The 72,089-nt window shown below is 39.4% G+C and overlaps 1 non-coding gene and 1 pseudogene across 1 annotated transcript; both read right to left on the bottom strand.

Annotated features, from left to right (window-relative positions):
• Nucleotides 1-32,932: 32,932 nt before the first annotated feature.
• On the bottom strand, nucleotides 32,933-55,440 carry LOC148566940 (uncharacterized; annotated as a pseudogene).
• LOC148566941 (small nucleolar RNA R71) lies at nucleotides 42,656-42,761 on the bottom strand. The gene has a single exon (XR_015882291.1). It is a non-coding gene; the product is annotated as a small nucleolar RNA R71 (small nucleolar RNA).
• Nucleotides 55,441-72,089: the final 16,649 nt, after the last annotated feature.

The following is a 72,089-nucleotide window of genomic DNA, read 5'->3' as shown; positions in this document are numbered from 1 at the left end:
AACCTTGTAGGGTCGCTTCCAATTTGTAGTAAGCTTTCCTCCGCCCGACTTCTAAAATCCGATGTCATTTTGGATCAATAAGAAGTCGTTGGCAGTGAAGCTTCTCTTAATGACTTTCTGGTTGTACCTTAGGGTCATCCTTTGTTTCAATGCTTCCTCTTTTATCCATGCTTTTTCTCGAACTTCTGGGAAGAGGTTGAGTTCTTCTTTTTGTGGTCGGACATTGATCACTTCATCATAGAATCTAACTCTTAGAGATTCCTCAGCGATCTCTACAGGAATCATGACCTCCATATCATAGGTAAGTCGGAAAGGTGATTCCCTCGTTGTTGAGTGGAGGGTTGTCCGATATGCCTATAAGACCTGAGGAAGCTCATCTGTCCATGCTCCCTTTGCATCTTGTAGTCGGCGTTTTAACTAGGCCAATATTACTTTGTTTGCAGCTTCAGCTTGTCCATTGGCCTAAGGGTATTCCACTGACATGAATTGGTGTTTTATCTTGAGGCTGGCCACCAGGTTCCTAAAGGTCGAGTTAGTAAATTGAGTTCTATTGTCCGTCATGATGGAGTGCGAAACTCCAAATCAGGTGATAATATTCTTATAGAGAAATTTATGACTTCTTTTGGTTGTGATGGCCGCCAAAGGTTCCGCCTCGATCCACTTAGTAAAATAATCAATGCCCATTATGAGATACTTTACTTGTCCAGGAGCTTGTGAAAATGGACCGAGAAGGTCAAAAACCCATTTTACGAACGGCCAATGTGAGGTGACACTAATAAGCTCCTCTGTTGGTGCTACATGAAAGTTAGCGTGCTTTTTACAAGGTGGACACTTTTTAACATAGGAGGCCACTTCCTTTTGCAAGGTTGGCCAAAAGAAACCGGCTCGGATTACTTTCTTGGCTAGTGATCGTGCTTCTAAGTGATTTTCACACATGCCATTATGAACTTCTTCTAAGACATCTTTAGTGTGAGAGGTCGGGATACACTTCAATAGAGGTGTAGACACCCCTCTTTTGTAGAGAATATTGTGGACCAGAGTAAACTTTTGCGCTTTCTTTATGAGCCTTTTTGCTTCCTTTTCATTTTCAGGAATGTCATCGAATTTAAGTTATTCAACTATGGAAGTCATCCATCCTAGGCTTTGGTTGGATATGGTCATTGTGTCTGACTTGTCATCTTCCTTCAATACTTATGGTGCGTGGAGAGTTTTCTGGATCAAGCTTCTATTGTTGCCCCTTGGCTTGGTGTTGGCTAATTTAGGGAGGGCATCGGCTCGGACATGACTCTCGAGCTATATGTTGGACCTCTCTTTCCGAGAACTGAGCCAATTGTGCTCCTGATTCTTCCAGGTACTTCTTTATATTGGGATATTTAGCTTGATAAGTCCCATTGACTTGGGAGGTTATCACTTGAGAGTCACTTAACATTATCAACCTTTTTGCCCCGACTATTTTAGCAAGCTTTAAGCCAGCAAGCAAGGCTTCATATTTTGCTTGATTGTTAGAATCAAGAAACTTGAACTTTAATGATAGTTCAATCTGAGTTCCTTCTTTGTTTTCCAAAATAACTCTTGCTCCACTTCTAGCTTTATTAGATGATCAGTGTACTCGGCCACAAAGTTGGCCAAGTACTAAGATTTGATGGCTGTCTGAGTTTCATACCTTAAGTCAAATTCAGATAGTTCTCTAGCCCGTTGTATCATTGAAGAGCGGAAGATTGATGGTTTAGAAGTTATAGTGAACTCTCGTTGTAAGTATAGTTACTAAACCAAGCAATCAACCTTTCTTACAAACGTTTTGGTTGTCACAAGTAACAAACCCCTAAATAAATTGATAACCGAAGTATTTAAACCTCGGGTCGTCTTCTCAAGGAACTTCAGGGAAGTATGTTCTTATTATTGGTTATGGAAATTGTAAATTGGGGTTGAGAAAGAGGAATAAATATGACAAATAAATTAAATGGCAATTAAAATAAATAAATAACTGTAAAGCAAACTTTTGGCAAGGTATGAGAAATTGGAAGTCATAGCCTAGTTATCCTTATCAATAACAATGAAAATTGAATCTTAATTCCACTTAGTTAACCCTTGTTAGAGCAAGGGAAAGTCAAGTGACTAATTAGTTAGATCTTCAAATCCTAGTTTATTCCAAAGAAAAGATTGGGATTATTGAAGTTCAATTCAATTAGCAAAGATAACAATTATCAATCATGTTGAATTTGATAACTCCTGAGTTACTGATTTCTTAACCAAGACCAAAAGGGAAAAAAGTAAATTTACCGGAATAAAAATGTCTTCAGATTGGAAGCAATAGTAACATAAGTAAAAGAAAGCAATAATAAACTGAAATACCTCAAATAACATTAATTCAAAGAGTAATCTGTAACATAGAAGAATCCATAAACTAAATTGAGAAAGTAAATAAATAAAAAAAAGAATATTGAACCTGATAAAAAGATAATCCTGAAAACGAATAAAATCCTAAATCTAAATCCTAATCATAAAGAGAGAGGAGAGAACCTCTCTTAAAACTAAATCTAAATCATGGAAAGTGACTAATTGGAGAGTCTCTTGAATGGGTGCATTTCCCCACTTTATAACTTCTGATCTCTGTCTTCTGGACTTGGATTTGGGCCAAAAAGGGCTTCAGAAATCGCTGGGAGCATTTTTTGTAATTTCTGGTGCGTGGCCTCTGTCACGCGTCCGCGTGGGTCACGCGGTCGCGTCATCTGGAGTTTTCCTTGTCACGCGGTCGCGTCAGTCATGCGTCCACGTCATATGCATTTCGCTCAAGGCGCACGATAGCGTCAGTCACGCGTTCGCGTCGCGCTCTCTTCACACTAGCATGTGGTCAGTCGTCCATGCGATGGCGTCGCTGCCAGTTTCTTCACAAACTCCATTTTATGCTTTTCCTTCCATTTTTGTATGTTTCCTTTCCATCCTTTAAGTCATTCCTGCCCTAGGAGATCTGAAACTACTTAACACACAAATCACGGCATCGAATGATAATAAAAGGTAATTAAAATAATTATTCTTAAAGCATAGGAAACATGTTTTTCACATACATCACATAATAAGGAAGGGAAAGTAAAACCATGCAGTTTATATGAATAAGTAGGTGAAGGGTTAAATAAATCACTCAAATTAAGGACAGAATATATCATAAAATATGGGTTTATCAACCTCCCCACACTTAAACAATAGCATGTCCTCATGCTAAATCCAAGATAAAGAGTAAGGTAAGGTTAAAGTGGTGGAATCTCATGCAATGGAATCTATTCTACATGCAACTACCTAAATGAATCATGCAATTCTAATTTGTTATTCACTTGTATATAAAGCTTACATATAGTTAAATTAATTCGCATTCTTCAAGGAATCATATATGCATAGCCAAACCTTAGATAATAATAAAGCACTTTTACAATTGAGATGGGAAAGAAAAATATTTTACAAACTTGCAAGACAATTAATAATTCAAGCAGAGATATATGTTAATGAGCAATTGAACCCTTACTGGATTTTGTGTTTACTCTCTAGTCACTTAGTGTTTTTTGGGTTAATCACTCTATTCTTCTTTTTATCCTTTCTTTCTACAACTTTGTTCTTCATCTAACCAATCAACAATTATAGAATATAGACATACCAAAAATCATGAGGTCTTTAATTAAGGTTGTAATAGGGCCAAGGTAAAGGCAAGGGTATATGTATAAGGCTAAGTGAGCTAATTAAGTGAATCCTTGATTAGTCTAAGATCTCACCTAACATACATACTTTGTAAAGCAAAGCTTCTTTACCTATTTTCCCACATTTTTCCCACTTTTTATGTTACAAGCTCATGCCTTATTTTTTTATCCCATGTGCATTGTTTTTATTTTGCATTTTGGGGAATTCTTTTGTATCCCCTTTATTCAAATACTGAACTTTTTTTTTTGCACATGGTAATTTAATTACTTTAATTTCACATGAGCATGTTTTCCAAAAATTCTTATTTTGAAACATCTTATTTCTTTTCAACTTCCTACCCTTGTTTCTATCATCCATGTTCCCAATAGGTTTCCCCACACTTAAACAATTACACAATTTCTATCTTAAGCTAACCAAGGATTCAACTTGGGATTTTTATTTTGTTTTTCTGCTTAAAGCTAGTAATGTGGTTATAAAACAAGAGGGGGTTTAAAGGCTCAAGGGGGTTAACAAGGGTGATGTAAAAGGTAGGCTAATTTTGGGATAAGTGAGCTAGAATCAAACAATGGCCTCAATCACTTTCTTGGCATGTATCTATATTCTATAATCGGACATATAGATTAAAACAAAGTAAAGAACACCAGAATAAATAAGAAGGGCGAAACACACAGGAATAAAATATTATGGTTTGGATGTAACCATACAATGAAGCTCAAAACTCACAGGCTGTGTGTTCTCTAACTCAAACATCATATATCATTCATATATGTCATGCAAGTAAAAAAATTAAGAGTTCCCATTATTCTCAATGTAAGTCTTAAGGTGGCTTTTAAAGTTTTAGTGTTTCTCCTTGATGAAATGTTGTTAACTAACTAACATGTAATGCTATATATACAAGTTGTGTGGATTGTTTATATTAAGGTCTTCTAGTTTACTTCCTTTTTATTCTCAATCTAAGCTAAACTATCATATGCTAAAAAGGGTAAACTATACTAATTTATTCACGTTATTCTATAACTAATAAGTTAGAATTGCAAACTAAACTAAATAACTAAAATATGAACTAAAGTGCAAGATGCAGAAATATAGTAAAAATACATGAAAAGAGTAATGTATAAGTACTGAGAAAATAAAAATAAAAATAAAGAGAAAAATACAGAAAAGTAGCAAAATAAAGTAAAAGAGTCTGTAGTGGTTCACCAAAAAATACGCCAGAGATGGCAACCTCCTCACACTTAAAATGAAGCATCATCCCTGATGCTCACTCAAGCAAGGTGTGAAGGGGTGTCATCACTGGAAGGGTGGGTAGCTGGAGTCTCTGTGGTGGTGGTCTGAGGATCTGCCTGCTGCAGAGGAGGTGCTGACTGGATAGGGACCTCTGGGTCTGCAGCCTGAATCTGATGCGGGACATCCTGCTGGGGTGTAGCCTGCTCCGTGCCTACCTGCTCGACCTCTCTCTGTGGATGGGTCGCTGTCTCGTGATCATCCGCTTCCTCCTCAGATGCCTCGGATGGTGTGTCAGGCTCGGAGGGGATGTCGCCAGATCGTATCATCAGCTTCAGGTGCTCATAGCGTCGCTTGTTGTGACACTCCATCTGGTCAAGCCGTCGAAACAGGCGGTGCACTAGGTGATAGATGGACTCTGAGGCAGGTGGAGGTGCAGTGGTAGTAGCAGGGGTAGCTGGGGCAGCAGTAGAGGAAGAGGGGCCGGCAGATGGTGTGGCTGTCTCAGCAGTAGTAGTGAGGAATGGAGGTCTATAGCCCAAAGCCAGAAAGTTCCTGCTGTGAGGGATAATCTTCTTGCATTCTGCAGCAGGTGGCTTCTCATCAGCATCCTCCCAAGGCACGTCAACTCGACGGCTTAGCTGTGTAATCAGATAAGGAAAGGGGAGAGTGCCTCGGACGTGGACCCTGGCCATATAGTACCGGATAGAGCGTGGTAGGTACAGGTCCTTACCCTCCATCACACACCATAGGAGGGTGATCATAGCGGCAGGGATCTCTGTCTCATGGGTACCCGGCATGACAAAATTGCTCAGGATCTGGTGCCATAGCCGAGCCTCATCATTTAAGTAAATCCGCTTGATTCCCTTTGGCATGGTGGTGTTCTGACCCATGATCCATGGAACGGTCGGGTCAAGGGCTATCCTGGCCTTGACTGTATCCCAATCAAATTTCATGAAGCGCATATCCTCCTCAGCTCTTTGATAACCATCCAGCTGATCGGATTTAGGCAGAAGCTTCAGAACATCCTCTATGGCCTCTTTAGTGACCAGAATCTGCTTCCCCTAAGGTTCACTGCATCTAGGGAAGTTTTGAAGTAATTGTAGTAGAATTCCCGTACCCAAGATACATTGACCTCAGTCAGGTTTTTCTCCAGGAAGAACCAGCCTCTTTGTTTGATCTGATCAGAGGTGTATTGCTGGAGTTCTTCTGGGATCTTCAGAGTCCTCTCTAGGTATAGGTTCCTGGAGGTTGCAAACACCAGATACTTCAGCTCACAGTATCGGTTTGCAAATCTAAGGGGATCAGTGGCAGGGAGTAGCTGGTCAGCCTTCTCCTGCAGGGTAAAGTGTTTCTCCCACCAGGAGTCATCGTGCATGATATCCAGGATGGACATAGAGGATTCTCCTCTTTTATGTTTGCCAGTAGTTTCTTTTGCTTTTCCTTTTCTTTGGCTGGCAGACATCCTGAAAAATAGAAAACCAGGATATAATAAAAATAGGAAAACAAATGGGCAAATAATCAAAAGAAACACAAAGTGGCAAAGGAGCAATAGAAGAGGAGATGAAGTTAAGTAAATTTACATTGAAGGATTGTATAAGAGGTAGAATACTGAGAAGGAAAATGTCACAATCCAAAATGTACTTCAGTTTAAGTTAATTAGAAAAAGTATCATCATGCCTTGGTTAGAATGTTAAAAGAAAGTGAAAAACCAGAAGAAATATTTTGAAAGGTTAGGTTTGGTTAGAATTGAAAAAGTGTTTAGGAAGTTAAAATTAATGAGTTAGTAAAAAGTGGGTAAAGTAAGTGGCATAATGATCATATTCCAAGTAACAAGCATTCACAATTAGAAGCTATAGGTAACTCATTTCCAAACAAGGAAATTAGATTGATGAAGATTTAGATAGATATAGAAATAGCAAAAATTGGAATCTAAACATCAAAAATGCAAATTATGAACCAGGAAATCAAAAAGAATAAGAAAGCTTGCCCAGGCATTCATGAATTGGTTTGGTAAAAGCAGAGGAAAGCAGAGTTCAAAATGCCAAAACCAAAACATGAATGAAAAACAAAATAGTTTACAGAAATTTGGGCAGCATTCTGGCTAAAATTGGATTGTCCCAAAAAATAAACAGTAGTCATAAGAGTTCATATGAGTTAAAAATAAAGCTGCAATTACATATAAGGAGTATGAACATGGAAAAGCAGTGTAAAGAGCAGCATGAAACAAGAAATTACAGCATATGAACAATATTAACAGTAACAGCAGAATTGCGAAAAGTAGAAAACAAGAAACACGAACAGCGCAATTAATCAGGCCAAAATCCACTAACCACATCCTAGGCTACCTAACAACCTAAAATCCACTACAACATGCATATCTAACTAGCCTAATGATGAACAAAATCAGAAAAATATGGAATTAACTATGAATGATAGAAGGGTGGTGTTCTGCGGAACCTGGAAGGCGTATGAAAGAAAGTGGGGCAGAGAGGTGACTGGGGGATGGTGGTGGTGGCGTCTGGCGCAGCGGAGGTGGGTGGCGCGTCGGCGGCGGGTACTGTTCGAAGGCAGGGGCTTCGGGAAGGGTAATGGGGGTAGGGGGAGAAAGGGAAGGAAGGGAAGGGGGTGGCGTGGCGGATGGGGGGGGGCGGCAGTGGCGGTGGAGGGAGGAAGAAGAAGAAAGAAGAAGAAAGAGGGGGAGAATGAAGGAGGGGGTGGTGGTTCGATGAGGTCTGGGGGTGGTTGGCGGTACGGCGGCAGCGTAGGGTGGCTGGTGGTGGTTGGGTGGTTGGAGAAGAAGTGAGGAAGGAGAAGGGTTTGGGGGGGGAGCGCGAATGGTAGGGTTCGCGTGACTGGGGGGGTTATGGAATTTGAATCCACGTGATCGCGTCGGACACGCGATCGCATGGAATGTATCAGGGATTGAATGACGCGATCGCCTGGGGCATGCGATCGCGTCGCTGGAAATTGTGCTAAATGCACGATTCCAGCGTCGTTTCAGCGCAACTCTCTGTCTCCTCTTGGGATGTTGTGTAATCCATGCGACGCGATCGCGTCGCTCACGCTGTCGCGTGGGATTGATGTTGTGCAAGTGACGCAATCGCGTCAGGGACGCGATCGCGTGGGCGTTTTGTGCAATACGCACAATGGCCGCACGATTCCAGCCTAACTTTCTGGACGTTGGATGTTTACGCCGATCTCCAGATCACGCGGCCGCGTGAATGATGTGGACTCGTGGGGAGTGTTTTCACAACTTGACGCGATCGCATGAATGATGCGGTCGCGTCACGCACCTTTTTTTTTTAATGCAGGTATACAATTATGCAGTATGCAATGCGAATGAAGAAGATTCAGGTTCAATTGAAAAGGAAATAAAAATTAATAACACAAAATAAAACTGAAAAAGAAACGACCATACCATGGTGGGTTGTCTCCCACCTAGCACTTTTAGTTAAAGTCCTTAAGTTGGACATTGGATGAGCTTCCTGCTATGGCGGTTTATGCTTAAACTCGTCCATAAATCTCCACCAATGCTTGGAATGCCAATAGTCTCCGGGGTCCCAAACTAGGCATGCAAAGCTTCTGAGCAGCTTCAAATAGATTCTCAGGCTCCCGGGGTGACGAATGTCAGAATAGATTCCAAGATCCTAAACTTGGCTTTTAAATCCGCCTTCGTCTTGATCTATATTTTTTCATCTGGGCGGTTTAGAAATTAAATTCTCACCAAGATAACCAAACGTTTTCCGAGATCCATTTGATAGATCATGATGCCAATCCGCACACTTCGAGTTGAAGCGTGGAACCTTATTGAACTTTGTGCACCAGCTTTGAGCACGAGCCATTTTCCTCTTACTCTTAAAGCCGTAGAGAGCTCTAAGCTGGCCATCTGTTTCAAGCAAACCATATTCAAGTGAAAAAATAAAGCTAAGGGTTAAGGATTGTACCCACTTGAAGCTTGTATTGGGTGGTAGTGGCCTCGGTATAGGTGTTTCCAGTGGTTCTGTAAGTTCTACTCCCTTGTGCTCTTCTGTGAATGTCTCCACTTCTTTGCAACCTTCTTCAAATGCATCCATGTCCTGATCAAAACCTTCTATGTCTTCCTCATCACTTAAGTCATAAACGGGTGGTTGAGAGAAATCTATCTCCGCTTCATCTTCGTATTCATCTGGGGAAGAGTCTTCGATCTCAGGGAATTCACTTGCGGATGCAAGTCCATCACTAGGAGAACTTGATTTGTGACTATCATCATCAAGGAAACTTGCTTCTGGGATTATTCTGTCTAGTTCTTCATAAAAGATTTGCTTTGGGGGTTGTGCATTATCCTCCTTAGCATCAATTGTAACATCCTTGACAGAATTCTCCACAACTCTAGATTCCCATGGGAGTTCAGCGTCTCCTAAGTCTTCAACCAACTCTTCTTCTTGTATAATGACAGCTTCCTCTACTTGTTCTAGTACGAAGTCAGGCTCTGTCATGTCCACTGGAGTCTCTAGTACCTCCGTCATGCTACGCTCTTCATTAGATTGTCCACATGGTGTTGTGGGGGGTTCTTGAATGTTCGAACGTCTAGAAAATAATTGACTTATTGCTTGCTCCAGTTGATGAATGGTTGTTTGAAGTTGATCCGCTGTTTCCTTGAGGCGAACCTCTGATTCTCGGGGTGATAGATTTGGACGTGGTACATGGGGAAGTGGTGGTGTTTGGGAGTAATTGGATTGGAATTGGGGTAAATGAGGATTATATGGTGGCAAATGGTGAAGAGATGCTTGTGAGTGTGGCGGTTCAAAGTCATGTTGAGAGGATGGTCTATAGGCACGGGGTGGGTCTTGTCGATAGTTACAAGGTTGTCCACCATATCTTTCAGCTGGGTATGCATTGTAGAATGGTCTTTTTCCATGATATCTTGGAGGGGGTTGTTGCCTAAAGGGTTAATTAGATCCTCTTGGCTCCATCCATCCTTGATTGGTATGACCTTGATGCATATTCCTGCTGTGGCTTCTATTTCCTTCAGCAAAGTTAGAACCAAACTCAAAGCGAGGGGGGTGAGAATTCATAGTAGCTAATGCAAATAAAAGGAAAAAAAATAAAAATAAACAAATAAACAAGTAAAAGAAAAATATTTACAATAACCAATAATAAGGCACACGTTTGCAGTTCCCCGGCAACGACGCCATTTTGAAGAGCGGAAGATTGATGGTTTAGAAGTTATAGTGAACTCTCGTTGTAAGTATAGTTACTAAACCAAGCAATCAACCTTTCTTACAAACGTTTTGGTTGTCACAAGTAACAAACCCCAAAATAAATTGATAACCGAAGTATTTAAACCTCGGGTCGTCTTCTCAAGGAACTGCAGGGAAGTATGTTCTTATTATTGGTTATGAAAATTGTAAATTGGGGTTGAGAAAGAGGAATAAATATGACAAATAAATTAAATAGCAATTAAAATAAATAAATAACTGTAAAGCAAACTTTTGGCAAGGTATGAGAAATTGGAAGTCCTAGCCTAGTTATCCTTATCAATAACAATGAAAATTGAATCTTAATTCCACTTAGTTAACCCTTGCTAGAGCAAGGGAAAGTCAAGTGACTAATTAGTTAGATCTTCAAATCCTAGTTAATTCCTAAGAAACGATTGGGATTATTGAAGTTCAATTCAATTAGCAAAGATAACAATTATCAATCATGTTGAATTTGATAACTCCTGAGTTACTGATTTCTTAACCAAGACCAAAAGGGAAAAAAGTAAATTTACCGGAATAAAAATGTCTTCAGATTGGAAGCAACGGTAACATAAGTAAAAGAAAGCAATAATAAACTGAAATACCTCAAATAACATTAATTCAAAGAGTAATCTGTAACATAGAAGAATCCATAAACTAAATTGATAAAGTAAATAAATAAAAAAAAGAATATTGAACCTGATAAAAAGATAATCCTGAAAACGAATAAAATCCTAAATCTAAATTCTAATTCTAAAGAGAGAGAGAGGAGAGAACCTCTCTTAGAACTAAATCTAAATCATGGATAGTGACTAATTGGAGAGTCTCTTGAATGGGTGCATTCCCCCACTTCATAACCTCTGATCTCTGCCTTCTAGACTTGAATTTGGGCCAAAAAGGGCTTCAGAAATCGCTGAGAGCGTTTTCTGTAATTTCTGGTGCATGGCCTCTGTCACGCGTCCGCGTGGGTCACACGGTCGCGTCATCTGGAGTTTTCCTTGTCACGCGGTCGCATCAGTCATGCGTCCGCGTCATATGCATTTCGCTCAAGGCGCGCGATAGCATCAATCACGCGTTCGCGTCGCACTCTCTTCGCACTGGCATGTGGTCGCGTCGTCCATGCGATCACGTCGCTGCCGGTTTCTTCACAAACTCCGTTTTACGCTTTTCCTTCCATTTTTGTATGTTTCCTTTCCATCCTTTAAGTCATTCCTGCCCTAGGAGATCTGAAACTACTCAACACACAAATCACGGCATCAAATGATAATAAAAGGTAATTAAAATAATTATTCTTAAAGCATAGGAAACATGTTTTTCACATACATCACATAATAAGGAAGGGAAAGTAAAACCATGCAGTTTATATGAATAAGTGGGTGAAGGGTTGAATAAATCACTCAAATTAAGTACAGAATATATCATAAAATATGGGTTTATCAAGCATCCGTCCTACAATGTCCATCTTCTATAGAATATGCTTCATGGGTTGATTAGTTTGGACCTTTATAGTGTGAGCTTGGAAGTAAGGTTGGAGCCTTCTAGAAGTGATGATAAGGGCGTATGCAAACTTTTCTATCTTTTGATAGTTTAGTTCTGCACCTTGTAGTGCTTTGCTTACAAAATAGATATGTTGTTGTCTGTGTTCATCTTCTCGGACCAAGGCTGAGGCTATAGCCCGACTTGCCACTGCTAGTTAGAGAATGAGCTCTGCCCCTGGGACAGGTCCAATAAGGATTGGAGGTTGGTTTAAGAATGTTTTAAAGTTTTAGAAGGCTTGTTCACATTTCTGAGTCCATTCAAATTGGTTCCCTTTTTTGAGTATTCAGAACAATGGTAAAGACTTTAGAGCTAATCCTGCTAGGAACCTGGACAATGCTGTTAGTCTCCTATTTAGTTGTTGTACTTTCTTGAGGCCAGTTGGGCTTTTCATCTCTAATATTGCTATGCATTTATCCGGATTGGCCTCAATGCCTCTTTGGGTGAGCATGAAGCCTAAGAACTTTTCGGCCTCCACAACAAAGGTTCATTTTAAAGGATTCAACCTCATCCTATGCTTCCTTATCGTGGAGAACATCTCAAATAGGCCAGTCAAAAGAGCAAGGTCGTCCTTGGTCTTGACGAGCATATCGTCCACATATACCTCCATTAGTTTTCCAAGGTGAGTTGAGAACACCTTATTCATAAGCAGTTGATATGTGGCGCCAGTATTCTTTAATCTAAAATGCATTACTACATAATAATTGTTAGCCTCTGGAGTAATAAAAGAAGTCTTTTCCTGGTCCAACTGGTACATCAAGATTTGGTTGTATCTCGAGTATGCGTCCATAAAGGACAGATAGCTATACCCCAAAGCTGAGTCAAGCAGGGCGTCAATACTGGGGAGAGCATATGAATCCTTGGGGAAAGCTTTGTTGAGGTCGATGTAATCAACACACATCCTCCATTTCTTGTTTTACTTCTTTATAAGGACCACATTAGCTAGCCATGAGGGATACTTTACCTCTCTTATAAACTTAACTTCTAATAATGCTTGGACCTGCTCTTCCACGACCTGTGTTCTTTTAGGACCAAGCTTTCGTCGCCTTTTTTGTACTCGTCGAGAACTTGGATAAACTGCGAGCTTGTGAGACATGAGGTCGGGGTTTATACCAGGCATATCGAAGGCTTTCCAAGTGAAGAGGTCGGAATTTCTTTGTAAGATATCAATGAGTTGTACCTTTAGTCCTTCTTCCAAGTTGGCCCCTATGCTCATTTTTTCTACCTCCAATTTGCACTTTTTCTATCTTTCCTTTAGGTTGGGGATGGAGCTCTTCCTGAATTTGGACATTGCTAAGCTCAAGAGCATTAACTTCCTTACTACCTATACTGCCTCTTAAGTTAAGGCTTTCTTGTAACACTTTCTTATTAGCTTTTGGTCTCCTTTTACAGTAGCAATTTATTTTGTAGTTGGGAATTTCATACATAGGTGGGGTATAGAGACAACAACAACTAGTCAGTTTAGGGTGGTCCGACCGATTAAGGCATATATGACGTCGAGCATAATACAGTCGACGCTTATAGTTCTTGATGTTGTGCCTTTGTCATAGGTAGTGTATAGCGAGATGAAACCAAGAAGTCGGATCGGTGTGTCCCCCAACCCAAAAAGGTTGTCTGGGTATGCCTTCAGGTCCTTTTCTTCTAACTCGAACTTGTCAAAAGCGGGTTTAAACAGTATGTCAACCAAACTGCCTTGGTCCCCCAAAGTTCTATGGAGGTTCACATTAGCAAGGATCATTGTGATTACCACAGGGTCATCATGGATCGGTGTCACCATTTGTGCATCTTCTTTAGTGAATGAGATTGCGAGCAAGTCAGGAGCTCTACTAGCTTTCCCAACTTAATACACTTCTTTAAGATGCCTTTTACGCGAGAATTTAGTAATTCCCCCTCTTGCGAATCCTCTGTTTATCATGTGTATGTGCCTCTTAGGAGTTTGTGGGGGTTGATCTTGTCGTCTTCCGTCATCATCATCTCTTTTCCGTTTCCTTCGGTCGTCCGACCTCTCAGCCATGTACCTTTCTAGCCAACCTTCCTTGACCAGCTTTTCTATGGCGTTCTTTAAGTCATAACAATCATTAGTAAAATGCCAATATAGCTTGTGGTTCTCGCAATATTCTGTCTGGCTTCTAGCCTTTTTGTTCTTGATGAGGCGATGTGGTGGAAGCTTTTCAGTATAACAAATCTCCCTGTAAACATTGACAGGAGAAACTCGGAGCGGGGTGTAGTTGTGATATCTTCAAGGTTTCTCCAAGTTGTACTCCTCCTTTTTCTTGACCTCCTTGTCCTTGTCCCGAGCTTGGTAAGGAAGGTTTGGCTTTGGAAAAGGATCTCTAAGTCGGGAATTCTCTTCCATGATGATATACTTCTCTGCCCACTCTTGTACTTCATACAAGGAAGTCGGGCGTCGTTTGGATATGGATTGGGAAAACGGCCCTTCTCTAAGGCCATTAACCAACCCATTATTACTGCTTCGGGAGGTAAGTTTTCTATTTCCAAGCAAGCTTTGTTGAATCTTTCCATGTAATCTCGGAGCATTTCACCGACTTCTTATTTTACCCTTAAGAGACTTAGAGCTTGTTTAACTTTATCCTTCTGAATTGAAAATCGGGTTAGAAACTTCCTTGCCAGGTTATCAAAGCAAGTCACCGATCTGGGTGGTAAGTTATCAAACCATTTCATTACTGCTTTGGTCAGCGTTGTTGGGAAGGCCTTGCAATGAGTTGCATCGAACGCATCAGCTAGGTACATCCAAGCCGACTTTCGAAATTGCTAAGGTGATGTCTTGGGTTGGTCATTCCATGATAAAGATCCATATCGGGACTTTTAAAGTTCTTGGGAACCCGTGCTCGCATGATTTCCTCAATGAATGGGTCTTCTGCTCTAAGTGGACCTTTCTCTCTTTCGGCCCATTTTCTCCGACTTCTTAGGTCAGTCTCTAATCTTGAGAGCTTTTCCTCTAGCTCTCTTCATTACCGTACTTCTTTTTGTACTTCTCTTTTTCCTTCTTATTGTCATTCAGCCTCTTGCTTGAGCTGTTCCAATTGGCCGTGATTCCCATGTACCAGTCCTAATATCTCTATCAGATGAGAAGTTTTTTCGTCTTTAGGTGGGTGGACTTCTGAGAGAATTCGTCCAAGTATTCAAATCTCGGGTCTTCTCTCAAGGAATTATAGGAAAGTGTATTTATTACTGGTTATGATGTACTTCTTTTTGGGGTTTTGAAATAAGGAACTAGAAAATATAAATTGCGAGAGAAATAAACTAACAACTAAGAAAAGTCCTAGAAAGGATTGAGAAAGCTAAATTAAGAAGAGTTCATGCATTAAAAGGAATCAATAAGAGAAGTAGATAACTAAAGTGCTAGAACAAATAAAAGTAAGAGAAAGCTAAATTAAAATAAGATAAAATTCTTAAGCTAAGAAGAAATAAGACTAAAAACCCTAAAACCTAGAGAGAGGAGAGATAGGTAGAATTCTACATCTAAAACCTAAGGTGTGAAAGAATGAAAAGTGAATCCCTCTTCCAGCTCCACTCTGTAGCCTCTGATCTTCACTTTCGGGCTTGAAACTAGGCCAAAAGTAGCCCAGAAATTGCCCACAATGTTTTCTCGTAAGTGAGGCATGTGACGCTTGTCACGCGTACGCGTCAGCCATGTGTACGTCATTGGATGAATTCCTGGTCACACGTACGGGTCATCCATGCGTGCGCAGCATTTATCTGCTGCACCAATCACGTGTATGCATCGTCCATGCATGCGTCGGCCCCAGCTTCTCAAATCCCTAATTTCTTGTGTTCCTTCCACTTTGGCATGCTTCCTTTCCATCTTCTAAGCCATTCCTACCCTATAAAACCTGAAAACACTTAACACACAAATCACGACATCGAATGGTAATAAGAGAAGATTACAAATTAGCAATTTTAAGGCCAAAGAAGCATGTTTTCAATCATAGCAGAAAATTAGGAAGGAAACTTAAAAACATGCAATTTTTATGGATAAGTGTGAGAATACTTGACAAAATCCACTCAATTCAATACAAAATAAATTATAAAATAGTGATTTATCAATCTCCTCACACTTAAAGATTAGTGTTCCTACCATGGGTCGAGCTAGGTGAGCCGGCTTGATAAAGACAAAAACGACCAACCTCTTATAAAAGGTTGGTCGACACCGACCTCTATCTCCAAAGAGCTTGGCCAAATTGCTATAAGGGCCTAAGAAGGCCAAAAGCAGAAGATCACGGCCCACCTAAAGGTGGCTGGCCAGAGATAAGGGGACCCACCCACAAAAAATAAGATAGGATAATTAACTTATCTCAAAGGAAGGTCACTCCACACTATTATAAATACACTGGAGCACCCAGGTATAACTCATATTCTAATTCTACACAAAAAACCTGCCTAAATCATGTGCTAACTTAAGCATCGGAGTCTCTTGCAGGTACCACAACCCTCCGGTGATGAAGGATCAGCAGCATCTCCAGCTCTACCAAGTTGGACACAGCAGCGCCGACCAGCACGGAAGATCTCATCCGAGATCGACCTTCAGTTTTAGGTAACCACGGAACATTGACGCTGTTGCCGGGGACCCTGGAAGTCATCCCATCATCATGGCGGACAACCTTAACAACGATCACAACTCTAGTTTGGAAGAAAGAATCCCGCTTAAAAACACGGATGCCACGTGAAAAGATGTGCCTCAAACCAAGGGGGACAAGCAGTCTCCAAACACAGAAATCTTAGATGCCTTCCGTGAACAGCAGGATCGCCTCAAACAACTCGAACAAGAAGCTAAACACCAACGCGAGGCCGAAAGAGACCTCTGGAGGAAAACAAGACAGCGTTGAGAGTTAGAAGACAAGCTCCTAAAGCTCGAGGCCGACCTCAAAACCAAAACCACTCGATCTAGTCATGAAGACAGCTCCCACAAGGATCAAGACCCATTCACCAAAGAGATCATGAAAACTAAAGTCCCAAAGGACTTCAAAGCTCCTAACATGACCCCATACGATGGTACATCGGATCCAAGCCACCATCTCAGTAATTTCAGAAGTAGAATGTATCTCACGGATGCCTCAGACGCAATTCGATGCAAAGTTTTCCCAACTACCTTGACGAAAATAGTAATAAAGTGGTTCGACAGTCTGCCTCCAAGATCAATCATGAGTTTTGATGACCTGGCAAAAAAGTTCCTTGCCAGGTTCTCCATCCAGAAGGACAAGACCAAACACGCTCCAAGCTTGCTGGAAATTAAACAAGGAGATCAGGAAAGCCTTCGTAGCTACATGGAAAGATTTAACAAAGCATGCCTCGACATACAAAGTCTTCCAATAGAAGCTGCCATCATGGGGCTCATTAACGGCTTAAGAGAAGGACCTTTTAGCCACTCAATATCCAAGAAACATCCAACATCTCTAAACGAGGTTCAAGAAAGGGCGGAAATGTATATCAATAAGGAAGAGGACTCCCGATTGGGAGAAACCTTAAAGACCGGATTCTCCTACCCACCACAGGACAAGGATAAAGAATCCAGGAAGAAAGAGGACTAACCCGCTGAGAAACCTAGAAAATACCACAACTACACCCCTCTTCGGGTGTCACTTGTTGATGTCTACCGAGAGATATGCAACACTGAGAAGATCCCACCACCTCGCCCGATTAAACACAAAAGAGGAGGAAGTCAGACAGAGTATTGCGAATACCACTGAATCTACGGGCATTCTACCAATGAGTGTTTCGACCTAAAAAATGTCATAGAAAAATTGGCACAAGAAGGGCGACTAGATCGGTTCTTAGCCAGTAAAGCGGATGAACCAAGAAAGAGAAGAAGGGATGAAGAGGCCGGACGAGTTAAACGTCTACCACACACCCCTGAGAGACATGTTCATATGATAAATGGAGGATTCGCAGGAGGAGGGATCTCTAAGTTATCTCGCAAAAGATACCTTAAAGAGGTATATCACGTCGGAGAAGAGGATAGGTCACCCGACCTCCCCGCTATTACCTTTACCCAAGAAGACGCCACAGGCATCATCCCGGACACAATGATCCCATGGTCATTACCATCATACTCGCCAATGCTAATCTCCACCGAACGTTGGTAGACCAAGGAAGCTCCGCGAACATCTTATTCAAATCCGCCTTCGACAAACTTGTCTGCAAGATAAAGAGCTCAAAGCATATCCAAATAGCTTGTTCGGACTTGGAGACACTCCAATCCAACTGCTGGGATACATCTCATTGCATACAACCTTTGGAAAAGGAACTCGGTCAAGGACATTAAACATAGACTACATTGTAGTCGACGTGAGCTCAGCTTATAACGCCCTAATAGGTCGGACAACGCTAAACCAACTCGCCGTGGTAGTCTCTACTCCACATCTATGCATGAAGTTCCCAACCCCAGAAGGGATCGCCACAATAAAAGGAGACCAAAAGATTGCGCGACACTGTTACATGAAAGTATGAACCTTAAAGGCAACCCCAGAGGAGAGGAAATCAACACTATCAAACTCGGGGGAGTTCGAGCTCGCGAGGAACTTCATCTACAACCTAAAGGTGAGACCAAAGAAGTCCAGATCGAGGATGCCCAGAATAAAACAACAAATATCGGGGCAACCTTAAAGGGAGACTTAAAGAAGCCATTGATACAGTTCCTAAAGGACAATGCCGATCTCTTTGCATGGAAGGCCGCAGACATGCCCGGCATAGATCCCAAGTTAATGTGCCATAAACTGGCGGTATATCCCGGATCTCGGCCAGTGCAATAGAAGCGTAGGAAGCTCGGCCCAGAAAGGTCCCAAGCAGTGGAAGAGCAGGTATAAGCTTTACTGGAGGCAGGGTTCATAAGGGAGGTCAAGTACCCATTATGGCTAGCCAACGTTGTCTTGGTGAAAAAGTCAAATGGAAAGTGGTGGATGTGCACTAACTACGCTGACCTCAATAAAGCCTGCCCAAAAGACCCCTTCTCGCTCCTAAATATAGACACTCTAGTGGATGCCTTTTCCAGGTACAAGTACCTCTCCTTCATGAATGCTTATTCAGGATACAACCAAATCCTGATGTATCAACCCAACCAAGAAAAGACCTCATTCCTAACCCCAAAGGCAAATTACTGCTACATAGTCATGCCATTTAAACTCAAAAATGCAGGAGCTACTTACCAAAGATTGATGAATAAAGTCTTTGCTGGCCATATTGGAAAGCTAATGGAGGTTTATGTAGACGACATGCTGGTAAAAACACAAAATGAGGAATCGTTGCTATCTGACCTCACCAACTTGTTCGACACCATAAGAAAGCATGATATGCGACTTAATCTCACAAAGTGCACCTTTGCGGTAGAAGCTGGAAAATTCTTAGGCTTACTGCTCACCTAAAGAGGAATCAAGGCAAATCCAGATAAATGCCGAGCTATACTCAACATGAAAAGTCTGACATGCGTCAAAGAGGTACAACAGCTCAACGGCAGACTGGCAGCCCTGTCCAGATTTCTAGCCGGATCAGCCATAAGATCTCTCCCCTTTTACGCAACATTAAGGAAGGGAAAAAGGTTTGAATGGACCACAGAGTGCGAACAAGCCTTCCAAGAGTTCAAAAAATTCTTGGGGCAACCACCTATTCTTACCGGACCACGGGAAGGTGAAGAACTCATATTATACCTCGCAGTGGGAAGCCGTGCGATAGCCTCAGCATTAGTCAGAGAAGACGAAAGTGGGCAACAACCCATCTACTTCATCAATAAGGCTTTACAAGGGGCTGAAGTAAACTATCAAAAGATAGAAAAGTTTGCCTACGCCCTTATACTCACTTCTCGACGACTCTGCCTATACTTTTAAGCCCATACTATCAGGGTTCGGACCAACCCACCCATAAAAGGCATCCTATAGAAAACAGATTTAGCTGGACGAATTCTACAGTGGGCAGTCGAGCTGTCTGAATTCGATCTTCAATATGAAACTCGGACGGCTATCAAATCATAGTATCTGGCCGACTTCATTGTCGAGTACACCAACACCCCGAGAACTCCTACAATACAGAATCTCTACGTGGACAGCTCCTCGAACAAAACTGGGAGTGGCACAGGTGTAATTATTGAAAGTGACCAGGGAACCCAAATCGAACTATGACTAAAGTTCGAATTCCCTGCATCAAATAATCAGGCTGAATATGAGGCATTACTGGCTGGTTTAAGGCTGGCTAAAGAAATAGGAGTGCAAAGGCTTAGCATCTTCAGCGATTCACAAGTAGTTACCTCACAAATAGAGGGGAGCTACCAAGGTAAGGATCCCACCATGAAAAAAATACCTGGACAACACTAGAGTACAGCTCCGACAGTTCAGGGAATACGAGGTCCAACATATACCTCAAGAACAGAATGCCCGAGATGATGCACTTTCAAAACTAGCCAGCACCAAATCACGGGGCAATAATAGAAGCCTCATCCAAGAAACACTGCAATGTCTATCAATCTCGGAGGAAGAAAAAAATCCTAACCATATCAGGTTAGGAGCAAGGATGAATGACTCCCATAATCAACTACCACAAGTCTGAGGCACTTTCCACAGATAAAAAAAAGGTAAAAAGGCTAGTACGAGAAACACAATACTACACCTTAGTGGGCAACATCCTATATAGAAGAGGGATGTTAACACCCATCCTAAAATGTGTGCCGACCTCCAACATAAAGGAAGTTTTGGAAGAAGTACACAGTGGTATGTGTGGCAATCATCTCGGGGCACGAGCTCGTTCCAAAAAAGTACTCCGAGCAGGATTCTTTTGGCCAACCTTACAAAAGGAAGCGACAGAGTTCGTCAAGACATGCCCACCATGTCAAAAGCATGCTAACTTCCGTATCGCTCCACCAGAGGAGCTCATCAGTGTTACGTCGCCATGGCCATTCGCAAAGTGGGGGCTTGACCTCCTTGGACCCTTCCCCCAGGGGTCAGGACAAGTCAGGTTCCTCATTGTAGGAATAGACTATTTCACAAAATAGATTGAGGCAGAGCCCTTAGCTAATGCCACCGCCCAAAGAAGTCAAAAATTTCTATACAGAAACATTATCATAAGGTCCATACTCCATTACCACAGACAATGGCACTCAGTTCACTGATACAGGTTTCAGGAAATTGGTAGCTGACTTGAAAATAAAGCACCAATTCACATCTGTAGAACACCCACAAGCCAACGGACAGGCGGAAGCTGCCAATAAAGTCACACTGGCTGGGTTAAAACGAAGACTACAGGACGCGAAGGGAGCTTGGGCTGAAGATTGATAAAGCCCAATTTTGTGGTTTATCTTGTGCTTAATTTGGGGGATTTTATCAACTTTTCTCACATTTATTCAAAGAAATAGCATGGTTTTGTAGTTCTCCCTAAATTTGTGCTTAAGTGTAAAAACATGCTTTCTAGGCCTTAAAATAGCTAAATCTAACTCACTTTAATTCTATTTGATGCCTTGATATGTTTGATAAGTGATTTTAGGTTTAGAAGGCAAAGATTGGATTGAAGGAATGAAGGAAAAGCATGCAAAGTGGGAGAACTCATGAAGAAATGAAGGAATCGCAAAGTTGTCAAGCCTGACCTCTTCCTACTCAATCGGTCATAACTTGAGCTACAGAGATTTAAATGAGGCGGTTTCAGTTGAATTGGAAAGCTAACATCCGGGGCTTCAAAATGATATAAAATTTGCCATAGTTTCCTGACGTTTAGAGACGTGTAAGCGTGCATCACGCGCACACGTCGTAGGATCAGCGTGGGTCCATTTTAGCAACTCGTGGCCAGCAATTTCTGAAGCATTTTGGGCCCAATCCAACTCATTTCTGATGCTATTGAATCCAAGGATTGAAGGGGAAATGAACCAAGTAGTCATAGTTTAGATTTTGCACCATGTTGTAGGGTAGAAATCTAGAGAGATGAGCTCTCCATTCTCTCTAGAATTTAGAGTAGTTTAGGTTTAATTTTCTTAAATCCCACTTTTAATTTTTGTTTTGATTTATTTTTCCTTTTAATTTCTTGTTGTTACATCTTGATCTTCTTAGTTTCTCTTGTTCATTTCCTTTATTTTGTTGCTTTTATGTTCATGAACCTTGTTGGATCTTAATTTTCCTTTAGTGCAATTTTATGTTTCCATGTCCTTTTTATGCTTATCTTAATTGCTATTGTTGCTTTCTTGCTTGTCGTAGTCATGGGTTTCACTAATTCTTACATTTTGTGATGTTTACTTTTATTGAACATTAGGTGTTTGATAATATGTTTTCTCTAGTATTTGAGTAGATTTCTTGACTCTTGGCCTAGGTTAAGGAAATTGGGTAAACTTGAGTCATTGGGTCTTATTGAATTGGTGATTTGAGAACCCTTGGTGGTCAATTTGATAACCATTGCTACTAGCCTGCTACTAAGTCAATTAGTAGCTAGGTTAGGACTTATGGATTGATGTTGATCAAGCCATTTGACATACTTCAAGCATAGAAGTAGACTTAATGAGCTTGGTTCCTCATAATTGTCAATATATGGTTTGTTGACAAGGATAGTGATCTCAATTCCTATGCTTAGCCAAGAATTATTTGCCTTTCTTTATAAGTTCTTGTCATTTACTTTCTTGTTATTTACTTTTCTTGTTAACTACAAATCAAACCCCTTGCATCTCCATAGCCAATAATTGATCACTTCATTGCAATTCCTTGTGAGACGACCCGAGGTTTAAATACTTCGGTTAATTCTTATTTGGGGTTTGTTACTTGTGACAACCAATATTTTTTATGTGAGAATTGTTTGTTGGTTTGGAGCTATGCTTACAACGAAGTTCTTATTTCTATAAGAGAAATTCTAAACCGACACTCAATTTTATCATTATCAAAATGACGCTGTTGCCGGGGAATTGCAATGGTGCTTTGTTATTGGCTATTGTGAATATTGTGAATATGTTTGCCTTTTGCTTATTTGTTAGTTTTTGTTAGCTTTAGGACTTTGTTGCTTATTTTTGTTAGCTTTTGTTTTTATTTGCTATTATGAATTCTCACCACTTTGGCTATGAGTTTGGTTCAAATTATGTTGTAGGAAATGGGAGCTACAATGAGGATGTGCATCAAGGATGGAGCAATCAAAGATGAGAGGAGCCTCAAGGGATTGATCAACCTTCTTGGCAACAACAACCTCCGGATTCTTATGGGTATAATCCTAATCCTAATGCATATCAATCTAATGGATGTGGTGACCCTTATTGTGATTGTCAACAACCACCACCATATACCTATGAACCCCCTCCTCCTCAATATAGTTTTGAGCCATCATACTCACAAGCCCCTTACCCCCAATCACTTCTATATGACCCCAACCCATATCCACCATACCAACCACCTTGTGAACCATATGAAGAACTACCCCAATTCAACCCATAATACCCTCAAGAACCACCACCTCCATGTTATTACCAAGATGAGCCACCTCCAATGTATGAGAACTCTTAACCACAAGATGAATCACCTCCCATATTTGAAAACATCATGGCTCGGTTTGCTAACATTACTGCTATCTTGGAATCATGGGACTCATGTAACATGCAAAGCATCTCCATGGATGAATGTGAGAAATCAACCGAAGAAAGGAGCATGAAGGAGATTTTAGAATCTCAACATGAGGACAAGGAGATGGGGTATGTCTTGCAACAAGTGGAGAGTAAAGAGATTGTTAATGAATAAGAAGTGGTTTCAAGCCTAGGCAAAGTTGAACAAGAGGTGGATTTCAAGCTTGAGAGCACTTCCACACCAAGTGATGTTGTTGAAGATTTTGTGGAAGTTGTTGAACTTTCTTCCATTGAACTTGAATATGATGTTGAGAAGGATAATGCACAACCTCCAAGGCATAGTACGAATGATGAAATATTGGAAGAGGTTGATCAAGAGATGGATTCAATCATTGAATTTCTTATCTACAATTGAATCCTCTCCCATTGTGCTTGAAATCGAGATCAAAGAAGAAGATGCACAACCTTCCATGCCCTTGGTGAGCAATGAAGAAGAGATTGAATTGGAAGAGAGCCACCAAGAGGAAGAGGTTGAAGTTGAGGAAAGTTGCAAAGAGGTGGAGGTAATCATGGAAGAGTACAAGGGAGTGGAACTTACAAGACCATTGGGACCACCCCTTCCTAAGTCACTACCCAACATAACATTCAAGTGGATAAAATTCTTATCTCTAATCTTTACTTTCCCACTTTAATATGGTTTGATTGAAAATGATGGGCAACTTAGAGCTCTTTGTGGGGTTAAGAGCAAAAGGAAATTGATTAGTGGGTGGAAATGCCAATCAAGGTTCTTTATGGTTGGAAATTTAAATTCTAAGTGCAATGGTTGGTATAATTCTCAACTAAAAGGGTCTAGGAAGATGCTTTGGTGTTTACTTGAGAATTCGGATCACTTCTCACCCAATTGGAATTGTGATGATCAACTTGAAGATGGGTGTGGAAACAAGATTTGGGATCCGGGTATATATGAGGATCAATTTTGGGAGCCCTTAGCTTGTGTTGGACTTCATCAAAGCTTGGAGCCATTGATTATAAAATTTGGAGCTTACTTGAAGACCAAGCATTGGTGGGGATTCCAAGATGAGTTCAAACTTAAGCCACCATGACAAGGAGCCTCCCAAATGTCCAACTTAAGGACTTAAACTAAAAGTGCTAGGTGGGAGACACCCCACCATGGTAAACTCTTTCCATTCTCTTGTATATATAATCAATGAATGAATTGAGTTACCATTGTAGGTAGTTTTTTTTATTTTCTATACTGTTATACATTGCTTTGATTGATAGGTTGTTTGTTAGATTTATGTTTTGTTTAGAATAGTTGTTGTTAGATTGTATTTTAATTGAAGTGTAAGTTTTGTGTGTCTTATATTTGAAAATTTTTCAAAAACCAAAAAGATTTGTTGTTAAATTTTAATTTTGATTGTTTTAGAATTCTTGTAGATTAGGAGAGTGCCCTGTTTCTGTTTTCATATGTAAATAAAAAGGGGGCCAGGCACGCGTACGCGTGCTCGACGCTTACGCGTCGATGCGTCAACATGGCTCCATACATGGCACCCGAGAGTTGCGCAAACACCACACGTACAGTGTGCGAAACGCACAGCTGCACCCACGCGTATCCTTACATCACGCGTACGCGTTGATTTACACTCTCACCATCCACGCTCAAGCGTACGGGACGCTTACGCGTCAGTTGTCCATCCTGCCATCCACGCGCATCCGTGAGCGACGCGTATGTGTCGCTTCCGCGCCTTCTTTCTTTCCTTCTTCTTTCCTCTCTTCTTCTTCTTTCTCTATACCTTTCTTCTTCTCTCATCTTCCATTCTTACTTTTTTCCTCTCCTTTTAAAATTCTATTTTTATCAATTTTATTTTTTCTTATTTTTCAATTTCTTTTGTTTGTTGGATTTGCATACTAGCATTCATTGTATTTTAATTTTGTTTTTATAGCTTGTTCTTCTTTTCTTTTCTAAGTCTTTTTTTTAATAATGGTGTTGAATTCTCTTACTCAATTGTTGACAATTTCTTGGTTACTCTTGGTGCTTCATGACTTGTTTGGCATTAATTGTAATATTCACTCTACACACAAGATTAGTGCTTTAGTCCTTCCAGACTCATGATCCCTTGTTTTTGTACCTCATCATCATTGAGTTAGGATGGGATCAAATGCTCTCATGCTTATCACTAATCTTGTTTGTGTCAATTGTTGTTTAAGCTTGATGCAACATGCTCTTCATGTCATGTACATATGCTTTGACTTTACTCTTGCATCAAGTATTAGTTGATATGCCCTTTGCCTATATTGCTCTCTCACCTACATGCGTAGCTAACATGTAGTGAGAACCTTACTCTTATTTGGCATTAGCCCCCGCCTATGTTCTATTTGGTTTGATATCTTTGTTATGGGCTTACTTGTCTTTCTTTTTCTTTCCTTTTAGGTTGGCCACCAAGAAGGAAAGGAAATGATAAGCTTCAAATGGGGCAACAAACAAGTTCATCCGCACAATCTTTTGAAGGAGCTCATCAATTGTAGCAACCCATCCATATTGCTCTTCTTTGCATGCACCGAAGACGGTGCAAATTTCTAAGTGTGGGGAGGTCGTTTGACCGATCTCCATGGGTAACAATCTCTTTCTTTCAACACCAATTCTTAATTTTCTTTGCTAGTTAGTTGTTGCATTGCATGATAGGTTGCATGCTAGTTAGAATTTGTACATATTTTTACCACTTCCCTTTTATGTTAGGACTACTTGGTTAGGGTGATGATTTCTTTTCCAAAAAAAAATTGTTTTAGGGCACCCTACCAATTTGAAAAAAAAATTGTTGAACTTGCTTGAAGGATTTATTTTGGAACATGGTTTTTGAGCTAAGAACACAAGCATGTGAGTTTTGAGCCCAATTGTGTGTTTACATCATATAACCACTTATTTTCATTCTTGTGTGTACTATTCTCTTTCTATGATTGTAATCTTTGATTTGTTTGATTCTATATGTCCATTATTCAATGTATGAATGTATTTATATGATTGAGACCATCATTTCATTTAGCTCACTTACCCAAATAGCCTACCTTTCATCAACCATTGTTAGCCAATTTTGAGCATATTTAATCCCTTTTATTCTTAATATTAGCACATCACTACCCCTAAGTGAAAAACAATAAATGTCCTTCATTTGAATCTTTGATTAGCTTAGGCTAGTGAGGGTATGTATCATTTGGGTATGGGAAACTTGGGACATTAGTTGAGGTAAAAGTGTATTTTGTATTTTTGTTGAAAATCATGTGATTGGGTATATGCTCATGCATTAAATATGTAAAACCATATGCATTGATATGTTTGTATATATTTTTCAAAAAAAAAATGTAGAAAAAATATATATATATATATATAAAAAGAAAAATATATAGATAAAGAAAAAGAAAAATATATAGAAAAGAATACAATAAAAAGGGGACAAAAATGCCCCAAAGCAAAGTAATGATAATAATGCATATGGAATGTGAATTAAAGAGAATGCATGAGTATGTGAAAAAGTGGGAATCATGGGTAGCTAGGTATTGTATTAGAATTATATAGGTTGTTATATGTGTTTGGTGAGATCTTAGGTTAATCAAAGATTCAAATTTCAAGCTCACTTGACCATATACATCCCTACCTTTACCCTAGCCCCATTACAACCTATGAATAAGTCCTCATGATGAATGTATGCATGCATTGAATAATTGTTGATTGTTAGATGAAAAACAAATCTTGAAAAGTATGATTAGAAGAGGATTGAGTGATCAACCCTATACACTTGAGCAACTAGAGCGGATACACTTCCGGTGAGGGTTCGATGCTCAATTCCTTGTTCCCGGCTCTCATGAGCTTTCTTCTTGCAAGTTTGTTTGCACTTCATTTTGATATTTGAATTGGTGGGATTCATGAATCATCATACTATCTTTGCCCTACTTGCTTATATATGTTCTTGGAGATTGATTCATTTTTAACCAAGCAGGTAGAATCATCTTGCATTTAGTTGCATTCATGTAGATATGTTCATGTAGTTTCTTTGCATTGAATAAATGTTCATACCCCTTTTCTTGTCCTTCTTTATTCTTAGCATCAGGACATGCTTGGTATAAGTGTGGGGAGGTTTGATAAACTCCAATTTTGTGGTTTATCTTGTGCTTAATTTGGGAGATTTTATCAACTTTTCTCACATTTATTCAAAGAAATAGCATGGTTTTGTAGTTCTCCCTAAATTTGTGCTTAAGTGTGAAAACATGCTTTTTAGGCCTTAAAATGGCTAAATTTAACTCACTTTAAATTCCATTCGATGCCTTGATTTGTTTGTTAAGTGATTTTAGGTTTAGAAGGCAAAGATTGGATTGAAGGAATGAAGGAAAAGCATGCAAAGTGGGAGAACTCATGAAGAAATGAAGGAATCACAAAGCTGTCAAGCCTGACCTCTTCCTACTCAATCGGTCATAACATGAGCTACAGAGGTCCAAATGAGACAGTTTCAGTTGCGTTGGAAAGCTAACATTTGGGGCTTCAAAATGATATAAAATTTGTCATAGTTTCTTGGCGTTTATGGACGTGTACGCGTGCATCACGTGAACACGTCGCAGGATCAGCGTGCGTCCATTTTAGCAACTCGTGGCCAGCGATTTTTGAAGCATTTTGGGCCCAATCTAACTCATTTCTGATGCTATTGAACCCAAGGATTGAAGGGGGAATGAACCAAGTAGTCATAGTTTAGTTTTTGCACCATGTTATAGGGTAGAATTCTAGAGAGAGAAGCTCTCCCTTCTCTCTAGAATTTAGGGTAGTTTAGGTTTAATTTTCTTAAATCTCACTTTTAATTCTTGTTTTGATTTAGTTTTCCTTTTAATTTCTTGTTGTTACATCTTGATCTTCTTAGTTTCTCTTGTTTATTTCCTTTATTTTGTTGCTTTTATGTTCATGAACCTTGTTGGATCTTAATTTTCCTTTAGTGCAATTTCATGTTTCCATGTCCTTTTTATGCTTATCTTAATTGCTATTATTGATTTCTTGCTTGTGGTAGTCACAGGTTTCACTAATTCTTACATTTTGTGATGTTTACTTTTATTGCACATTAGGTGTTTGATAAAATGTTTTCTCTAGTATTTGAGTAGATTTCTTGACTATTGGCCTAGGCTAAGGAAATTGGGTAAACTTGAGTCATTGGGTCTCATTGAATTGGTGATTTGAGAATCCTTGGTGGTCAATTTGATAACCATTGCTACTAGTCTACTACTAAGTCAATTAGTAGCTAGGTTAGAACTTATAGATTGATGTTGATTAAGCCATTTGACATACTTCAAGCATAGAAGTAGACTTAATGAGCTTGGTTCATCATAATTGTCAATATATGATTTGTTGACAAGGATGGTGATCTCAATTCCTATGCTTAGCCAAGAGTTGTTTGCCTTTCTTTATAAGTTCTTGTCATTTACTTTCTTGTTATTTACTTTTCTTGTTAACTACAAATCAAACCCCTTGCATCTCTATAGCCAATAATTGATCACTTCATTGCAATTCTTTGTGAGACGACCCAAGGTTTAAATACTTCGGTTAATTCTTATTTGGGGTTTGTTACTTGTGACAACCAATATTTTTGATGTGAGAATTATTTGTTGGTTTGGAGCTATGCTTACAATGAAGTTCTTATTTCTATAAGAGAAATTCTAAACCGACACTCAGTTTATCACTATCAAAGAACTCCCACAAGTCCTATGGGCATATCAGATAACTCCACACTCCACCGCAATAGAATCACCCTTCCGACTTGCTTATGGAATGGAGGCAATGATTCTAGTAGAGATAGAAGAAGGATCCTCCAAAATGATCCTCTACAATGAAGAGGCCAACTCCCAAATTCAAAGGGAGGAGCTCGACCTACTCCCAGAAGTCCTAGAAAGAGCTCGGATTAGAGAGGAAGCGTTAAAGCGTCGAATGGCTTTAAGATATAATCAGAAGGTAGTCCAGCGAAGCTTCACCACCAACGATCTCATCTAAATCTGAAATGACATCGGAGCAGGTCGATCAGGAGAAGGGAAGCTAGCAGCTAACTGGAAAGGACCTTACCGAGTTGTAGAAGTACTGGGAAAAGGTTATTACAAGGTGTCCGACCTTGAGGGGCAAGAGCTACCAAGGTCATGGCATGCCTGTAACCTAAGAAGGTACTATTGTTAGAAAATAATAAAAGATCTTAGGTCAAGGTGCACTCTTTTTCCTAAAAAGGTTTTTTAATGAGGCGCCAGGCCAAGATCTACAAAATTGCCTGACCTAGAAGGGTAAGCACTCATATGCATACACTCTTGTTTATATTTCTATCTTTTATTATCATTTGAATAAATTTTTCAAATTCCCTAAAAAGTTTCCTACCAAGACGTGTTAATCTAAGCTCATAAAACGCAAAAATTCATCGCCCGATTATGAAAAGGTTGGCCAGGTGAAAACCAAATTCATCGCCCGGTTACAAAAAGGTCAGCAAGGTGAAAACTAAATTCATCACCCGATTTCCAAAAGGTCGGCAAGGAGAAAGCGATAGAAGCAAGTTAATGCAAGAAGTTATAAAAGGTAATCCATAGAAAGCGACCTGACGAGGTCTGACTAAAAATGAATTACTAAAAATAACTTAACAAGGCCCGACAGAGAAGTCAGACCAACAAAAGGATCACTGAAAAGGGATGAAGACAACTCGCTAAGGCCAAAGAAAGGCTAAAAAGTCGAGACAAAAGTGCCTAGCTATAAAAGTACAAGTCTCGCAAAAAAGACACTACTTAAAAAGCAAAAGCACGAACAAGAGCTAAAAAGTCGTCCAAATAAACTCTAAAGAAAAGGTTCTCCTCAGAACACTACCTAAAAAGTTGTTGGAAAATAACTAAAAAGCTCAGGTAAGGAGGTCACATGGGTTGACGTCAGAGGACCACAAGTACGACCTCAAGAAAAGAGAAAGCCAAAAAGGTAGAGAAACAACTTAAGGCTCAAAAAGTGCTTCAAAGGGGTGCAACTCCACTCAACAGAAATCACGACCTCAGTACAGGGCTACAGAAAAGTCATCCGAAACTAAAAAGGTTCTATCTAAGGAACACTAAAAAGCTGTCAGAATGAATCACTAAAAAGTCCAGCCACCAAGCCGCAAAGATTGCCTGACTTGATAAAAGGTTGACCAGCGCCAAGACAAAGCAGGGCATGACCCCCAAAGGCAAGGGTAAAAAATCACTCAAAGGAGGTCAGACTGGGAAGTACTTAAATAAAAGTTTGAAGGGTTGCAAAAAGGTAAAACCCCAAACGTTTAGCAAAATACAGCCACCACAATAAAGCATTAAAGATTCAAAAGGCCACCTGAAAAGTAGCCTCAGAGTTTAAAGTGTTTGGTTTTTGCAAAATAAAGTTGCTAGGAAGCAACCAAATGTCAAAGAAGTCAACCTCAGAAAGATTTACAAAAAATAAGTTCAAAGTCCACAAGTCAGACTATAACAACACACAAAAGTCATAAAGGATCCAAATTCTCCCCAGTAGTAGTATCCTTGGTTGAAGGAGGAGGAATGGTCGAGATCGGGGTAGCATCAACAATTCCATCTGCCCGGTTCAGAATTTGCACATCGGGCTCGGACTCTGGAGGGTCGACCTCTGAAGGAACGGAAGAAGCTGAAGCTACTGAGGCTTTCCCTGGTGGCACAAGAGGAGGACCTTCATCGTCATCATCAGGAGCAGGCACAATCTGGCCATCCACCACCACATTATCTATACTAAACAAGGAGAGATCGGCCTCAGGAGCAATAACTCGGACCTGAGCCTTCAGGATCTCGAACATGTCAGTCATACTATTTACCATATGACCCTGAAGCTCGGCGTAATCATCTTGGGCCAATTGAAGTCTCTCCTTGGTTTCTAGTAGCTCGCCGTAGGTCCGGGTATATCTTTCCTTATACTTTTTTGCAGCCTCATCAGACAAGTTAGCAGCTGCCTCCGCCTAGTAGCCCGCTCTTTTGCCTTCTCCACGTCAATTTCCAACTTTACAACCTTGGCATCGAGTTCATCTTTCAAGCCCTTAACCCTATCAAACTCAGCTTTGGCTTCCTCCATAAAAGCCCTAGTGGCGTGGACAGGGGACTCCTTGATAATCCGGGAAAGGGCCGCCCCAATATTGGCAACTCGGATACTACTACTCACAATGAAATCAACATGATGAAGAAGTGACACATCATCCAAAGGGATCCTACCGTGAGGAGTAATCAGTTCGGTAGTGAAACCCACAGCATCAAAATCCTTGTTATTCAGATCATAAGAACCAACAATTTTTTGTCGTTTTGGGAGAGGACCAGCGGCAGTAGGAGAGGAGGCAGCACTAGAAGTCGGCTAAATAGGGTCAGCAAGAATCGTCCAGATTTGAGGGGTCAGAATGACCTTCCTTGGCCCAGAAGCATCAGAGGTCGGCTTCTTCGGGGGCACCTGAGAAGACCCTTCCCCCGAGGTCTTTGCTGTCAAGTTTTGTGCAGCTATCGCCTTCTTAGCCCTACGGAAGGCCTTCATGGAGTCCGTAGATTTCACCATTTCTAAAAAAAGAAACCAAAGAAAACAAGTCACAAGTAAGAAAGGGATAAATCAACAAATAAACAAGAAGAAAGCTGTCAGAAAAAGAAGTCAGACACTACCCAATTCAAGACGAAGTAGGGAAGGATCTCCTATAAACCTTTTTGTGTCCAGATAAGGAGGTTCCCCCCAGTTCTCCTCTAAAAGGCCTACCAAAGCTTGTTCTACTTCACTCAGACTCTCCCAAGGATATTTGACTACTACCACATTTTCTTGCCAACATAAAGGGAAGGTGGGCTCGTTATTTTCATCTAAGAAGAAAGGGTGGACATCCTCGACAGCTCGAACCTTAAAGTAGTACTTGAAATCACGAAAAGACTCATCATACGTAGAGAATACTTTCTTCCCTTGAGTAGCTCAGAAAGAAATCCAAGAAGCTTTCTTCTTAGCTACCCCAGGCTTTATCAACACAAAAAGATATAGAAAGAGAGTTTCGGTAGGTCGGACACCCAATTCCTGACATAACAATTGAAAAATCTTTAAAAAACCCCTTGAGTTCGGATGGAGCTGAGAAGGGGCCACATTACAAGACCACAACAGTTCGGTCTGAAAAGTGGTAAAAGGGATGGTGATATTCAGCTGACTAAAAAAGTAATCATAAGCATAGAAAAAGGGCCGTTCTCCCTGAGTTAAGGAAGGAAAACAAACACTCTCCTCAGGGTCAGGCGACACCAGTTCATGATTCTTCTCATCATCCCTATTGCTACAAATCCTATGGAATCTCCTAAGCCTTACACAGTACTCGGGGTCAGCTATGGTCACACACATTAGAACTATCGAATCCAGCCAATTGGCCATACCAGCAGGAACTTTTGAAGACATCTCGACAATATTTTTTGTGAAGACATAGGCCAACTATCCCTACAGTAAGAAAAAGAAAAAATGGTCACTACCAAACAACTTGGACAATAAAAAAATTCCAAAAGAAACAATCAACAAGTGTCAGATATGATAGCAAAAGAGAAACCCCAGGACTCGCAAAAAGCGGAGGACCAACACTAAAATCCAGGGGCACCCTTTGGAGGCAACAACAAGGCAAGAACCCAGAAAAAGGAAATCGACACAAAAATCTGTGCCCTAAACCAGCCCTAACCCTCTCAAACAAAAGAAAAATACAAGGAGTTCAATCATTTTTTGCTAGCATCTGTCTATACAAACAGCAAGACCATGATTATCATAGACCACGCAAAGAATCATCAAGAAAGTTTCAACCTTTTTCTACCAAAAGTTCAACAAAGACTAAAAGTTTGTACAAAAAGAAGGCATGCAAGGATGAAAAGCGATAGGAGCAGCAACAAACAAAGCATACAAAGCACGAAATGTCAAAAAGATAAGGGAAGAAAACCAACCTGTGCGATAGAGAAGGAGTGAGCGCGATAGAACCAATGGAAGCCCCAAGAAGCCCAAGAAAGGAACGAACTTTTCGATAAAGGAAAGGAAGCTTCTTTTCACTGAGCGAAGAAATGCAGAAAAGAGAGCGTAGGGGAAAGATCAAAAATGAAGCAAGAGGGAAAAGAAACAGCAAAGAGCAAAATGTAAAGCCCAATCAATGTGCATTAAAAGCCTGTGCGTATTCCCAAAGAGAAACGAAGGAGGCAAAAAACAAAAAACGCTTCATATTTAAACTTAGCCTAAAACTCGCCAACAAGAAGTACAGCTTGGACCAAGATGCTCAAACACGACTCCCCTAAGGGATTGAGGCTGAAAAGCATGACCTCAAGGGAAGATCGAAGCTCGAGCAGGGGCACTGTTCATACCATGGGTCGAGCTAGGTGAGCCGGCTTGATAAAGACAAAAACGACCGACCTCTTATAAAAAGTTCGTCGACACTGACCTCTCTCTCCAAAGAGCTCGGCCAAATTGCTATAAGGGCCCAAGAAGGCCCAAAGCAGAAGATCAAGGCCCACCTAAAGGCGGCTGGCAGAGATAAGGGGACCCACCCACAAAAGATAAGATAGGATAACTAACTTATCTCAAAGGAAGGTCACTCCACACTACTATAAATACACTGGAGCACCCAGGTATAACTCATATTCTGATTCTACACAAAAAACCTGCCTAAAGCACGTGCTAACTTAAGCATCGGAGTCTCTTGCAGGTACCACCACCCTCCGGTGACGAAGGATCAGCAGCATCTCCAGCTCTACCAAGTTGGACACAGCAGCGCCGACCAGCACGGAAGAACTCGTCCGAGATCGACCTTCAGTTTCAGGTAACCCACGGAACAATTAGCATGTCTCATGCTAAGCTCATGGGAACCAAAAGAGTGAAGAGGGATGGTAGGACTTATTAAATGCAACCTACCTATATGAATGTAACTACATGCAAAAATGCTTCTACCTACTTGGTTAAAAGTAAATAAAATTTTCAAGAACAAATATGAACTGGATTCCACTAATTCAAATATCAAAATAAAGTACAAGTATACTTGCAAGTAGAAAGCTTGCAAAAGCCAGGAACAAAGAATCGAGCATCGAACCCTCACCGGAAGTGTATACACTCTAATCACTCAAGTGTTTAAGGTTCGATTATATCAATTCTCTACTAATCTTGCTTTCTAAGACTTGCTTTTATTCTACCAATCAACACAAAAATTCAATACATGAATGCACATATCAAGAGGTCTTTTCAAGGGTTGTAATGAGGTGAGGGTCAAGGTAGGATTGTATTTGGTCAAGTGGACTAAAATCTGAATCCTTGATTAACCTAAACTTCCTACCTAACTTAAGACAATCCATGTAACCAAAATACAAAATCTAATTACCCATTAACTACCTTTTCAATATATTCATGCATCCCAAATTTAGTACAATACATATGCATTGCTACCACCATTTACTTTGGGACATTTTGTCCCCTTTTTATTATTGTCTTTTTCTCTTTTTTTTCTTCTTTTTTTTCTTTTTATTTTGGTTTTTCTTTTTCATTTGTTTTTCTCAATGCATATGATTAAGGTATTAAATGCAAGAATATGTGCTAAATCATCATTCTCACATTTTCATAAAAATATACAATATACCCAATTCCCAAGCCAAACATTTTTAAACCCAATTTCCCCACACTTAATTCATGAACACTCTCACTAGTCTAAGCTAACCAAGGACTCAAATTAAGGACATTATTGTTTTCCACTTAGAGTTAGTGATGTGCTAAAATAAAGAACAAATGGGGTAAAATAGGCTCAACACTGGGTTGCAAAGGATGATGAAAGGGTGAGTCCATATGGGTATGTGAGCTTTAATAAAACAAAGGCCTCAATCACATAAGTGCATGCATACATCAAACAATAGAAATATAGAATCAAGCAAGACAAAGATCACAGTCTTAGAGAGAACAACAACACACACCGAAATAAAATATTGGTTGATGAGATACAACCAATCAAATAGGTTCAAAATCTCAGTTGGCTTGTGTGTTCGAGCTCTAAAACCATGTTCCAAAATAAATTTCTTCAAGCAAGTTCAAAAATTTTAATTCAAATTAGTGAAATGCCCTAAAATAGTTTCTTGGAAAGGAAATCATTACTTCAACCAAGTAGTACCTAAATGCAAGCAACTAACTACACATGCAATCTATCATGTAATGCAACTACTAACTAACAAAGAAGATTAAAAGTTGGTGTTGGAAAAGAAAGTAGTTACCCACGGAAGTCGGTCTCGACCTCCCCACACTTAAGGATTGCACTGTCCTCGGTGCATGCAAAGATGTGCAAGGTGGATTAGGATGGGTTGCTACAGCTACTGAGTTCCTTCAAAAGATTGTGCAAAGGAACTTATTTGTTGCCCCATTTAAAAGCTGTTCCCTTCCCTTCTTGGTGGCCAGCCTGAAAGGAGAGAAAAAGACGGAAGAGTAAACCCAAACATAAAAATATGAAAGCAAATAGAACATAAAGGGGGCTAATGCCAAATAAGAATGGGGTTCTCAACTACATGGTAGCTACAACATGTAAGTGAGAAAACAATGTAAGCAAAGGGCATGTCAATGAAACATCAAACAAGTCTAGAAGCACCAAAAAGATTCAAGAAGTATCAACAATTGCGTAGGAAAATTTAACACCAATGTTAAAATAACATCCTTAGAAAAGAAAATAAGAACAAGTATCAAATTTAAAATGTAATAAATGAAAGTATGCAAATGTAATAAACAAAAGAAAATGAAAGAGAATAAAGATGAGAAGTTAAAGGAATGAAGAAAAAGAAAGGTAGAAAGAAAGAAGAAGGAGAGAAGAAAGAAAAAAAAAAGAAAAGAAAGAGGGATGCTGAAGTCGCACGGGCGACACGCGCACATGAGTCACGCCTACGCGTGAAAACAGAAAAATGCAGGTGACGCGTGAGCATCGTCCATGCGTACGCATGGATGGCCCAAAATAAAAAATGACGCGTGAGCGTCGGTCACACGTGCGCGTTACTATTGTTCATGCTAGACGCACAAAAACTGCACAATTCCATCACAACTTTCTGGTTTTTGTACCAGAGGCAGCATTCAGGTATGACACGTGCGCGTCGGTCACGCCCACGCGTGGGTGGCCAGAAAATAAGGTGACGCGTACGCGTCAGCGAGGTGTACGCGTGGGTTGGGTTATGCGCCCAACACCCCACCCGTACAGTTCCAGCGCAACTCTCTGGTTTTTGTACCACGGATTGTAGCATCAGCATACGACGCGTACGCGTCGCCCACGCGCACATGTGGGTTGCCATTTTTTTATTTTATATAATAAACTAACAAGTTTAAACACAACTTAAACTAAATAAACCTAACTAAAGTTGAAAATTTAACTTATTACCAATATAAATAAAAGGGAAATTAGAAAGAATTTACCATGGTGGGGTGTCTCCCACCTAGCACTTTTAGTTAAAGTCCTTAAGTTGGAGATTTAATGAGCTCCTTGTCATGGTGGCTTGTGCTTGAACTCATCTTGAAACTTCCACCAATGCTTGGACTTCCAATAAGCTCCAAAGTTCAACCTTAATCGCTCAAATCTTTGATGAAGTTCCACACAAGCTAAGGGCTCCCAAACTTGGTCCTCATATATTCCCGGATCTCAAATCTTGTTTCTACACTTGTCTTCAAGTTGATCATCATTGTTCCAACCGGGTGGCAAGCAATCTGAATTCTCACTGAGGCATCCAAACAACTTCCTAGACCCATTCAATCGATCTCTACACCAATCCTTGCACTTCAACTTTGAGCATGCAACCATATTGAACTAAAACTTGTGTTTCCCTCCACTTACCATCTCCCTTTTACTCTTAAAGCCACAAAGAGCTCTAAGTTGACCATCCATCGCAAGCAAACCATATTCAAGTGGGAAAATAAAGTTTAAGGATAAGAATTTTACCCACTTTAATGTTGTGTTGGAGGGTAATGGCTTGGGGAGAGGTGTTTTTAATGATCTTGCAAGCTTTACTCCCTTGTGCTCTTCCTTGACTACTTCCACCCCTTGGCAAGCTTCTTCAACTTCAACCTCTTCCTCCTGGTAACTTTCTTCCAATTCAATCTCTTCTTCATCATTTACCAAGGGTATGGGAGGTTGTGCACATTCTTCTATGACCTTAATTTTAAGTCCAATGGGGGAGGATTCAATTGTAGATAAGAACACATCAATGATTAAATCCATTTCTTTCAATTCTTCACTCATGACATGCTTTGCAGGTTGCGTGATGACATGTCACCATGTCATGTTTTTCTATGCTTTTTCATATAAGAAATTGATGATTTGTGCTTAAATATTGCATTCTTTTTTGCTTAAATGGCATATTTCCTTGATCTTTTAATTTTATAAATTATGTAGGAAATAAGAAGAAAAAGAAGCAAAGAAGCACAAAATAAGCTAATAAGGAAAGAAAAATGAGCAAGGGAACAAGCAAAGGTGAAGAAAAGAAAAAAAATAAGAAAAGCGTAGCCTAAGGAGCATGATCTAAGGAAATAAAGAAAGCGTGATCAAAGGAAGAAAGCGTGGGCCAAGGGAAGAAAAGCATGGCTCAATTCAAGGAACAAGAGCACAAAGCTCTTGCCAAGAGCCTAGAGCTCTTGTGGAGAGCTTTACTTCAAAAAAATCAAGGCCAAGCTCTTGCCAAGAGCTTAATCAAGTGCTACAAGGAAGAAGGAAGCAAGGCAAACTCAAAGCAAAGCTCTTGCCAAGAGCTTTCTCCAAGAGCTTTTTCGGGCTTCTTCAAGAAAAAATCAAGGGAGAAAGAGCTCAACAATGCACTCACCAAGGCTTGAACCCAAGACCAAGGGGGAGGGGGGCAGCACTACCTCACAAGAAAAATAAGCCAAAATTGGCTTGTTTTCACTCCATGGGGTTCGAACTAAGTACCTCAAGGAAGCAAAGCTTTAGGCGCTACTCTTGTGTCATGAAAAATGGGCAGCTCCTGCACTCCCCAAGGATCGAACCGGGCACCTCAAGGAAGGGAGACATTAGGTGCTAATCTTGTGCCAAGGAAAATGGCCAGCAAGTGCTCCACACAAGGATCGAACCATGGACCTCAAGGGACAAGCGCTAGCAAAGCTCTTACCAAGAGCTTAAAGCTCTTGCAAAGAGCTTTGTTTCCTTGTCACAATAAGGAAGCGCGCAACACATTGGCAAGGCCAAGAGCACCAAAGCTCTTGCCAAGGGCTCTTGCCAAGAGCCGAGCTTTGCCCTGGGAGCAATCCCCATAGCCAAAAATTTAACCAAAATTCCAATTTAATTCAATTCTTCACCAATTGAACCAAGGCCAACTGGACCCATCTCTCTTCAAATCCAAAGCAAGCAAAGCCCACATCATCACTCAAAGGCACAAGAACAAGTTAGAATAGGAATTTCATTTAAATTGTAATTTGTTTTTAATTTCATTTTCATTTTGTAAAGCCTATATAAGGCATCATTTTCATCATTGTTGAAGAGGTTGGCTCTAATAGAGAGCATTGGGGAGGCTGGCTCCACTAGGGAGCATTAGGATTAGAGAGCTCTCTCTTAGTTTTCATTTTTGTTTTGAATCTTGGGTTGAGAATTGAAGAAATTCTGTTTCAATCTCACCTTGAGAATTCTCTCTGTTTGCTTGTCTACATAATTTCAGTGAATTGTGATTTGAATCAAAGCTCTCTTTACTGCTTTCATCTCTATTTCTTCTTCAATCTGTTTGCTGTTGGATCAAGGAAGAAATTGAGATCTAGACTTGTTTTCTAGCCTCATTGAGCTCCTGAGATCTTCAACCTCTCATTTAGATTTTGCAATTGAGCCAAGCTGCTTTCTATTTTGATTTTTCAAGTGATTTTCCAAATCTGTTTGAATCTGTTGCATCTTTTACTTCTCTGTTTGATTGCTATTTACACTTCCTTATTTGATTTCTTGAATCCCAGCTCCCAAAATCCTTTTATTCTTCCTGCAATTTAGATTTCCAGTTGCTTGAATTATTTCTTCCTTTAATTTCCAGCACCCAGCCCCTGTTACATTCACTGCAATTTATATTTCTTGTCATTTAAGATTCTGTCAATTTACATTCCTTGTTCTTTAAGTTTCAGTCACTTTACTTTTTGCACTTTAATTTTCCATGCTATTTACTTTCTGTTGGCTACATTTCATCCAATTTCACTTTAATGTTAGCTTGACTAAACTAATCACCCACTAAAGTTGCTTGATCCATCAATCTCTGTGGGATCGACCTCACTCTAAGTGAGTTTTACTACTTGATGTGACCCGGTACACTTGCCGGTGAGTGTTAGGTGTTGGAATTTGTTTCCAACCCATCATTGCGCAGCGTCCTCAACATCAGTTTCAACTTCTTGGAAGGAGGCTCTATGACTTGAGATTCCCATGGAGGTTCCGCATCTCCTAAGTCTTCAATCACTTCCTCTTCTTCGACAATTTCGACTTTCTCTAATTGCTTTTGTACAAAATCCCACTCCTTATTCTCCACTGGCATTTTTATTCTCTCCTTCATGCTATGCTCTTCGGTTGATTCTCAACATGTGGCCATGGGAGTGCTTTGAGTGTCCAAGCGTTGCGAAGCTAATCGACTTACTAACTCGGTCAAGGCAGCCGCGAATTCTACTGTCTTCCTTTGAGTTTCACGTTGCTCATGAAGTAGTGAAGTGATAGAATCATCTATTGGGGTTTAGGGTGGATAGGAGGGTTCATTGCTTGGGAGGAAGGGCTCATGACAGGAAGGTAGTTCGTCTTGATAAGGATATGGAGACGGTGTATATTGAGGTGGTTCTTCATGCGTGAGCATCTTTTCTATCTTTTCCTAGTGAATTTGCATTTAATTTGTTGAGTTTAATCAAGAATTAATTATCTTTTAACCACTATGGATGCTACTTTGAGTTGTGTGCAATTCTGTTTATTTTAGGTAGCATTCGGATGGATTTGATGGAGTTTCTGCAGAAAAAGAGAAGAAGGCGAATGATGTTGTCAAACCTGACCTCTCTGTAATCAAACCTAAATAACTGGAGCTACAGAGGTTCAATTGATGTGATTCTAGTAGCGTTGGAAAGCTAACTTTCAGAGCTTTCCAACGATATATAATAGTCTATATTTCTTCTTCAACCATACTGCCAAGGCTGCGCCTAACTTGAGAATTTTCAAGTTAGGCGCAAGACACATCAAAAGCACACAATATTGGAGGTGGCACTCCAAGTTAGGCGCACCTTTCACTCAAGTAAGGCGCAAGCTATGAGCATCAAGTGCCTTTAATTTCCTCACTGTGCCACTCAAGTAAGGCGCAACCTATACCAAGTTAGGCACAAGCTCCCCTTCAACGGCCAAGTGGTCCCCACGCTTACAAGGCTCGCACGGATTGTTGATTGATTCTTAATTAAAACTTTAATTTTTTTATTTTAAAATAGGAAAAGATATTATTTTAGTTTTAGAAATTATAATTTACATTAACTAGGATTAGATATAAAAGAGAAAAGAAACTTCTCTTCTTGGGATTATTCCACATTATTCACAATTCACAGTTTAAGAGAATCCTAGTTTCCACTCTGAACCATGAGCAACTAAACCTCCACTGTTAAGGTTAGGAGCTCTGTCTATTGTATGGATTGATTCTATTGATTTTCTATTTGAATTCATGTATTGATTCATATAATTCAAGAATTGTTTTCGTTCTTTATTTTATGAAATTGGGTGGAACAGAAGTATGACCCTCTTTCTAATTGAGTTCTTGTATAACTTGGAAAAGCTCTTTACTTGAACAACAGCTTGAAAACATCTTCTTCTAAATTTCTAATTATCTGTATTTAATGGGATACGTGACATATAATCCTCTTATATTTGGGTAATTAGGATTTCTGTGGCATATAACTAGAATTGAACTTCACCCCCTAATTGGAATTAATTGACCAAGGAATTGGTGGTTGATGAGAGTTAGAGGAGACTAAAAAGGTCTAAGGAATTAGGGTTTAGTCACATATAGTTTGCCATGAATTAAATCTTGCATTCTTAAAATAGTTAGTAAGAAAAGTCAATCAGGAAAATAGATAACTCTAAAGCCTTAACTGTTTCTCCATATATATTTCACAACTTATTTACTGCTTGCTTTCTGATATTCTTAATTACTATTTAATGCAATTGAACTCTCAACACCATTTTCTTCTTGTCTAACTAAGTAAATTAATTAACCATTGTTGCTTAGTCCATTAATCCTCGTGGGATCGACCCTCACTCACCTGAGGTATTACTTGGTACAACCCGGTGCACTTGCCGGTTAGTTTGTGGGTTATAAATTCCACACCAAGTTTTTGGCGCCGTTGCCGGGGATCGATTGTGATTGACAACTATTCGTTGTTTGATTTCTTAGATTAGATCATTTTTCTTTTAATTATTTTTATTTTAGTATTATTAATCTTTGTTTTTCATTTTTTTTCCTTTATTTTCTCTTCCTTTTCGTTCATCAAGTCCCTGTCTTCATTTCATTTTTCTTATATATTACTTTAACGTCAATTGTGATTATTTCCACCTTCTTTCGTTTCCTTTTTTTTTATTTTAGCCATTTTCATTTTTTTTCTTTTTTATTTTCTTTTATTATTTTTATTTCTCTTATTTTATTAGTCTCATTTAAATTTTAAGCTTTAAATTTTCGAAATTTGGCTCAACTATTTCTTTCTAATTTCAAAAATTAAGTTTGGTATTGCCCAGTTATTTTTAATTTAATTTTCCTGTTCAATTTTTAAAAAAAATTTGAAATTTTCACTTTGATTTTATTTATAATTTTCGAACTTATTGCTTTAATTATTTAATTGTTTTATTTTATTTCTTTACACAAGTTACTTCACTGGGAATTCTCTACACTCTGACGTAGAGAATTCTATCTTTTCTTACCTTCTGTCTGTTTATGCGCAGGAACAGAGACACGGAACCTCTCTTAGACTTTGATCCTGAACCAAAAAGGACTTTCAGGCGGCGTTTGCAACAAGTAAGACTTTACAAGGCTGCAGAATCTACTATGGATCATAATAATGCTGCTAATGCCAATATGGCAAATTCGAATGGGAATGAACAACCTAGGAGAGTGCTTGGCTCTTACACTGCTCCTACTGCAGATCTTTATGGAAAGAGCATTGTGGTGCCTCCTATAGCTGCAAACAACTTTGAGTTGAAGCCACAATTGGTCACCCTGGTGCAACAAAACTGCCAGTATCATGGTCTTCCCCAAGAAGACCCAAATCAATTTATTTCTAATTTTCTACAGATTTGTGATACTGTGAAGACGAATAGAGTGAACCCTGAGATGTACAAACTCATGCTCTTTCCGTATGCTCTGAGGGATAGAGCAAAGCTATGGCTAGATTCCCAACCCAAGGAGAGTTTGGATACTTGGGACAAGGTTGTTACAGGGTTTCTTACTAAATTTTTCCCACCAAAGAAGCTGGCTAAGCTTAGGGTAGAGGTTCAGAACTTCAGGCAGAAGGATGGTGAAACTCTTTATGAAGCTTGGGAGAGATACAAGCTACTGACTAGGCAATGCCCTCCGGACATGTTCTCCAAATGGAACCAACTACATATCTTTTATGAAGGCTTGGGTGAGATGTCCAAGATGTGCTTAGATAATTCTGCAATTGGTTCATTGCACATGAAGAAGACACCGGAGGAGACTATTGAGCTTATTGAGTTGGTTGCTAGCAACCAATATTTATACTCATCTAATAAGAATCCTGTGAACTCTGAGGCTCCTCAGAAGAAGGGTGTTATGGAGGTAGAAGCTCTTAATGCTATTCTTGCTCAGAACAAGCTTATGTCTCAGCAAATAAATCTACTTACTCAGCAGATGGGTGGCATGTAAGTCTCAGCTATCAATACCCAAAATCTACCTCAAGAGGTCTCTTATGACATGACAGGTAATTTCGTGCAAAATGATAATTATGATTATGCTCAATACTCTTCTGAACAAGTCAATTACATGAGGAGTGGTTCTAGAAATCCCAATAATGATCCATATTCTAAGACATACAATTAGAGGTGGAGAAATCACCCAAATTTTGGGTGGAGGGACCAACCTCAGAGACCTCAGAATTTTGACAATAATTCTCAGGGCCGCTTCCAACAGAACAATCACAATAACCGCCAATTTCAGTCTCATCAACAACAACCACCTCCGCAGGCAAATTCTAAATCCAAAGAAGATTCTAATTGGGAGATGATGAGGAGTTTTATGCAGGAAACCAGAGCCTCCATTAGAAACTTGGAGGTACAAATGGGCCAACTTAGCAAGCAAATACCTGAGAGGTCTGCAAGTACATTTCCAGGTGATACAATTCCAAATCCAAGAGAGGAATGCAAGGCTATCACCTTGATAAGTGGACAAGTGGCAAGTACGAAAGCACAAGTTAATGAGGAGCCAATTGAAAAAGAAGCTCCAGAGGAGAAGAAAGAAGAAGTAGAGCACGTCCCTCCTAAGCGTGCGGACAACCCATTCCCAGACTCTCTTGACACTTATCCTACATTGCCAAAGGCTCCTGAGTACAAGCCTAAAATGCCATATCCTCAGAGGCTTCGAAAGGAAACCAAGGACTACCCATTTTCAAAGTTCTTGGAAGTCTTCAGAAAGTTGCAAATCAATATTCCTTTTGCTGAGGTTTTGGAGCAAATGCCTCTCTATGTTAAATTCATGAAGGAGTTTTTGTCAAAGAAGAAGCCTTTAAAGGGAGACGAGACAGTGGTCCTGACTAAGAAATGTAGTGCCATTATTCAGAATAACTTACCAAAGAAGATGCCGGATCCAGGGAGCTTTCAAATTCCATGCACCATTGGGAGCACAACCTTTGAGAAAGCATTATGTGATCTGGGAGCAAGCATCAATTTAATGCCCTTGTCTGTGATGAAGAAGCTGCAAATTCAAGAGGCACAACCCACAAGGATAGTGATGAGCGGATATTTTATACGCTTTTTGGGGTTAATTTCATATAGTTTTGAGTATGTTTTAGTTAGTTTTTAGTATATTTTCATTAGTTTTTAGGAAAAATTCATATTTCTGGACTTTACTATGAGTTGTGTATTTTTCTGTAATTTCAGGTATTTTTCTGGCTGAAATTGAAGGAGCTGAGCAAAAATCTGATTCAGGCTGAAAAAGGACTGCTGATGCTGTTGGATTCTGACCTCCCTGCACTCAAAGTGGATTTTCTGGAGCTATAGAACTCGAAATGGCATGCTTCCAATTGCGTTGGAAAGTAGACATCCGGGGATTTCCAGCAATATATAATAGTCCATACTTTGCACAAGGATAGACAACGTAAACTGGCGTTCAACACCAGTTCTCTGCCCAATTCTGGCGTCCAGCGCCAGAAAAGGACCAAAAGCTGGAGTTAAACGCCCAAACTGGCACAAAAACTGGCGTTCAACTCCACAAATGGCCTCTGCACGTGGATTGCTTAATTCTCAGCCCAGCACACACCTAGTGGGCCCCAGAAGTGGATCTCTGCATCATCCATCATAGTTTACTCATTTGTTGTAAACCTAGGCTACTAGTTTAGTATTTAAACAACTTTTAGAGACTTATTTGGTACCTCATGACATTTTAGATCAAAACTTTATATTCTCTGACGGCATGAGTCTCTAAACCCCATTGTTGGGGGTGAGGAGCTCTGCTGTGTCTCGATGAATTAATGCAAGTATTTCTGTTTTCCATTCAAACACGCTTGTTCCTATCTAAGATGTTCATTCGCGCTTAACTGTGATGGAGGTGATGATCTGTGACACTCATCACCTTCCTCAAATCATGAACGTGTGCCTGACAACCACCTCCGCTCTATGCACGATTGAATGAGTATCTCTTAGATTCCTTAATCAGAATCTCCGTGGTATAAGCTAGAACTGATGGCGGCATTCATGAGAATCCGGAAAGTCTAAACCTTGTCTGTGGTATTCCGAGTAGGATTCAAGGATTGAATGACTGTGACGAGCTTCAAACTCCTGAAGGCTGGGCGTTAGTGACAGACGCAAAAGGATAGTAAATCCTATTCCAACCGGATCGAGAACCAACCGGTGATTAACCGTGCTGTGACAGAGCGCGTGAGCGTAGTTTTCACTGGAAGGATGGAAGGTAGCCATTGACAACGGTGATCCACCAACACACAGCTTGCCATAGGAGGACGTGCGTGCGTGAACAAGAAGACAGAGGAAAGCAGAGATTCAGAAGACAAAGCATCTCCAAAACTCCAACATATTCTCCATTACTGCATAACAAGTAACCTTTAATCCATGCTCTATTGTTTATTTGCAATTCAACTGATAAACATAATTGACTTCCTGACTAAGATTTACAAGATAACCATAGATTGCTTCAAACCAACAATCTCCGTGGGATTCGACCCTTACTCACGTGAGGTATTACTTGGACGACCCAGTGCACTTGCTGGTCAGTGGTACGAGTTATGAAAAGTGTGATTCATAATTCGTGCACCAGATAGCATTATAGATGGCAGACAAATCTATGAAGCCAGCATATGGATTAGTGGAGAATATCTTGGTCAAAGTGGGTAAGTTCTTCCTCCCAGCAGATTTTGTGATTCTTGACACAGGGGAGGATGAGAATGCCTCTATAATTCTAGGAAGACCAATCCTAGCCATTGGAAGAGCTCTGATTAATGTGGAAGAAGGTGAATTAATGCTTAGAGTGCATAATGAGCAACTAGTCTTTCATGTCTTCAAAGATATACATTTAGCAGGTGAAGAAGAGAGGTTCATGCAGACTGAGCTTATTGATCCACACCTTTAAGAACCCCCTGATGATGCACAGCAAAATCTGCAGCTCAAACCTCCTTTGGTGACAATCAATAAAATTCCTCCTGAAATTAAACCTAAGTTTGGTGTCGGGAATGCATCATCCACCAAGGAGAAGGTTCCCAAAAAGAAGAAAGTACCCAGGGGATGGAGAAACAAAAAGATTCCCACTGAAGGCTTCTCCCTAGGAATGAAGGTGGTGTTGACTAGCAATCCAGTATTCACTTATACAATAAACAGAATCCTCTCTCTGGAGCATATTGAGCTACTTTATAGGGACACAAGGAGAAGATTCACAGTGAGGGGTGAAGAGCTGAGCCCATATGATCCTGGTGCACGAAATTGTGTATGTCAATGTCAATATTACTATTTCTTCACAAATCCGCACAACTAACCAGCAAGTGCACTGGGTCATCCAAGTAATACCTTACGTGAGTAAGGGTCGAATCCCACAGAGATTGTTGGCTTGAAGCAATCTATGGTTATCTTGTAATTCTTAGTCAAGATATCAATTATAATTATCAGTTTGGATTGCGAAAAATAAAAGAGCATGAATTAAATACTTGTTATGCAGTAATGGAGAATATGTTGGAGTTTTGGAGATGCTTTGTCTTCTAAATCTCTGCTTTCCCCCTGTCTTCTTCTTCACGCACGCAAGGTTTCTCCCATGGCAAGCTGTGTGTTGGTGGATCACCGTTATCAATGGCTACCAACTGTCCTCTCAGTGAAAATGGTCCAGGTGCGCTGTCACCGCACGGCTAATCATCTGTCGGTTCTCGATCATACTGGAATAGGATTTACTATCCTATTGCGTCTGCCACTATTCCCAGCACTCGTGAGTTTGAAGCTCGTCACGGTCATTCAATCCTTGAATCCTACTCAGAATACCATAGACAATGTTTAGACTTTCCGGATTCTCAAGAATGCCGCCAATGGATTCTAGCTTATACCACGAAGATTCTGATTAAGGAATCCAAGAGATAATCATTCAGTCGAAGGTAGAACGGAGGTGGTTGTCAGGCACGCGTTCGTAGGTTGAGAATGGTGATGAGTGTCACGGATCATCACATACATCACATTGAACTGCGAATGAACATCTTAGATAGAATCAAGCGTGTTGAATAGAAAACAAAAATAGTTGCATTAATTCATCGAGACACAGCAGAGCTCCTCATCCCCAACAATGGAGTTTAGAGACTCATGCCATCAAAGAGTACAAAGTTCAGATCCAAAATGTCATGAGATACAAAATAAATTTCTAAAAGTTGTTTAAATACTAAACTAGTAACCTAGGTTTACAGAAAATGAGTAAACTATGATAGATAGTGCAGAAATCCACTTTTGGGGCCCACTTGGTGTGTGCTGGGGCTGAGACTTAAGCTTCTCACGTGCCTGGGCTGTTTCTGGAGTTGAACGCCAGGTTGTAACCTGTTTCTGGTATTGAACTCCAACTTGTAACCTGTTTCTGGCGCTGAACGCCAGACTACGACATGGAACTGGCGTTGAATGCCAGTTTACGTCGTCTATCCTTGAGCAAAGTATGGACTATTATATATTGCTAGAAAGCCCTGGATGTCGACTTTCCAACGCAATTAGGAGCGCACCAATTGGACTCTTGTAGCTCCAGAAAATCCATTCCGGGTGCAGAGAGGTCAGAATCCAACAGCATCAACCGTCCTTTTTCAGCCTGAATCAGATTTTTGCTCAGCTCTCTCAATTTCTGCCAGAAAATACCTGAAATTACAGAAAAATACACAAACTCATAGTAAAGTCCAGAAATATGAATTTTGCCTAGAAACTAATGAAAATATACTAAAAACTAACTAAAACATACTAAAAACTACATGAAATCAACCCCAAAAAGCGTATAAAATATCCGCTCATCACAACACCAAACTTAAACTGTTGCTTGTACCCAAGCAACTAGACAAATAAAATAGAATACAAATAAGTCAAGAAGCAATAATTTCTCAGAGTTTTTGAGTGAAGCTCAGATTCTAATTAGATGAGCGGGACTAGTAGCTTTTTGCGTCCGAACAGTTTTGGCATCTCACTTTATCCATTGAGGCTCAGAATGATTGGCATCCATAGGAACTTAGAATTTAGATAGTGTTATTGATTCTCCTAGTTCAGTATGTTGATTCTTGAACACAGCTACTCTATGAGTCTTGGCTGTGGCCCTAAGCACTTTGTTTTCTAGTATTACCACTGGATACATAAATGCCACAGACACATAATTGGGTGAACCTTTTCAGATTTTGACTCAGCTTTGCTAGAGTCCCCAATTAGAGGTGTCCAGGGTTCTTAAGCACACTCTTCTTTTTGCTTTGGACCTTGACTTTAACTGCTCAGTCTCGAGTTTTCACTTGACACCTTGACGCCACAAGCACATGGTTAGGGACAGCTTGGTTTAGCCGCTTAGGCCAGGATTTGATTCCTTTAGGCCCTCCTATCCACTGATGCTCAAAGCCTTGGATCCTTTTTATTGCCCCTACCTTTTGGTTTTAAGGGCTATTGGCTTTTTCTGCTTGCTTCTCTTTTTTTTTTTACAAGCTTTTGTATTCACTGCTTTTTCTTGCTTCAAGAATCATTTTTTTATGATTTTTCAGATTATCAAATAACATTTCTCCTTTTTCATCATTCTTTCGAGAGCCAACATATTTAACATTCATAAACATCAAATTCAAAAGACATATGCACTGTTCAAGAATTCATTCAGAAGACAAAAAGCATTGCCACCACATGTAAATAATTAGAATTTTTCTTATTAAAAACTCGAAAAATATTGCCTCCTTATTCTAAAGAAAATCTGCTATTTTATTCATGTTTAATGATGATGAGAAAAATAAATTATAGCTTAATTGGAGATAAAATCAAAATATAGATACTAATTACTACTATTTATATATAACTTCTAAGGTAAAACTTAAATAAGAACAATTATCAGAGAGTTAAGGCTAAGATTAGAACTCAACAACCTTGAATTTGGGAAGTGGATGCCTCTTTAGTCTGTGGAGTGCTTGGCCCTTCAAGAGATAGTTTCTGATGCTTTAATTCCTTCAGTTTACGCCCTTGCTCTTCTTGTTCTCTGAGCAGTTTGCAGAGCATGCTGTTTTGATTTTGCTATTCTTCCTTTATTTGGTCCATAGCTTCTCGCAACTTAGTAACATATGCTTCAAGATGTTCCCAATATTCAAATTAAGGGATTTCCGGGAGAAATTCCTGTGCCCTCCTCTTGATGGGGTCATCTTGCAATTGTTGTTTTTCCATTATAGTTTTAGTGATTGGCTGCTCAACTGAGATATACTCCGTTATTCCCATCTTCACTCCAGCATCTTTGCGGAGCATAGAGATTAAGCTTGGATAAGCCAACCTGGCATCTTTGGAGATCTTGTTTGCAATTATGTAAAGTTCACATGAAATCAGTTGATGAACTTTCACTTCTTTTCCCAACATAATGCAATGGATCATCACTGCTCTTTTAACGGTGACTTCAGAGCAGTTGCTAGTGGGCAATATAGAATGCCCAATGAAGTCCAGCCACCCTCTGGCGACTGGTTTGAGATCTTCTCTCTTGAGTTCATTTGGGATGCCCTTGGTGCTGGTGGTCCACCTGGCTCCAGGGATGCATATATCCTCTAGAATCTTGTCCAGGCCCTTGTTTGTTCTCATCATTCTCCTATTGAAGGAGTCTGGGTCATCTTTCAGCTGAGGTAGCTTAAAAGATCTCCCTGATTTTGTCAGGGTGGATGTGAACAATCTTTCCTCTGACCAAGGTCCGATAGTCATAGAGGGCAGTTCCAGATATTCTCTGCCTGTCTGTTTGCCACATATTGGCGTAGAACTCCTGAACCATATTCCTTCCCACTTTTGTTTCATGATTAGCTAGGATTTTCCAGTTCCTATTTTGAATTTGCTCTTGGATCTCCGGATATTCATCTTCTTTCAGATCAAATTTGACTTCCGAGATCACTGATCTTAGACCCATTATTTTGTAGTAATGGTCTGAATGTTCTTTGGTTAAGAACTTCCCTTGATTCCAAAGTGGTTTTGGAATACTCTCTTTCTTGCCTCTTGGAGTGGGTTGTTTTCCCTTAGGAGCCATGATCTTAGTGGGTATGGTTTAGTGATCACGGATAACCACACCAAACTTAGAGGTTTGCTTGTCCTCAAGCAAAAGAAAAGAAAAGAGAGGGATAGAAGGAGAGCTAGGCGCAACTTGTGGAGGAGAGGGGGAGAGGCCGAACCAATATTTAAGGGGAAGGGGGGGTGGGTTTCGAAATTTATTTGAAAAAGATATGATAGAAAAAGTGATTTGGAAAAGATAAGTATGATAGGAAAAGATGTGATTTAAAATTGAAAAGATATGAAAGATATTTGAAAAAGATAAATCTGTATTTTGAAAAAGATAATGTGAATATTTGAAAAAGATATTGATGAGTTGAAAAGATTTTAGAAGGAAAAGAGATAGATTTGTTTTGAAAAGGATTTGAAAAATAATTTGAAGAGTATTAAGAAAAAGGGTTTATGAATTAGGATACATTTAATATCTTTTGAAAAAGGATTTGAAAAATTAGGATTTGTAACATGTTTGTGCAAGAAATCATGAATTGAAACATAAAAAATGGAAAAAAAATTGAATTGAAAACGAAATTGCCTACTCCCCACAATCCTGGCGTTAAACGCCCAAACGCTGCATGTTTTGGGCGTTTAACGCCCATGTGTAGCTTCTCCTGGGCGTTCAACACCCAGCTGTTGCTTCTTTCTGGCGTTGAACGCCAGGAACTCCTTTGTCACTAGGCATTTTTCTGAACGCCCAGGATGCAGTAAATCTGGCGTTAAACGCCCAGAAGGTGCTTCTTTCTGGTGTTCAACGCCCAGAAGATGCTTCTTTCTGGCGTTTAACGCCTAGATGGCTATCCTTATTGGCGTTCAACGCCCAGTGGATGCTTCTTTTGGGCGTTCAACGCCCAAAACAGCCTTTGCTGGCTTCTTTAGCACCAGTGAGCTTCCTTTTTGCTATTTTGTGCTCTGAATTCTTCTGTAACCCTGTGGACTTATGCAATTGATTCTTTACCTTGTTAATATTAAGCTCATATAATTAAAATGAGGAATAAAATAAAATAAAATAAAATAACAGAAATAGTTTAGCTAATGACTGGGTTGCCTCCCAGCAAGCGCTTCTTTATTGTCTTTAGCTAGACCTTGCTGAGCTTTTAATCTAGCCTCAGCCTTGAGTACTCTTGCTCAACATTGCCTTCAAGATAATGCTTGATTCTCTGTCCATTAACAATGAACTTCTTATCAGAATCAATGTCTTGAAGCTCCACATAACCATATGGTGATACACTTGTAATCACATATGGTCCCCTCCACTGGGATTTCAGTTTCCCGGGGAATAGCCTGAGCCTAGAGTTAAATAACAGAACTTTTTGTCCTGGTTCAAAGACTCTAGATGACAGATTTCTATCATGCCACCTTTTCGATTTCTCTTTATAAAGCTTGGCATTTTTGAAAGCAGAGAATCTGAATTTCTCTAGCTCATTCAGCTGGAGCAATCTTTTTTCTCCAGCTAATTTGGCATCAAAGTTTAGGAATCTGGTTGCCCAGTAGGCCTTATGTTCCAGTTCCACGGGCAGATGACAGGCCTTACCATACACAAGCTGGTATGGAGAGGTCCCTATAGGAGTCTTGAATGCTGTTCTGTAAGCCCACAGAGCATCATCCAAGCTTCTTGCCCAATCCTTTCTACGGGTACTTACAGTCCGTTCCAGGATTCTTTTTAGTTCTCTATTAGAGACTTCAGCTTGCCCGTTTGTTTGTGGATGATATGGAGTCGCCACCTTGTAGTGAATCCCATACTGGACCATGGCAGAGTAAAGCTATTTGTTGCAGAAGTGAGTGCCCCCATCACTGATTAGTACCCTAGGGATACCAAACCTGCTGAAGATATGTTTCTGGAGGAACTTCAGTACTGTTTTAGTATCATTGGTGGGTGTGGCAACGGCCTCTACCCATTTTGATACATAGTCGACTGCCACCAGAATATAAGTGTTTGAGTATGATGGTGGGAAAGGTCCCATGAAATCAATTCCCCACACGTCAAACAACTTAATCTCCAAGATTCCTTGTTGAGGCATGGCATAACCATGAGGCAGATTACCAGCTCTTTGGCAACTGTCACAGTTACGTACAAACTCTCGGGAATCCCTATAGAGTGTAGGCCAGTAGAAGCCACATTGGAGGACCTTGGTGGCTGTTCGCTCACCTCCGAAATGGCCTCCGTATTATGATCCATGGCAATGCCATAAGATCCTCTGTGCTTCTTCTTTAGGCACACACCTATGGATTATTCCGTCTGCACATCTCTTAAAGAGATAGGGTTCATCCCACAAGTAGTACTTTGCATCGGTAATTAATTTTTTCTTTTGTTGCCTGTTGTACTCCTTGGGTATGAACCTTGTAGCTTTATAGTTTGCAATGTCTGCAAACCATGGTGTTTCCTGAATGGCAAACAAATGCTCATCCGGAAAGGTCTCAGAGATCTCAAGAGAGGGGGAAACTCCCCTTCTACTGGTTCTATCCGGGATAGATGATCAGCCACTTGGTTCTCTATCCCTTTTCTGTCTCTTATTTCTATATTAAACTCTTGCAGAAGCAACACCCATCTTATGAGCTTGGGTTTTGAATCCTGCTTTGTGAGAAGATATTTAAGAGCAGCATGGTCAGTGTACACAATCACTTTTGATCCTACTAAGTATGATCTAAACTTGTCAATGGCATAAACCACTGCAAGCAATTCTTTTTCTGTGGTTGTGTAATTTTTCTGGGCATCATTTAGAACACGGCTAGCATAATAAATGACATGCAGAAGCTTGTCATGCCTCTGCCCCAGTACTGCACTAATGGCATGGTCACTGGCATCACACATTAGTTCAAATGGTAATGTCCAGTCTGGTGTAGAAATAATTGGTGCTGTGACCAGCTTAGCTTTCAAAGTTTCAAACGCCTGCAGACACTCTGTGCCAAACACAAATGGCGTGTCAGCAGCTAGCAGATTGCTCAGAGGTTTTGCGATTTTTGAAAAATCCTTTATAAACCTCCTATAGAATCCTGCATGCCCCAGAAAGCTTCTGATTGCCTTAACATTGGCAGGTGGTGGTAATTTTTCAATCACCTCTACCTTAGCTTGATCCACCTCTATTCCCCTATTTGAAATTTTATGCCCAAGGACAATTCCTTCAGTCACCATAAAGTGACATTTCTCCCAGTTTAAAACTAGGTTGGTCTCTTGGCATCTTTTCAGAACCAGTGTTAGGTGATCAATACAGGAGCTGAATGAGTCTCCATATACTGAGAAGTCATCCATGAAGACTTCTAGAAATTTTTCCACCATATCAGAGAAAATAGAGAGCATGCATCTCTGAAAGGTTGCAGGCGCATTACACAGCCCAAATGGCATCCTTCTGTAAGCAAACACTCCAGATGGACATGTGAATGCTGTTTTCTCTTGATCTTGGGGATCTACTGCAATTTGGTTGTAGCCTGAATAGCCATCCAAAAAGCAGTAATAATCATGACCTGGTAGTCTTTCTAGCATCTGGTCTATGAATGGTAAAGGAAAATGATCCTTTCTAGTAGCTGTATTGAGCCTTCTGTAGTCAATACACATGCGCCACCTTGTAACTGTTCTTGTAGGAACCAGTTTATTTTTTTCATTATGAACCACTGTCATGCCTCCCTTTTTGGGGATAACTTGGACAGGGCTCACCCAGGGGCTATCAGAAATAGGATAAATAATCCCAGCCTCCAGTAATTTGGTGACCTCTTTCTGCACCACTTCTTTCATGGCTGGATTTAGCCGCCTCTGTGGTTGAACTACTGGCTTAGCATCATCCTCCAATAGGATTTTGTGCATGCATCTAGCTGGGCTTATGCCCTTAAGGTCACTTATGGACCACCCAAGAGCTATCTTGTGTGTCCTTAGCACTTGAATTAGTGCTTCCTCTTCTAGTGGATTTAAAGCAGAGCTTATGATCACTGGAAAAGTGTCACCTTCTCCCAGAAATGCATATTTCAGGGATGGTGGTAATGGCTTGAGCTCAGGTTTAGGAGGTTTCCCCTCTTCCTGAGGAAGTCTCAGAGGCTCTTTCAATTCCTCTGAACCCTCCAAATCAAGCTGAACCTCTTTAAAGATGTATTCCAGCTCTAATTCGAGACTTTCAGCCATGTTGACCTCCTCTACCAAAGAGTCAATGAGATCAACTTTCATGCAGTCTTTTGGTGTGTCTGGATGCTGCATGGCCTTGACAGCATTCAACTTAAACTCATCCTCATTGACTCTCAGGATTACTTCCCCCTTTTGGACATCAATGAGAGTTCGTCCAGTTGCTAGGAAAGGTCTTCCTAGAATGAGAGTAGCACTCTTGTGCTCCTCTATTTCCAGCACTACAAAGTTAGTGGGAAAGGCGAATGGCCCAACCCTGACAATCATGTCTTCAATCATGCCTGATGGGTATTTAATGGAGCCATCAGCAAGTTGGAGACATATCCGGGTTGGTTTAACTTCTTCAGTTTAACCAAGCTTTCTGATAGTGGATGCAGGTATTAGGTTGATGCTTGCTCCAAGATCACATAAAGCTGTCCTGGTGCAATTACCCTCTAATATGCATGGTATCAGAAAGCTCCTGGGATCTTTAAGCTTTTCTGGAAAGCTTTTCAGAATGACTGCACTGCATTCTTCAGTGAGGAGAACTCTTTCAGTTTCTCTCCAATCCTTCTTATGACTCAAGATCTCTTTCATGAACTTGGCATAAGAAGGTATTTGCTCAAGTGCCTCTGCAAACGGAATCTTTATTTCAAGAGTCTTGAGATAATCTGCAAAGCGAGCAAATTGCTTATCCTGCTCCTCTCGGCGGAGTTTTTGAGGATAAGGTATCTTGGCTTTATATTCCTCAACCTTAGTTGCTGCAGGTTTATTTTTTACAGAGGTGGTTGGAGAAGCCTTTTTAGAGGGGTTGTTATCAGCACTTGTGTATGTCTGATCCCTCACTGGCAGTTGAATGCCAAGGTTGGAAGCTGGAGCGACGTTAGATGCCAACTCCTCACCTGTTCCTGGCGTCTGAACGCCAGAACTGTGCTTCCTTTGGGCGTTCAACGCCAATTCCTTGCTTGTTTCTGGCGTTGAACGCCAGGACTGAGCATGGGTTGGGCGTTCAACGCCAGCTTTCCACCCATTTTCTGGAGTTTGAGCGCCAAAATTATTCCTCTCTGGGCTCTTACTGTCCTCAGATGGATCTTGGGTAGTTTGCTCATTTCTTGGCTTCCTGCTACCTTGAGGTGGGGTATTTAATGTTTTTCCACTTCTTAATTGAACTGCTTGTCACTCTTCTGTTATTTGTTTTGACAGTTACTGTTCTGTTTGCTTTAACTGTACTTCCATATTTATATTAGCCATTCTTGTTTCTTGTAGTATCTCCTTGAATTTGGCAAGCTGTTCTGTTAGAAAATCCAATTGCTGATTGAATTCAGTAGCTTGTTCTGCAGGGATGAGTTCAACAGTCACTGTTTTAGCCTCTTCTTTCATGGAAGGTTCACTGCTTAGGTACAGATGCTGATTTCTGGCAACTGTATCAATGAGCTCTTGAGCTTCTTCAATTGTCTTTCTCATGTGGATAGATCCACCAGCTGAGTAGTCTATAGAAATCTGAGCTCTTTCTGTAAGCCCATAATAGAAGATGTCTAACTGAACCCACTCTGAAAACATTTCAGAGGGGCATTTTCTTAGCATCTCTCTGTATCTCTCCCAGGCATCATAAAGAGATTCATTATCTCCTTGTTTAAAGCCTTCGATGTCCAGCCTTAGCTGTGTCATCCGTTTTGGAGGAAAGTATTGATTCAGGAATTTTTCTGTCAGCTGTTTTCATGTCCTTATGCTAGCCTTAGGTTGGTTATTTAACCACCTCTTAGCTTGGTATTTTACAGCAAATGGAAATAGTAATAGTCTATAGATATCCTAATCTACTTCCTTATCATGTACTGTGTCAGCAATCTCTAAAAACTGTGCCAGAAACTCTGTAGGTTCTTCCTGTGGCAGACCGGAATACTGGCAACTTTGCTGCACCATGATAATGAGCTGAGGATTCAACTCAAAGCTACTGACTCCAATGGAGGGTATACAGATACTACTTCCATATGAAGCAGTAATGGGGTTAGCATATGACCCCAGAGTCCTTCTGGACTGTTCATTTCCGCTTAGGTCCATGATGGAGAAAAGGGAATTGATATGAATAGCAAATAGAATATATTTTTATTAATTTTTTTTATTTTGTAAAAAGGGAATGAATAAATAAATAATAAAAGAAAAGAGAATAAAATAGTTTGAAATTAAATATAGAATTCGAAAATTAAGAACAAAAATTTAAAACTAAAATAATTACTTAGTTAAGAAGATTTGAAAAATTTTGGATATGATTTTTGAAAAAGATTTTAAATTTTGAAATAAAAATCTGAATTTTAAAAGTAATTTTCGAAAGTTTGCTTCAAAATAGAGAGAAAAGATATTTTTGAATTTAATGAGGAAAGAGAAAAACAATAAAATGGCACAAGATTTAAAATTTTTAGATCTAATGCTCCTTGTTTTCGAAAATTTTGGAGGAAAAACACCAAGGAACACCAAACTTAAAAATTTTAAGATCAAGACACAAGAAAAACTCAAGAACACCTTGAGGACTCACAAGAACAACAAGAACATGAAGAAAGAACACCAAACTTAAAATTTTTTAGAAGACCACAATAAAATTTTCGAAAATTAAAGAAAAATTAATAAGAGAACACCAAACTTAAAGTTTGGCACAAGATTTAATCAAAGAAAAAAATTATTTAAAAAAAAAAATTTTTTAAAAAGAAAAACTTAAATGGACAACTATTCCCAAGAAAATAGACACATTCAAAAAATACATGAACTAATTGGAGAAAAAGTATTTTTGAAAAATTGAAGGAACACAAAGAGCATGCAATTGACACCAAACTTAGAACATGAAACTGAACTCAAACAGAAAAACTCAATTATTAGTAAAAAAAAAAGAAAGTAAAATTTCGAAAAATTTATGAAAACGAAAATAAGGATTCTAAAATTTTAACAAGAACAATAATAAAAAATTTTCCTAATCTAAACAACAAAATAAACCGTCAGTTGTCCAAACTCGAACAATTCCCGGCAACGGCGCCAAAAACTTGGTGCACGAAATTGTGTATGTCAATGTCAATATTACTATTTCTTCACAAATTTGCACAACTAACCAGCAAGTGCACTGGGTCGTCCAAGTAATACCTTACGTGAGTAAGGGTCGAATCCCACGGAGATTGTTGGATTGAAGAAATATATGGTTATCTTGTAATTCTTAGTCAGGATATCAATTATAATTATCAGTTTGGATTGCGAAAAATAAAAGAGCATGAATTAAATACTTGTTATGTAGTAATGGAGAATATGTTGGAGTTTTGGAGATGCTTTGTCTTCTGAATCTCTGCTTTCCCCCTGTCTTCTTCTTCATGCACGCAAGGTTTCTCCCATGGCAAGTTGTGTATTGGTGGATCACCGTTGTCAATGGCTACCAACCGTCCTCTCAGTGAAAATGGTCCAGGTGCGCTGTCACCGCACGGCTAATCATCTGTCGGTTCTCGATCATACTGGAATAGGATTTACTATCCTTTTGCGTCTGTCACTACGCCCAGCACTCGCGAGTTTAAAGCTCGTCACGGTCATTCAATCCTTGAATCCTACTCGGAATACCACAGACAAGGTTTAGACTTTCCGGATTCTTAAGAATGCCGCCAATGGATTCTAGCTTATATCACGAAGATTCTGATTAAGGAATCCAAGAAATAATCATTCAATCGAAGGTAGAACGGAGGTGGTTGTCAGGCACGCGTTCATAGGTTTAGAATGGTGATGAGTGTCACGGATCATCACATCCGTCACATTGAAGTGCGAATGAACATCTTAGATAGAAACAAGCGTGTTGAATAGAAAATAGAAATAGTTGCATTAATTCATCAAGACACAGCAGAGCTCCTCACCCACAACAATAGAGTTTAGAAACTCATGCCGTCAAAGAGTACAAAGTTCAGATCCAAAATGTCATGAGATACAAAATAAATTTCTAAAAGTTGTTTAAATACTAAACTAGTAACATAGGTTTACAGAAAATGAGTAAACTATGATAGATAGTGCAGAAATTCACTTCTGGGACCCACTTAGTGTGTGCTGGGGCTGAGACTTAAGCTTCTCACGTGCCTGGGCTGTTTCTGGAGTTGAACGCCAGGTTGTAACCTGTTTCTGGCATTGAACTCCAACTTGTAACCTGTTTCTGGCGCTGAACGCCAGACTGCAACATGGAACTGGCGTTGAATGCCAGTTTACGTCGTCTATCCTTGAGCAAAGTATGGACTATTATATATTGCTAGAAAGCCCTGGATGTGTACTTTCCAACGCAATTGGGAGCGCGCAAATTGGACTCTTGTAGTTCCAGAAAATCCATTCCGAGTGCAGAGAGGTCAGAATCCAACAACATCAGCAGTCTTTTTTCAGCCTGAATTAGATTTTTGCTCAACTCCCTCAATTTCAGCCAGAAAATACCTAAAATTACAGAAAAACACACAAACTCATAGTAAAGTCCAGAAATATGAATTTTGCCTAGAAACTAATGAAAATATACTAAAAACTAACTAAAACATACTAAAAACTACATGAAATCAACCCCAAAAAGCGTATAAAATATCTGCTCGTCAGATCCTCATCCTTAGAGGAGCTGACCGTCAAGCTAGTGACAGTAAAGAAGCCCTTGTCGGGAGGCAACCCGATATTTTTGTATCCTTTAGTTTGATTTCTGTTGGTTTGATTTTATCATTTATTTAGTTTTAGTTGAGTTTTTACTATTTTTCCTTTATTTTACGTGTGTTTGGATCATGCAGAGTCATTGAAATGGAAGCAGGTTCTTGAATACAGAGTTTCGAACACCCGAGAGTATATTGATTTAGAAAAGTTGAGGCCTAACTTGAAATTCCCAAGTTAGGCGCCACATGCTATGCACCAAAGAGCAATTTTTTCTGGAGGGTCTGTGCCTAATTTGAGAATTTTCAAATTAGGCGCAAGGTTAAAGGCCAAGGGAACACGTTGGGCGCAGCACTTGAAGGGCCACCATCCAAGTTAGGCGCGGCATTTTCCAAGTTGGGCGCGGAAGTAACGTGAACGCTTGGGAGGCCTCAAGCTAAGCGCAGGATTCCTTGAGTTAGGCGCCAAGTCCGAAGCCCTTGATCCAAGTAAGGCGCCGGCTTGAGTCAAGTTAGGCGCAGGGCTTCACACTTCTCCATCGAAGTTAGGCGCTGAGCTATTTAGTTTATCATATCAATCTCCCAACCAAATCTTCTATTCCTGAACCAAATCCTCCCCCGTATCATTTATTCCCTATTTCCCTTACTTGATTATATACGTGATTCCTTATATCCCCTGACCCTTCCCCCTTCTTTTGTAAACCCGATCGTCCCTATGTCTATTACCCCACCCCCTTTCCTTATACATATACGTTCCCCCCTCTTATATAACACACACACACACACACATTTTATATATATATATATAAAATACCCCCTCCCATACTATATATTTTTATACATATATAATCCCCCCCTTATCTATATATAAACTAATATATAAATAAACAATAAATAAATAAATAATTATATATATGTTTATATATAAAAAAATTGCCCTTTTATTATTTTCGACTTCTTTTGTATTAATATTTGTTTTATTCTTCTATACGTTTTTTTTATGTCTCTTCGTTTTCAGTTCTTCTTTGGTTGAGCACAAGTAAATTTTTAAGTTTGGTGTTGTCACTTTATTTGTGGATTTTTCTGTTTATTTTAATGGAACCTGATGAGTCCATATTTGATAGTATATTTTAACTCACTTTGAATGGATTTTAGCATATGAACTCACACTTAAGCACCAAAATAGCATACTTTTGTGTTTGATCCCTAATTTGAACTTAAATGTGAAAACATGCAACTTTGTGCTTTAATAGAGCAATTTAATCCCACCTTTGTGTCATTTGATGCCGTGATATGGTTTGTGAGTGATTTCAGGCCTTGAAGGCAAGAATGGAAGGATAAAAGTGGAAGAAAGCATGTACAAAGGAGAAAATATGAAGAAAACAAGGAAAAGCACACAGCGAAGTGTGCGTGCGCACAAGAAGAAATTTCCATGTGTGCGTACGCACGCACCGGTGCGTACGCACAGATCAATTTTCTGCCGCGTGTGCGGACGCACACGTCTGTGCGTCCGCACAGGTCCCAATACGTGATTTCATTAATGCTGCACGTGTTTCGTGATTTATGGGGCCCTTGGCTCATTTTTGGAAGGTTGAAATGCTATCTTGGAATGCTATATAAAGGAGACTTCAACACTTATCAAAGGGAGAGTGATGAGCGGATAATTTATATGCTTTTTGGCATTGTTTTTAGTATGTTTTTAGTAGAATCTAGTTACTTTTAGGGATGTTTCTATTAGTTTTTATGTTAAATTCATATTTCTGGACTTTACTATGAGTTTGTGTGTTTTTCTGTGATTTCAGGTATTTTCTGGCTGAAATTGAGGGACTTGAGCAAAAATCAGATTCAGAGGTTGAAGAAGGACTGTTGATGCTGTTGGATTCTGACCTCCCTGCACTCAAAGTGGATTTTCTGGAGCTACAGAACTCAAAATGGAGCGCTTCTAATTGCGTTGGAAAGTAGACATCCAGGGCTTTCCAGAAATATATAATAGTCCATACTTTGCCCAAGTTTAGATGACGCAAACTGGCGTTCAACGCCAGCTCTCTGCCCAATTTTGGCGTCCAGCGCCAGAAACAAGTTACAAAGTGGAGTTCAACGCCCAAACTGGCACAAAAGCTGGCGTTCAACTCCAAGAATGACCTCTCCACGTGTAGACTTCAAGCTCAGCCCAAGCACACACCAAGTGGGCCCCGGAAGTGGATTTATGCATCAATTACTTACTTCTGTAAACCCTAGTAGCTAGTTTATTATAAATAGAACTTTTTATCATTGTATTCGTAGCTTTGGTTACTCCGGTTCCCCTCTGGGGCCGAGACCAATGAACTCCATTATCACTTATGTATTTTCAACGATAGAGTTCTACACTCCATAGATTAAGGTGTGGAGCTCTTCTGTTCCTCAAAGATTAATGCAAAGTACTACTGTTTTCTATTCAATTCATCTTATTTCACTTCTAAGATATTCATTAGCACTTCAACCTGAATGTGATGAACGTGACAATCATCATCATTTCCTATGAACGCGTGCCTGACAACCACTTCCATTCTACATTAGATTGAATGAGTATCTCTTAGATCTCTTAATCAGAATCTTCGTGGTATAAGCTAGATTAATGGCGGCATTCATGAGAGTCCGAAAAGTCTAAACCTTGTCCGTGGTATTCCGAGTAGGACTCTGGGATTGAATGACTGTGACGAACTCCAAACTCGCGAGTTCTGGGCGTAGTGACAGACGCAAAAGGATAGTAAATCCTATTCCAGTATGATCGAGAACCTCAAAGATGATTAGCCATGCAGTGACAGCGCATCGGACCATTTTCACAGAGAGGAATAGGATGCAACCAACGACAAGGGTGATGCCTCCAGACGATTAGCCATGCTGTGACAGAGCATTTAGACCATTTTCCCGAGAGGATTGAAAGTAGCCATTGGCACCGGTGACATCCTTACACAAAGCCAGCCATAGAAAGGAGTAAGACTGATTGGATGAAGACAGCAGGAAAGCAGAGGTTCAGAGGAACGAATGCATCTCCATACGCTTATCTGAAATTCTTACCAATGATTTACATAAGTATTTCTATCCTTCTTTTATTACTAAAATTCGAAAACTACATAACTATTTTATATCCGCCTGACTGAGATTTACAAGGTGACCATAGCTTGCTTCATACCAACAATCTCCGTGGGATCGACCCTTACTCACGTAAGGTTTATTACTTGGACGACCCAGTGCACTTGCTGGTTAGTTATGCGAAGTTGTGAAGATATGTTTAGACCATGGTTCTGTGCATCCATTTTTGGTGCCATCGCCAGGGAATCAATTTCGAACAATAATTCACTACCTGAGTAACAATTTCGCATACCAGGGAGCAAGAGAGCAATTTTTAGATAGTTTTCATAGTAAGTAGGAGTAGGAGTAGTGTAGAGTAGAAAGCTCTCTTAGGGTTTATCAATTTCCATTGTAGTATTTTATAGCAAGCTTTGATTTTGATTTTACTTCTTCAATTGTAAGTACTCTTAATTTCCTCTTTAATTCAATCACTTTTACTTTCAATTCCTCTTGGTTCAAGTTACTTTGTTCATATTGCAATTTTGTGTTTCTTGAAGTTTTGATCGATGAATTTTACATTTCATGCCTCATTTATGTTTGATTGCTTGGTTCAAGTTACTTGTTGTTGATTGTTAGATGAAAAGCAACTCCTTGAAAGCATGATTAGAAGAGACTTGAGTGAATTGACCCTTAGACACTGAGTAATTAGAGTGTATACACACCTAGTGAGAGTTGAATTACTCAATTCTATGTTTCCATACTTCTCATCATGTATTCATGCAAGTTACTTCATTTTGATGAGTTGAATCAATTCTTTGGATTTTGGATGCATTGGATTAATTCTTTGCTTAGCCCTAATTGTCCATACTTGTTTGAAAATTTGATTGTTTGTTTTCAACAATTCCATATAGATACTATAGATAGATAAATAGATAGATATATGGTATTTACATACTCGCATGCATATAGGTAGTTGCAATAAATTGATTACCCCTTTTGATCACTCTCCTTATTGGTTTAGCATGAGAACATGCTATTGTTTAAGTGTGGGGGAGTTGATGAGTCCATATTTGATGGTATATTTCAACTCACTTTGAATGAATTTTAGCATATGAACTCACATTTAAGCACCAAAATAGCATACTTTTGTGTTTTATCCCTAATTTGAACTTAAATGTGAAAACATGCAATTTTGTACTTTAATAGAGCAATTTAATCCCACCTTTGTGTCATTCGATGCCGTGATATGGTTTGTGAGTGATTCCAAGCCTTGAAGGCAAGAATGGAAGGATAAAAGTAGAAGAAAGCATGTACAAGGGAGAAAACATGAAGAAAACAAGGAAAAGCACACACAGCGAAGTGTGCGTGCGCACACACAAGCGAGAAAATCCATGTGTGCGTGTGCACAGCCCTGGGTGCGCGCGCCCAAGATGAAATTTCCATGTGTGCGTACGCACAGGTCAATTCTCAGCCGCGGGTGCAGACGCACACGTTTGTGCGTCCGCACAGGTCCCAACACGTGATTTCATTAATGCTGCACGTGTTTCGCGATTTTTGGGGCCCTTGGCTCATTTTTGGAAGGCTGAAATGCTATCTTGGAGTGCTATATAAAGGAGACTTCAACACTTATCAAAGGGGGAGCATGAGAGGAATTTTTGGATAGTTTTCATAGTAACTAGGAGTAGGACTAGTGTAGAGTAGAAAGCTCTCTTAGGGTTTATCAATTTCCATTGTAGTATTTTATAGCAAGCTTTGATTTTGATTTTACTTCTTCAATTGTAAGTACTCTTAATTTCCTCTTTAATTCAAGCACTTTTACTTTCAATTTCTCTTGGTTTATGTTACTTTGTTCATATTTCAATTTTGTGTTTCTTGAAGTTTTGATTGATGAATTTTACATTCCATGCCTCCTTTATGTTTGATTGCTTGTTTATGTTTGGTTCTGTTGATAGTTGGTTATAGTTTTACATTTTACTTTGCAATTATCCATGTTTTACTTTTACGCACACAAGGTGTTTGCGAAAATGCCAACTCTAGATTTTGAGTAAATTTTCCCACCTTGGCTTGTGGTTTTTGAATCCCTAGGATACTAGAGTCATGATGTCTGACATTTAGTGGTAATTCTTGGGTAGTTAGTTGGCTCTTATTTCCATTGACACTAGCCTTTTATCAATTAGTTTGGTAAGTTGGTTAGGACTTATGGATTAAGGTCAATTATGCTTGCTTGACTTACTCATCGATGGTTGGGGTTGACTAGGTGAGATTGACTCATGATAATTACCATAGTTGTGGTTATGGCAATGATAGAATTCCTTGGATCCTCATTCCCAAGTCAAGGTTCTTTTATTGCATTTCCACTAGTTTTGACCTAACTTTCTCTTTACTTGCATTAATTACAATTTTTCTCATTGCTTAGTTCTTTTAATCTTTTGTTCTTTGATTTTAAACCCCTTTTTGTTACCTTCACAACCGAAAGAAGTAACATTTCATTTGCAGTCCTAGGGAGAACGACCCGAGGTTTCATTGCTCTCGGTTATTTGTTTTTAATTGAATTGGAATATTTGATTTGAGCATTACTTGTTGGCTAGGAACTATACTTACAACACCAATCTTATTTTGAGACCAAATCTCTAGTCGACGGTTATGTTAAAACTTATCAGAACCAAAGGGAGACGAATCATCTTCACGGACGAGCACAACCTGAAGAATGAGACGGCCACTCGGATAACTGAGGTGGTTGAGTTCCTTTCATTCTATATTTCCTCCCGTTCTTATTATGTTATATTCCTATTTTCTGCTATTTTACTTGGTTTCTGCATGATCCTTTGTTATTTCAATTCCTAGGTTCCAATTTATTTTGCTTTTTTTATTCTTTTATTTGCTTTAACTCTGAAAAGTGTCTCATGTATTGCTCATTGAGCTTGAATTCAAAAGAAAAGAAAGAAGAAAAAGATGTAATGCATGAGAAATTGAGTTTAATTTTAAGAGTAGTCTCATTTATCCAAATGTGGTGGTATTTTCTGTGACTCTGAATGCATGACATTAACAGTGCATATTTGAATTTGAATCAAGGGATGTTGATGTGTAAGGAACAGGAATTTAGAGAACTATTATGAATTCTTTGCAATAAGTGAAAGTTTAATCCTTGAAGCAGAAGAAACTGCAAAAGAAAAAATAAAAGCAAGATCCAAGGCTCTGAGCATCAATGACTAGGGATGTCAGACATGATTAAAAGCTCAAAGAGTTGTTTCCCTGGTCATATGCTTGTGGTGTGATTGTGTCAAGTAATTCTTGAGACAGAACACTAAGAGTCGAGATCAAATGCGTTTAACAGAGTATGCCAAAGGCTTTGAGCACCACTGTCTGGGAGTAACTGAAAGGAAAATCAGAACTTAAAGAGAGTTCCCCAGTTAAGTGCTTGTGGTGTTTTTGTGTCAAGTGAAGCTTGAGACAAAATATTTAAAGTTACGGCTAGGATCAAGGTGCAAAGCACCAAAGAAAAAAAGAATCAAAGAAAATTTGCTGTGTTCAAGGATTAAATTGAAGTACAAAAGATTAGAGAATTCATAATAATATCCAGATTCTAATTCCGAATGACAGTAACATTCTTCTGATTCAAAGGATAGTGAGATGCCAAACCTATTCAAGATTACAGTTGTAAACCCCACTTCAAGAAGAGACATGAGTTTAATTGAACTCTCACTGTCATGCAAATTCACATCCTAAACTTATATTAGTTTTGGTTGCTTGAGGACAAGCAACAATTCAAGTTTGGTGTTGTGATGCGTGAGCATCTTTTCTATCTTTTGCTAGTGAATTTGCGTTTAATTTGTTGATTTTAATCAAGAATTAATTATCTTTTAACCACTATGGATGCTACTTTGAGTCGTGTGTAATTCTGTTTATTTTAGGTAACATTCGGATGGATTTGATGGAGTTTCTGTAGAAAAAGAGAAGAAGGCGAATGATGCTGTCAACCCTGATCTCTCTACACTCAAACCTAAATAACTCGAGATACAGAGGTCCAATTGACGTGATTCTACTAGCGTTGGAAAGCTAACTTCCAGAGCTTTCTAACGATATATAATAGTCTATATTTCTTCTTCAACCATACTGCCAAGACTGTGCCTAACTTGAGAATTTTCAAGTGACACATCAAAAGCACGCAATATTGGAGGAGGCACTCCAAGTTAGGCGCACCTTTCACTCAAGTAAGGCGCAAGCTATGAGCATCAAGTGCCTTTCCTCACTGTGCCACTCAAGTAAGGCGCAACCTATACCAAGTTAGGCGCAAGCTCCCCTTCAACCGCCAAGTGGTCCCTACGCTTACAAGGCTTGCACGGATTGTTGATTGATTCTTAATTAAAACTTTAATTTTTATTTAAAAATAGGAAAAGATATTATTTTAGTTTTAGAAATTATAATTTACATTAATTAGGATTAGATATAAAAGAGAAAAGAAACTTCTCTTCTTGGGATTATTCCACATTATTCACAATTCACACTTTAAGAGAATCCTAGTTTCCACTCTGAACCATGAGCAACTAAACCTCCACTGTTAAGGTTAGGAGCTCTATCTATTGTATGGATTGATTCTATTATTTTTCTATTTGAATTCATGTATTGATTCATATAATTCAAGAATTGTTTTTGTTCTTTATTTTATGAAATTGGGTGGAACGGAAGTATGACCCTCTTTCTAATTGAGTTCTTGTATAACTTGGAAAAACTCTTTACTTGAACAATAGCTTGAAAACATATTCTCCTAAATTTTTAATTATCTGGATTTAATGGATACGTGACATATAATCCTCTTATATTTGGGTAATTAGGATTTCTGTGGCATATAACTAGAATTGAACTTCACCCTCTAATTGGAATTAATTAACCAAGGAATTGGCAGTTGATGAGAGTTAGAGGAGACTAAAAAGGTCTAAGAAATTAGGGTTTAGTCACATATAGTTTTCCATGAATGAAATCTTGCATGATTAAAATAGTTAGTAAGAAAAGTCAATCAGGAAAATAGATAACTCTGAAGCCTTAACTGTTTCTCCATATATATTTCAAAACTTATTTACTACTTGCTTTATGATATTCTTAATTACTATTTAATGCAATTGAACTCTCAACACCATTTTCCACTTGTCTAACTAAGTAAATTAATCAACCATTGTTGGTTAGTCCATCAATCCTCGTGGGATCGACCCTCACTCACCTGAGGTATTACTTGGTACGACCGGGTGCACTTGTCGGTTAATTTATGGGTTATAAATTCCGCACCAGTTCTATGGAGTAATTGGGTTGGAATTGTGGTGGTTCTACGCATGGTTCATATTGTTTATATGGTGGTTGGTATGGGGGATAAGGATTAGGGTCAAATAGAAGTGTTTGGTAGGACAAGGCTTGTGAGTATGGTTGAGGGCTATATTGAGGAGGGGGTTCATAGGCATATGGTGGTGGTTGTTAGTAGTCACAAGGAGGTCCACCATGGTCGTCGGATTGGTATGCATCTTGGAATGGCTCTTGCTCATAGTGCATTGGAGGAGGTTGTTGCCAAAAAGGTTGATCATATGCTTGAGGCTCCTCCCACCTTTGATTGTCCCATCCTTGATGCATGTTCTCATTATAGCTTCTCATAGTGAAAAGTGAAAATAAAAATAAGAACTAATAAGAAATAATGAAATTAAACTCCTAAAACTAGCAAAAACTAACAATGAAGCAAAAAGGTAAATATATTCACAATATTAACAATAACCAATAATAAGACACACATTTGCAATTCTCCGGCAACGGCACCAAAAACTTGACGGAGGAAAATTGTTGGTAAAGAATTTCACAAAAATGTCGCGTTGCAAGTATACTTCTAAACCAACAAATTATCCTCGGTCAATGTTTAATTACGTTGTCACAAGTACAAACCCCAATAAAAATAAACCGAAGTATTCAAACCTTGGGTCGTCTATCAAGGAATTGCAGGGAAGTGTATTTATTACTAGTTATGATGTACTTCTTTTTGGGGTTTTGAAATAAGGAACTAGAAAATATAAATTGCGAGAAAAATAAATTAACTAAGAAAGGTCCTAGCAAGGATTGAGAATTGGAATTCCTATCTTCATTACCATCATCAATTGAAATGGTAAGTGTAAATCGCTTTCACTTAGTTATCTTCTAACAAATGAAGGAAAGTCAAGCGAGCAAAATCAACTTAAGTTCACAAGTCCTAATCAAAGACTAGATTTAGTGAGGCTTAAGCCGACTAGCAACTTTCAATCACCAATCAACAAAAGAATTTTGATAACTCAAGAGTCTCTATTTAATCAATCCAAGTTAAGAACATAAAAATCTAAATTAAAATTTACCCAAGTATTTTATCAAACACTTGGAAAGCACAAAATAAAAGCATAGAAAAGTAATAAGAGAATGTAAAATCTAGGATTAACAATTGCATGGAATCAATAACAACAAATGAAGAAAGAAGCAATAAACATGAAATACCTCAAATTGCATTAAAAGGAAATTGAATCTAACAAGAAGAGTTCATAAACTAAATTTGCAAAATAAAGGAATCAATAAGAGAAGTAGATAAATAAAGTGCTAGAACAAATAAAAGTAAGAGAAAGCTAAATTAAAATAAGATAAAATTCTAAAGCAAAGAAGAAATAAGACTAAAACCTCTAAAACCTAAGGTGTGAAAGAATGAAAAGTGAATCCCCCTTCCAGCTCCACTCTGCAGCCTTCAATATTCACTTTCAGGCTTGAAACTGGGCCAAAAGCAGCCCAGAAATTGCTCCCAGCATTTTCTCGTAAGTGGGGCACGTGACGCTTGTCACGCGTACGCGTCATCCACGCGTGCGCGTCATTTGTCTGCTGCACCAGTCACGCGTACGCGTCGTCCTTGCGTGCGCGTCGGCTCTGGCTTCTTAAATTCTCAATTTCTTGTGCTCCTTCCACTTTGGCATGCTTCCTTTCCATCCTCTAAGCCATTCCTGCCCTATAAAACTTGAAAACACTTAACATACATATCATGGAATCGAATGGTAATAAGAGAAGATTACAAATTAGCAATTTTAAGGCCAAAGGAGCATGTTTTCAATCATAGCACAAAATTAGGAAGGAAACTTAAAAGCATGCAATTTATATGGATAAGTGTTAGAATACTTGACAAAATCCACTCAATTCAGTACAAAATAAACAATAAAATAGTGGTTTATCAATGACCATTCCCTTTTTCTGAGGAAGTTGTTGAGATCTTCCTTCTAAATAACTGGGTGATACCTTAGGAGGTAGTTACTTATTCAAATAAGTAGGGTTGAACTACCTTTGTCGTGCCCGACCTCTATGAAGTCGGGTTAGTAGATGAGACTACCTTTTTGGGTGGGCTTTAGTTTGGGCTAGGGTATGAACAGATATCTTATCTAAATTGAGAAAACCTCTTTACTACTTTTGGCACACCATAAAATTGTTCTGCAAGAATTATGCTCACATACATTTGTGTATGTAGAGATAAAGGAATAAAACTCTTTTGTTGATGCTGGCCAATTTCTTCTACTCTTGTCATACATATATATAGTATGAGATTTATTATTAATTTCAAATATGACTCTCAATTCAAAATTGAATCGTATCTTATTTCAATTTTGAATCTTATCTTATCTTATCTTATTTCAAATTGAAATTTTATGAATTATATCATCATAATTCAGTTTGAAACAGAATCAACTAGGATCTTATCTAAACTTAGAATTCAAATTTAGAAACAGAATAACTAATTATTCTTGATTCTCATTTAATATTCTCAAATATCATATTATTATTATATTCTTGGTGAATATAATAACATTCTATTTGAATTAATATAATTATTTATTGATGAAATTAAATAATGATTAAATAATTTTACATCAAAGATATAGAATATGGCCTCATAGGTTCAATACTAAGCGAGTAGTAAATTAGTTATACTAAATTTACTAATTACGGTTGGTGTCTAGCAATACTCCTTAACGACCTGATAGTATTTTTACTATCCAAGAAGAACAAAGTATAATTCCTTCCATCTTTTCAGATCTTGCTTAACCTTTAAAGTATGGTTTAGTTGTCAAACACTAACTTGTTACCATTATTATAATGAACTGTGAATTGATGCCAGGGCATTTTGGCCAGTTTCACTGACCTTTTCTTTACTGTTTTAGGGTAGTTTCATGCATTTTCTTAGGATATAAGCAAGTTTTGGGTAGAATTTCACTTACATCTTGATTCAAGCAAACATTGTGCACTCTACATGAATTCATGAGAATTATGCAAGAATTGAATGACAAATTGAATGATGCATGTCTCATGACTTGGATTAGAACTTTGATGCACTTTATTGCTTGATTTCAGGACAAAGGAAGCAAGGAAGAACCACATTAGTAGCCACGTTAGTCTAACTAACGTAACCACTAACGTGGAATGGGAGCTAGCTTGCAACGTTAATGAGAAAAGTAATCGCCAATAACGTCCTCGAAGTCATCATAGCCCACGTTAAGAGTCACGTTAACTAAGTTAACATGAACTCTAACGTGGAAGAAGAAAATGAAGCCAACGTTAGTAACACTCACCTTTGTCACTAACGTTGGACTAAGCTCATATTGGCCACGTTAAGAGCCACGTTAACTCAGTTAACGTGGACTCTAACGTGGGAAAGCAAAAGAATGGCCAACGTTAGTGACACTCACCTTTGTCACTAACGTTGGACTAAGCCACTTTGAGCCACGTTAGTTGCCACGTTAACTTAGTTAACGTGGAAGCTAACGTGGAAGGAGCAAGATTCGCCAACGTTAGTGACACTCACCTTTGTCACTAACGTTGGAATGAGCCAATATGAGCAACGTTAACTCCCACGTTAACTTAGTTAACGTGGAAGCTAACGTGGATGAAAGAATGATGAGCCAACGTTAGTGACACTCACCTTTGTCACTAACGTTGGAGATGGCTATCACCACCATGTTAGAAGCCACGTTAACCTAGTTAATGTGAACTCTAACGTGGGAAGTAGGGGCGTTTTGAAACGTTAGTGACAAAGGTAAGTGTCACTAACATTTTCGAAGATTTGGCAAGCCTACGTTAAAGGTCATGTTAGCTACACTAACGTGAACTCTAACGTAGGGGGAAGGGAGGATTCTCAACGTTATTGGAAAAGGTGAGTCCCAATAACGTGTGCAAAGGACCAAGAGGCAACGTTAGTGGTCACGTTGGTGCCACTAACGTTGAAGTTAACGTGGACCATTAGGAACGATAGTGAAAAAGGTGATTGTCACTAACGTTCTCGAACCCACACTTTCACTTAACGTTGACGCCACTAACGTCCTAAGCTAAAGTCCCTGCCTATTTCACACTTTCTCTCTGCAAGTAGAGCTAATCCCACTGAGGAAGATAACTGCTTCAAACTCAAGATCCAAAGGCCCATATCCAAGACTTGAAGAACCAACTAGAAGATCAGAAGAGTAGTATATATAGGGGTAGTTTTGAATTAGAATGGGGGTTGGAAATTTGAGAACTACTCTTTGTATAATTTTACTTTCTCTGCACTTCTAGTTTACTTTTCATAATGTATTTTCCATCTTCGTTTTCCATTCCCAGAGCTATGAACAACTAAACCCCTTTCATTGGGTTAGGGAACTCTGTTGTAATTTGATGGATCAATAATAGTTTTCATTATTCTTCTTCTTTCTTTTCTCTTGATTTTACTAGAAGGCTTTCAATCTTCATCCAATTGGGTAGTTGTCTTGGAAAGAAGTTATTCATACTTGGATCTCTTCGGAACCTTGGAAGAGGAATAAAGAGATCATGCTAGAAATGCTTTCTCATGTTGGACCAAATTGGGGTTTGGATAGATATAGTGACATAAAATCCTGCCAACACTTTGATTTGGAAATACATGTGGTATAATCAGTGACCACACTTCATCTCTTCTCATGAGCAATTGGACCAAGGAATTGGCTATTGATCAAGATTTGAGAGATTGAATTACCAAGGAATTGGAATTCAATCACTTAAAATTGCCAAGGAGATCAATGAATGCATTGATTGAGGAAGAGATGAAAATAAACTTGATCCGGAGAATGCAACATCTCCTAAGCCCAATGAATTCCCCATTTCTGATCTTACCCATTCTCTTTAATTTCTGCCATTTACTTTTATGCTCATCTTCCCAAATCCCCATCT

Source organism: Arachis ipaensis, chromosome B4, assembly GCF_059453495.1.
Source record: "Arachis ipaensis isolate K30076 ecotype BB chromosome B4, ASM5945349v1, whole genome shotgun sequence".
In the NCBI taxonomy this organism is placed as follows: domain Eukaryota; kingdom Viridiplantae; phylum Streptophyta; class Magnoliopsida; order Fabales; family Fabaceae; genus Arachis; species Arachis ipaensis.
This window is presented reverse-complemented; position numbering and strand designations above follow the sequence as displayed.